This window comes from Tiliqua scincoides, chromosome 4 (genome assembly GCF_035046505.1).
Source record: "Tiliqua scincoides isolate rTilSci1 chromosome 4, rTilSci1.hap2, whole genome shotgun sequence".
NCBI lineage: Eukaryota > Metazoa > Chordata > Lepidosauria > Squamata > Scincidae > Tiliqua > Tiliqua scincoides.
Genome location: NC_089824.1, coordinates 65,003,284 through 65,075,372, shown reverse-complemented (window position 1 = coordinate 65,075,372; position 72,089 = coordinate 65,003,284). Strand labels below are relative to the sequence as shown.

General features: G+C 43.2%; 1 protein-coding gene across 1 annotated transcript; it reads right to left on the bottom strand.

Moving 5' to 3' along the window:
• Window positions 1-37,958: 37,958 nt before the first annotated feature.
• CCDC102B (coiled-coil domain containing 102B) lies at window positions 37,959-67,071 on the bottom strand. The gene is made up of 5 exons (XM_066624439.1): window positions 66,502-67,071; window positions 66,088-66,302; window positions 62,226-62,334; window positions 54,208-54,297; window positions 37,959-38,174 (listed from the first exon to the last, which is right to left on the bottom strand). The coding sequence occupies exons 1-5, from the start codon at window positions 67,069-67,071 to the stop codon at window positions 37,959-37,961; spliced, it is 1,200 nt and encodes a 399-aa protein (XP_066480536.1).
• Between the last annotated feature and the right edge of the window lie 5,018 nt (window positions 67,072-72,089).

Sequence of the window (72,089 nt, the reverse complement as noted above, 5' to 3'; positions counted from 1 at the left end):
GCCTTTGGTCCATTCAACCAAATGTGACCGGAGCTGTGCTCCAGTTGTGTCTGGAGGATATTCTGAGGGCCTGGGAGACCATGTGCCTCCCCTCAGAATGCCTTCTACAGGCCTAAAAACACCACTTCCTGGTTTTCCTGAAAAACCAGAAGTGACATTTTGGGGCTGTTTGAAGACCTTAGGCTTTCTAATGTATTTATTAAAATTTTATATTTAAAATTTATTTTTCTGGCCCTCGACGCCATACTAGATATTTGATGTGGCCCTCTGGCCTAAATGTTTAGAGACCCCTGAATTAGACCACAAATGATACAAATAAAAATGTTACGTGAACTGTCGTGTGACTTTGTTCCTGCTTTAGCAAATCTATTAGTGCATTCTGAAAAATATTAAAATTACCATTTCAGAGACAAATGGAAAAGACCTATTAAGCCTTCAACATGCTTCTTCTAAATGGCTTCTTTTTAAATGACCTTGTGACACTTAAAAACTATTTACAATGTTTAGTGTGACAGCACTTTGTTTGATGTTCTGAATATTGCCATAGATGTACAATGAATTAGATGCACGTGAGTTCTTACCGAAGCAGCCGTTTATTGCCAACAGCAGAGGACAATTTGAAGTCATATAAGTTCTTGCCAATCTATGAAAACCCTTAGATTCTTAGGGCCCAATCCTATTTAGTGTGCGCTGGCTCACCACTGGCGCGCACTGTTGCAAACATGCCATAAGGCACATTTGCAGGCCCTGGCCCCGGCCCTAGTCGGGCCTGGGCTAGCGCCAGCAGAGCACCAAAACTCCACTGCTAGGTGGTTGCGCGGACTGCTGGGCAGTGGAGAGGTAGGTCGGGGCATGGGGGAGGTGGGGAGGAGGTGTTCCAGGGAGGGGGGAAGTGGGGAGATGGTGGAGAGCAGGTGTGCCAGGGAGGGGGCAAGGTGGGAGGGAGGCAGGACTGGTGGATCTTTGCTCCACCAGATCCTGAGTCTCCATGCCAGGCTGTCCACCTGACACGTGGACTTTGAATTCTATGCAAAACCTTGGGTCACTGTAGAATTGAATAGCCCTATTGCAGGGCTACTCACTTGACCTGTACTGGCAGGTGCCCAGTGTCACTCATCATGAGGACCCAGCCACTTGTGGCAGCAGCCAAGCCCCATGCACTGGCCTAGTTGCATCTGCAGTGGGCATAAACCTGTTTATGCCAATGAAACATGCATTCTGCTGGTTATATGGTGGATTGGACAGTAAGGGTCATAAGGCACACTTTCCTAGGACTAATTCCACTGAACATAGTGAAACATGCTTCTGAATAGACATGCATATGTTACACATGCATAATTATTGATGCAATTTTCTGTATATGTCTTATCTGTTTCACAGTTACTACTGACAACTGGTAATTTAAAAAGACCACACTAAATATGTGTGTGAGTAAGCCCATCCTCACATTAGATCTCATATATCTAATATTAGTTATAGCATAGGCTTTTCTTGGTTGGTCCAAGGTGTGCCGTATGCTATGGGCAGGTAGGATATGCCAGCTCTTTAGCTGGCAAAAGTCCAAAGACAGTCATGGGCTGAGCCAGGCTGGGAAGAGTGGATAGGATCCCATGTGAGCTAATTCCATTGAGATATTTCCTTTCACCCTCTCACCGTTCCCTTGTCTGGTCAGCTCCCCATCTTGATCTGCTACTGACTTATTTACCATGTGTGGTAAATAAGGGCCTTTCAACTGGTGGCTGCAGTCTGCAGGATGGCAGGGCAGCTTCTGCACTATCAGCCTGGGACTTAGAGCAGCAGATCGCAAGATCTGCCACTCTAAGGGCCAGTACGATTACTCTGTAACTGACCTAATCTAATCTATTAACAGAAGACTGCTTCCTGCAGGGTTATGTGTTGGACTTCTGTTAAGTCTAGCCAGCAATGAAAGTCCTATATGTATGTCCTCCCCTGTGCAGTAAAAACAAGGGCCTCCTCTTTTGAGAATGTCCATACACCGAGGATTTAGACAAGAATACATCCCAGGCTGGAATGAAGAGATTGAAGAACTTTATCAGATCTTCCTACATAGCAGTGACCCAGAGATTGCTGACAACCTTCTAAAATAGTCTGGACTCAGCCCCACGTAAGTAATGGGAACAACTTACACCATCATTAAATTTCAGCAAATCAAGCAGAAAAGCTTGGAGCCTTTTAAGGAAACTGGGTGGTGCCAGTAAATCCGCATGACAAATACCCAGTGTAACCCCTGATCAAGTAGCTTCTCAAGTTGTATCCCTTTCCAAGGCCCCAAGGGGGAAAGAGCACTCTACTACCATCAAGAGAGCCCTTACAGCTTTCTGGCAGTCATCCCAATCGCATCTTGAATTTTCCCACCCATTTTCAATGGACGAAATCAACACAGCTATCAGCAGTCTGAAATGTGGCAAAGCCCCTGGCTTTGATGGCATCCATCCTGAGTTTTTCATACATTCTAGGGGACACATAGGAAGTGGCTTGGCAAATTCTTCTCGGACATACTTTCTAGTGGACATCTTCCACCGGAATTTTAAAACGTTAAAATAATATCAGTTCTGAAATCCGGTAAACCGCAAGACAGAGTAGACATCTCCCAATGGCCCTTCTGAGCTCATACTACAAATTTTTGGAGAAACTAATCAAAAACAGAATTGGCCCTATAATAGATGAACACCTGCCTGTAGAACAAGTGGGCTTTGGACAAAATCGTAGCTGTGTTGACCAGGTGCTGGGCTTGACAAGCTACATTGAGGCTGGTTTTCAATGAGGTTTAAAAACCACAGTTGTATTTATTGACCTAACTGCAGCATATAACACCGTGTGGAGGGAGGGACTGCTATATAAACTGTATCACATCATCCCCTGTAAAAAACGGTATCAATTAGTCAACAATATGCTAGGTGACAGATCTTTCCAGATCATAATGGGGGACAATGCAAGCAAGGTAAGAAGGCTAAACAACGGCCTCCCACAAGGCTCTGTAATGGCACCCACGCTATTTAACCTGTACATTTCAGACTTGCCAGTAACAAGGGGACGTAAATTTGGATATGCCAACGACCTGGCTCTAGCAGTGCAAGGAAAAAACATGGAGGTATCCTCCTCTCAGAAGACCTTAAGATTCTGGGAAAATATTTTGCTGACTGGAGGTTAATACCCAGTATCAGCAAAACAGTGACTTCCACCTTAATAATAAACTAGCTAATGCAGCCCCGAAGGTCTGTCTAAATAACAACCTACTCCCTTACAATCCCCATCCAAAATATCTTGGAGTAACTTTGGACTCTCTCTTTTAAGCCACACCTCAAGAACACAGCCGCAAAAATCAATACCAGAAACAACATACTCCAGAAAGTAACAGGAACAAGATGGGGAGCTTCAGCCACCACCCTCAGAACATCAGCATTAGGATTGATCTACTCTGCAGCAGAATACTGTGTTCCAGTATGGCTTAACAGCTGTCATGCTAGCAAGAGTGATGCTAGACTATATGAAACCGTGAGGATCATAAGCGGCTGTATAAGACCCACTCCTGTCTGTTGGCTCCCCGTTTTGAGCCACATACCACCACCAGCCCTACGCAGACAAGAGGCTTTAGTGAAAGAATACAGAAAAATCACCAACAATCCACTTCTACCAGTGCAAGCCGATCTTCCTCATCTATTAATCGGTAGGCTCAAATCCAGCAAGCCTTCTCTGGCACTTGCATAACATTTGCTCAACAATTTCAATATCAATGCCTAATGGAAAGCAAAATGGGCAGTCGAACACCCAGAAACGGGTAGATATCTAGACGATCCTACACTTAAGGTGCCAGGTTTCGACTTACCTCGCCAGCATTGGAAAACTTTGAATAGGATCTGTACCCTACATGGTGTTTGTCAGGACTCAGTGTTTAAATGGGGGCTAGTATCTACCCCTCAGTGTGATTGTGGGTTCTCGCACCAAACCATGTACCAAATTGTGTCTGGCTGCAAACTGAGGGCATATACTGGTCTGACTTTTTCTTTGAAGGTAACTCTGTCCTTGAATGGCTGCATGAACTGGACACTGACATTTGATCTAGTCTAACTGAGGTCCATGTATTATATGCCATACGCTGAATAAAAGTGCTATCTTGGTACTGCAGGCTGCAGCTAAGCATGTTGAATTACTAAGCCTGCTTATGAAGAAGCAGGGGAAAAAAGGTGTTGGTAGGAGAGGCTTGGGGGAGCATGGCTGAAGAAAGAGCTTTAGGCTGCAATCCTAACCATACTTTCCTGAGAGTAAGTCCCATTGAACAAAATAGGATTTACTTCTGAGTAGACCTGGTTAGGATTGTGCCCTCAGTCCATAAAGACTACATTCAATTTAGGACACAGGATCCAGGGTAGCCACTGATAGCCTCCATGATTAAGCCATTTCTGCCCAATGTTGCATATACGCAACAGGGACCAAAGGTGTACACCTATGGTCTAGGCAAAAATGGGTTAAAGGCATTTTCACATGGGAAGCTTAACCATTTCTGTCCTGCCCACAGGTGTACACATTTGATCCCTGTGGTGTGTATGCAACGTTGGGCAGAAATGGTTTAAAGCAGTTCTTGCTTACATTAGGACATCCTACAGTGTAAAATATCAAGTTATCACAATGCACATTCACATTGAAATGCCTCTCTTCTTTTTCAAAATTAGTAATAAAACATCCACATAAATAGTAGGCGAAAGGCTCAATGGCAATTTAAACCTGCAAGGAAATCAGTATATAAAAAGGAAAAGTAGTTGTGAAATCTGGAAGACAGAAGTTAAATCCAGTGCATTATCTATCTGTCTATCATGAGGCTCTAAATGGAGGGGCTGGTCTCTAGTCTTGCCTCAAGGAGTCTGTGTTACAATCTTCTTCCTGCTAGTTGAACCAGATGGGAACCTATCAGAACAGTTAGCAAACACTGAAATAAAATTGTATATTCACAGAGCATATGACTTCAGATGAGAAATAAAAAAATCTCCTACCTTATTCATTTACAATACTTTGCAGAAGTAGTACCCTTGAAACAATTTATTCCAGCAGAATTATAGCCAGTAATTCTTTTTATGAGGATCTCCAGGGTTCTTGTCATTTTTGCTATAAAAGTCATGTAATTTGTCACACAGCATCTCTAAATCTAGGTTGTCTGGCAAAATATGCTACTCTGGAAGTATATATCTAAATATAACTCACAGTCCAGTACTATCTTAAGTTCAAGGATGCTAACAATTTGATCCAATGCATATCTACTTCAAAGTAAGTCTCACTGAATTCAATGGGGCTTACTCCCAGGTAAGTTCATCTAGGATTGCAGTCTAACACTGGAAGAGATACCACCCTTTACCCCTAGTCCTGATCCTGGTAGACAGATCAAGAGCCCTCTACCAGAGCAACATATCCTGTGCTTCTGCACCGGATACAAGACCCTATATGTGGTTGTAGCAGGGATGGGCAAGTCCAGAGCAACCTGACTCAAGTCAAGCCATGAGTCTCCACTTCCTGCGACTCAACTTGAAAACTAGCCCTAATGGGCAGACTTTGGTGACTTGAACAAACTTGAGCCATGAGTCTTTCCCTTTGAAAAACCTGCAGTGGCTCCTTGGAGAAAAAAAATGGAACTGCTGCCTGCCTGTGGGTGTATCATTCTCTTTAATCACTGCTGATGCTATTCCATCTATAAACAAGGCAAGAGGGGGTGGGATGGACTACATGAGGGGGGGACAGAAAAGTCAATAGGGAGGGGGGGTCACGTGCAGCAGCTGGAAGGCTTACCAGTTTGACCCAATCCTTTGCAGTTCTACTCAGAAGCAGTCCCATTTGTACTAGTCATTCAATGAGGCTTTCTCCTTCCAAGTAATAATGGAGCCATGAGGAACCATGCAGTTGGAAAGAGTGATTGCTACGAACTGCCTCCCTCCTTCCCTGTCTTCTCCCCCTCTCTAGCCAATGGTAAGGCAAGAACCCCCTTGGGCTCCTCCTTTTGCCCTACCTCATCCAAATAAAAAATCAGACCACCCATTCTTTGCCCAATGGAGTATTGTCCACTTATACCTGGATTAATGTTAATGAGTATTTTAACCTTTTGGAGTGGCTAGAGGACAGATACAACAGCAGGGGTGTGCCCAATCATGTCAAGCTCAATTTTTAAAGAGCCAAGATGTACTTTGATAATAGAACCTTATTAATTATTGATCTCCCTAGAGATCACAATCGTTTGAAGTTCAAGAATGCTGCCTAAAAGAGAATTTGCTTATGTTGGCAGTCTACCATTGAACAAAAATGTTCATATAGCAAAAGGAATTTGTAGGTGCTATTCATGTTTTCCTGGTGGAAAACATGAATAGCACCTTCAAATTCTTTCTGCTATATGAATATTTTAGTTAAGGTAAATCGGTGTAACTAGATGTTCAGCTCTTTTGCGCAAGCAAATTTTCAGATACATGCACAAATCTTTCATGAGCTTCCTCTAATAATTTTTTCAGGCTTCTACTTTTACTGATAACAAAGTGATAGGAACAAAAAAAATCACAGAGAAAGGATTAAAAAAAATACCAACACTTCTCAGGGACTTGGAGATATTTTTCCATATCAGGAAATATGATCCTGGAAAGTAATGTCACCATGGCTGAACAGCTAATTCACTTGAAAAATCACTAATATGTTAAATTGCTGATGCTGACTACACAAAAGCCAATACCAGTTTATAAATTCACCAATGTTTAAACACGCTAATAGTTTTGCTGGTTTATGCATTTTTATTTCAATCTCATTTATAAGACTTTACAGGGACAAGGCAGATCAATATTTTTGCCTCAATCCACAAACATGTTCAGCACTATAACTTGGATTGGGACATATTTATTCCCAAACAGTTAAACAGAAGAACTTAGAATAAATGGGTTTAGTCCCACTGGAGTTAAATTGAAGTATTCTGTCTAACTGATTTGTGGATCACAACATATAGGATTGCAGCATAAAACACTATTGAGCTAGAGTGCATCAGTGCATCAGCTAGAGTGCATCTGTAACAAGATGCACTTTGATACATAGAACACCATTAATGAGTAACATACACACACACACCAACTTTACCAAACCTAAGCATGATCAGTTGAAGATGAAGCACACTGCCTAAGAGAGAGTTTGGTTATCTAGCCAGTCTACCATTGGATTGATGTATTCAAATAATTCAATGCACAGTTGTTGGGTCTTTCAAAATTTTTGAAATGTTTCAGTCAAAAGTTTATTGATTTATAGCACTGTGTATGTGCACAGATTTCATTCAAAATGTAAATGCAAATTAATGGCATGCCAGAATAAACCTAGGGACCATTTCTGATAACCGCAAGGCAGAAAATCAATAGCCAAATATACCCTGAAAAATGTGAATTACACACATGGGGTACTATCTTATAAACAGCTGCACAGTTTAATGTTTTATCTTTATAAGCAAGGAAATTGATTAATTTAGAGGTTTATTTTTATGTAGATCTCACAGAGAAATGGTTACTCATAATGGTTTTGTTTGACATTGATAGTTCCAGAGAAGACATAAATGTAGATTTGGCAACTGCAATTGGCTGAACAGTCCTGTGCATAGCTAATCAGAAGTAACTTTCAGTGAGCCATTTTAAAATATAATTTTATATATTATGTGGATGCTTGTGTTATTTTTTTCTGTGAGTTTGCCTAATCAGCTTGCATAGTTTTCAATAAAATAGAAAAGGTAATAAAAATGTAGTAGTAGTAATACGTAGTAGTAGTAGCAGCAGCAGCAGCAGCAGCAGCAGCTAATATTGTATCAGTTGTTGCTGGCACTCTAGAAACAATTCCAAAAGGCTTGGAAAACACCTGAATGTCCTAGGTGTAAATGAAATCACTACACACCAATTACAGAAAGCAGTTTTACATAGAACACCACACATTTGACTGAAATGTGCCAGTATAATTTTAAGCTTTGTTATTTGCATCCATTTGATTTTCTGATTTAGCAGGCAAGCAGAGAATCAGTAATAGCACAGCCAAAAAAAGAGGAGCAAGTTGTTTTGAATCTGAGGAAGGAGGAGGGCATTCAAAATTCCTCTCAACCTTCAAGTTGTTTCTGAAGGCTTTTGATATTGACTATTTTGGTCCTTATGCACAGCCCATCAGATGCTGGTGGTTGGATTTAGCCTGTGGAATATGGAGCCAGGATGGTCCAAGATGGACCTGGACAATTCAAGTTCAAATCCCTTCTCAGCCATGAAACTTCCTGGGTGACCTTGGGTCAGTCACCATCTCTTAGCCTCACCTACCTCACAGGGTTGTTGTGGGACAAAAGGTGAGAAGAAACCATGTACACTATCCTGAGCTCCTTGGAGGAAGGGTGGTATGAATATGTGAAAAATGAATATTGGGTCCTTCCCAAGGACTTTGTATAGTCACAGCTATTTCTGTCAAATGTGTGCTGTTCTATATAAAACTGCTTTCTGTAATTGATGTGTAGTGATTTCATTTACACCTAGGACATTCAGGTGTTTTCCAACTGAGAAGGGTTTTGAACTTGAATCTTCCACGTCTAGGTTCAACTACTGAACCACTACACCATCTTGGCTCCATATTCCACAGGCTAAATCCAGCCACCAGTATCTGGTGGGCTGTGCATAAGGACCAAAATAGTCAATATTAAAAGCCTTCAGAAACAACATGAAGGTTGAGAGGAATTTTGAATGCCCTCCTCCTTCCTCAGATTCAAAACAATTTGCTCCACTTTTTTTGACTGTGCTATTACTGATTCTCTGCTTGCCTGCTAAATCAGAAAATCAAATGGATGCAAATAACAAAGCTTAAAATTATACTGGCACTCCCTTCATTGTGATCTGCACACCTTTCCACTGGGAAGCCTGAGATTTATTAAGGAAATGGAGGTTTCTTCACTGCCATAACCAAGGTCCAGACAGAAAGAGATCCAGCTGAAGAAGCTTTCTTTCCTGGTTGCTAGAGACTCTCTCTCTCTCTCTCTCTCTCTCTCTCTCTCTCTCTCTCTCTCTGTGTGTGTGTGTGTGTGTGTGTGTGTGTGTGTGTGTGTGTGTGTGAATGAAACCTGACAAGTGAGGCAAATGGACAACAAAAGAGAAGCTGCTGCCAAAAGTTGGCATGGAGGTTAAGATGTGAAAAAAAAGCTGAAAAGAAAGCAGATCTCTAACATGGCTGAGTACTTCCCTACTGTACTTACCCACACATTTCTAGGCTTCCAGTTCCTTCATTGACAAGGTTAGTAGGTACGCATTTCACGAATCAGCAGTTGCTTTTAAGCCCTTTAAAAAAATCCCAGGGTTGATAGGATCATCCAGATTGACTGGCTGATTTACAACCAATTGGACCTTTCCATCTGATGGTTTTAGATGCCCAAACAATTGGCATATGCCAATCCTAACACGCAGGTGGTGGGATCCATTGTTTTTGGGGAAGTCATACCATGTATTGTATTGGCAACCTTCAGTCTCGAAAGACTATGGTATCGCGCTCTGAAAGGTGGTTCTGGCACAGCGTCTAGTGTGGCTGAAAAGGCCAATCCGGGAGTGACAATCCCTTCCACACCGGGAGCAAGTGCAGTCTGTCCCTGGTCTGTCTCCCTGGCTATGGGCCTTCCTTCTTTGCCTCTTAGCCTCAGACTGTTGGCCAAGTGTCTCTTCAAACCGGGAAAGGCCATGCTGCACAGCCTGTCTCCAAGCGGGCCGCTCAGAGGCCAGGGTTTCCCACTTGTTGAGGTCCATCCCTAAGGCCTTCAGATCCCTCTTGCAGATGTCCTTGTATCGCAGCTGTGGTCTACCTGTAGGGCGCTTTCCTTGCACTAGTTCTCCATAGAGGAGATCCTTTGGGATCCGGCCATCATCCATTCTCACGACATGACCAAGCCAACGCAGGCGTCTCTGTTTCAGCAGTGAATACATGCTAGGGATTCCAGCACGTTCCAGGACTGTGTTGTTTGGAACTTTGTTCTGCCAGGTGATGCCGAGGATGCGTCGGAGGCAGCGCATGTGGAACACGCTCAGTTTCCTCTCCTGTTGTGAGCGAAGAGTCCATGACTCGCTGCAGTACAGAAGTGTACTCAGGACGCAAGCTCTGTAGACCTGGATCTTGGTATGTTCCGTCAGCTTCTTGTTGGACCAGACTCTCTTTGTGAGTCTGGAAAACGTGGTAGCTGCTTTACCGATGCGCTTGTTTAGCTCGGTATCGAGAGAATGAGTGTCGGAGATCGTTGAGCCAAGGTACACAAAGTCATGGACAACCTCCAGTTCATGCTCAGAGATTGTAATGCAGGGAGGTGAGTCCACATCCTGAACCATGACCTGTGTTTTCTTCAGGCTGATTGTCAGTCCAAAATCTTGGCAGGCCTTGCTAAAACGATCCATGAGCTGCTGGAGATCTTTGGCAGAGTGGGTAGTGACAGCTGCATCGTCGGCAAAGAGGAAGTCACGCAGACATTTCAGCTGGACTTTGGATTTTGCTCTCAGTCTGGAGAGGTTGAAGAGCTTTCCGTCTGATCTGGTCCGGAGATAGATGCCTTCTGTTGCAGTTCCAAAGGCCTGCTTCAGCAGGACAGCGAAGAAAATCCCAAACAAGGTTGGTGCAAGAACACAGCCCTGCTTCACTCCGCTTCGGATGTCAAAAGGGTCTGATGTGGAGCCATCAAAGACAACAGTGCCCTTCATGTCCTTGTGGAAAGATCTGATGATGCTGAGGAGCCTGGGTGGACATCCAATCTTGGGGAGAATCTTGAAGAGGCCGTCTCTGCTGACCAGGTTGAAAGCCTTTGTGAGATCTATGAAGGCTATAAAGAGTGGCTGTTGTTGTTCCCTGCATTTCTCCTGCAGTTGTCTAAGGGAGAATACCATATCAGTGGTGGACCTGTTGGCTCGGAATCCACACTGCGATTCTGGATAGACGCTCTCTGCAAGTACCTGGAGCCTTTAGTACAACTCGGGCAAACAGCTTTCCTACAATGCTAAGGAGAGAGATGCCGCGGTAGTTGTTGCAGTCACCCCTGTCACCTTTGTTCTTGTACAGCGTGATGATGTTTGCATCCCTCATGTCTTGAGGTACTCCACCTTCTCTCCAGCAGAGACAGAGGATTTCATGCAGCTCAGTGACGATGATCTCTTTGCAGCATTTTAGGACTTCAGCAGGGATGCTGTCTTTTCCAGGTGCCTTGCCAAAGGCAAGGGAGTCCAGGGCCACGTGAAGTTCTTCTAGGGTTGGTTCACTGTCAAGCTCTTCCAGCACAGGCAGGCACTCAATGTTGTTCAGTGCTTCTTCGGTGACTACATTTTCTCTGGAATATAGCTCAGAGTAGTGCTGCACCCAGCGTTCCATCTGCTGCTGAAAAGACAGCAAATTCATAAAACAGCCTGTCTGTTTGACCACACGGGCCACAGTATGCTGCTGCTTTCTGCCATGGCTCTGATTTCAAAAGTGTTTCGGGGAAGTATCCCAGGACAATGGCTTCTGCATCGGGATGACTCAGCAGCCTTGCAGGAGGCTCAGCCATCTCAGAAGTCGTGGGGGATTTAAAGGGTCCAAAACAAACAGGCAAAAGCCCAGGTAAACATCAGGATTTTTTCCCTTCTTCAAACAGTTCACAACTCCTTTGGATTTTTTTTCCTTCCAAACAATCCTCCAAACAGTTCCCAGCTGCCTTGGATCACCACTATATATGATATAGTACTATTCTATGTTCTTTTTTCTTTTCCAAAGGCATGCCATGGGTCTCATTGATCTATAGTAACTAAACAGCAGGTGGCACTTCCAGCAGCAAATGTAATTTGTGGTACAACCACGGTAAAATGAATAACTTTCCAATTGTGCAAAACTTGACACAGGGGCATTTTCCCAGAAGAGATTCTGATTGACTGAAAGGATAAAGAAGCCAAAATGTGACTGCATTGGCATTTTTCATTAAAGCAGTGTAGTCAGCATATTCTACCAGGAAGCATTTGCTGATAGCAATAAGCTTTGATCAAGTCACAGGGGAAAATGAAGTCTCTGGAACTTGAACGAGATTGAAGTAGGTTTACAATCAAAATGGTTGTAAAGAAAGAACACAGAAAAAAAAAGGTCTCCACTAGGAGAGAGCAAAATGTACTGGAGAAATTTCCCAAGTTAACCTCCCCACATGTTCACACACACCTAAAAGAATCCAATTATATTCTGCTCAGAACTCAGGCCCAGAGTAAACAAGACAATGGAGCAGTGGTGTACCAAGGCCATTTGACACTTGGGGCCCATAAATTTGTGACACCTGTCTTGTAATCCTGCTGACTACGACAATTTGTCCTGTCCAAATATTCTGACTCCCTTCCAATGCCCATTTTTTTGGCTAATTAATCCCCCCCTCTTATCTCTAGAAACAACAGCTGTGGTGTGCAAAGGAATGACTAGAACTCCTTATCAGTTTGAGCAATTAACAAAATTTATTGCTCTAAACACACTCCCTGCAATTCCTCTTGTCCAGAGGCTTTCCCTCCCCAAAACTCCACTTAACTTAGAGGGTAAAGGTCTGAAGCCTCCAGTCCAAGTACACAGTCCAATCTTTCCAGTCCAGTCTTCCCAGTAGCAGTCCACTGCAGCAGAGTCCCTCCTCTGTGTCTTCCAGCAGTGTGTCTCCTCCAGCAGGGTCCTGGCAGTCCTCTCCTCTGTGTGTGGGTGTCGGTCCGTCTGTGTCCAGTAGATCTGGCCTGTGTCCTGTAGGTCTGGATCCTTGCTCCTTCTGAAGCTGCCTTTTATTCCTGTATGTCCCATTGTTCAAGATGCAGCTCAGCTATGAGCTGCCTTCTTCAGTCCATGCAAAGTCTCATCAAGGTTAAGCTCAGGTGTCCATCCAGGTCTCTATTGGCCTTGATTACAACTGTGGAGCCAGCCCTTCCCTTCCCAGAGCTGTCAAACAGCTGTTAGAACATGGGAATCTCTGTCAACACCACATCGCCCACCCGATGATCATCTGATCTTCCATTACAGCACCTCCCATGACAAAATTATTTTCAGTAATAGCCAGGTCATGAAATGAATAATAATAATAATAATGGCCAGAGAAGAAGCGCAGATAGTGAACATTTTCTTTTACTCAATTGTGCGTGTATATACTAACTTATGTATTGGCAACCTTCAGTCTCGAAAGACTATGGTATTGCGCTCTGAAAGGTGGTTCTGGCACAGCGTCTAGTGTGGCTGAAAAGGCCAATCCGGGAGTGACAATCCCTTCCACACTGGGAGCAAGTGCAGTCTGTCCCTGGTCTGTTTCCCTGGCTATGGGCCTTCCTTCTTTGCCTCTTAGCCTCAGACTGTTGGCAAAGTGTCTCTTCAAACTGGGAAAGGCCATGCTGCACAGCCTGCCTCCAAGCTGGCCGCTCAGAGGCCAGGGTTTCCCACCTGTTGAGGTCCACTCCTAAGGCTCCTCTTGCAGATGTCCTTGTATCGCAGCTGTGGTCTACCTGTAGGGCACTTTCCTTGCACGAGTTCTCCATAGAGGAGATCCTTTGGGATCCGGCCATCATCCATTCTCACGACGTGACCAAGCCAACGCAGGCGTCTCTGTTTCAGCAGTGAATACATGCTAGGGATTCCAGCACGTTCCAGGACTGTGTTGTTTGGAACTTTGTCCTGCCAGGTGATGCCGAGGATGCGTTGGAGGCAGCGCATGTGGAAAGCGTTCAGCTTCCTCTCCTGTTGTGAGCGAAGAGTCCATGACTCGCTGCAGTACAGAAGTGTACTCAGGACGCAAGCTCTGTAGACCTGGATCTTGGTATGTTCCGTCAGCTTCTTGTTGGACCAGACTCTCTTTGTGAGTCTGGAAAACGTGCTAGCTGCTTTACCGATGCGCTTGTTTAGCTCGGTATCGAGAGAATGAGTGTCGGAGATCGTTGAGCCAAGGTACACAAAGTCATGGACAACCTCCAGTTCATGCTCAGAGATTGTAATGCAGGGAGGTGAGTCCACATCCTGAACCATGACCTGTGTTTTCTTCAGGCTGATTGTCAGTCCAAAATCTTGGCAGGCCTTGCTAAAACGATCCACGAGCTGCTGGAGATCTTTGGCAGAGTGGGTAGTGACAGCTGCATCGTCGGCAAAGAGGAAGTCACGCAGACATTTCAGCTGGACTTTGGATTTTGCTCTCAGTCTGGAGAGGTTGAAGAGCTTTCCGTCTGATCTGGTCCGGAGATAGATGCCTTCTGTTGCGGTTCCAAAGGCCTGCTTCAGCAGGACAGCGAAGAAAATCCCAAACAAGGTTGGTGCAAGAACACAGCCCTGCTTCACTCTGCTTCGGATGTCAAAAGGGTCTGATGTGGAGCCATCGAAGACAACAGTGCCCTTCATGTCCTTGTGGAAAGACCTGACGATGCTGAGGAGCCTGGGTGGACATCCAATCTTGGGGAGAATCTTGAAGAGGTCGTCCCTGCTGACCAGGTTGAAAGCCTTTGTGAGATCTATGAAGGCTATAAAGAGTGGCTGTTGTTGTTCCCTGCATTTCTCCTGCAGTTGTCTAAGGGAGAATACCATATCAGTGGTGGACCTGTTGGCTCGGAATCCACACTGTGATTCTGACTGATACTAACTTAATAAGTTTGGATATGGGGGACGCCGTATTCATAGATCCCGTATCCACTGTTTCATTTATTCGCAGATGTGGGAACCCCCCATGCCCTCCTATCCCCAAGCAATTAAAACTTTCCCTGGCTGCTAATTCTTCTTTAAACTAGGTTGCCACGAGCTTAGGAGCTCATAGGTGACCTTCATGCTGCCTTCATGCTGCCTCCTGGCAGCCTGGCCAATTCTAAGAAACTAGATAGAGTGTAGTAGGAAGTGGAACTTAACCATATCTCAGTCCAGGGTTTTGTTTTTTTTAACGTCTAGGCTGCTGAGAGGCAACCTTCTACTTTAAAGAACTTTTTAGCTGGGTAAGTCATTAAACAAGCTAATGGGCTTGTGGGGTGGGGGGAGGTGTGGGGCTCCGCACCCAATTATCCCAGCCAAAAGTTTTCTTTAAAGCAGAAGATCGTTTTAAGATAGCTGTTGCAAAATAGAGAAAATATACAATTACAGAGTGATTTGGTTTTGGTTCCACTGTGATTGGGATTTATTTTTACAAAAAGTTAAAGAGACAATAGATGCAATCTGAGCTTAAATCTATTGCCTTATCACTGTTGCCCTTAGTGGAGGTACAAAATGAGAAGGTACGAAATGAGAAGAAGTGGAGGTTGCCCTTAGTGGAGGTACAAAATGAGAAGAAGAAACCAGACCAGAGGTTACCCAGACTTCAGTACTGTACTGGTACTGTAGCAGACCACTGTACTGTAGTGATACTGCTATAAGTGCTGTACTGGCGCAACATACTAGTAAGTGCCTATGAGTATCAAAATACCTCTGTTACCACTAGCCTATTTTTGAATAGCTTTCTACATTTTTCTGGAAGATATTGGAATTCCTGTAACCAGAAAAAGAAAAAAATCTTGTACAAATTCTCTCAGCTGATATGTGTATTAAAGAGACAACTACACACACTGAGTTTGTCATATTTCTCTTTAGACATTTTCAACTCAATCATTTGTCAAAAGACTATTCACAAGCTCCTTTTTGAGAATTGTCATTATAAATGGAAACCAATGAGTCTGAATGGCAATGTGCTGAAAGAGTGGAAAGAATAACGAACCAATATTTACCATGGCAACTGTGCAAGTCGATGATTAACTGCATGATATATATGCTAAAAGATTTCTTTGGATAAAAATATTTGACGGAACGACCATCTTTCAGAGATGTTCTTTCTCTTCCATTTAGTTATTTGATTTTTCTCTGTAAACCGCTTTGTGAACTTTTAGTTGAAAAGCAGTATATAAATACTGTTGTTAATAATAATAATAATAATAATAATAATAATAATAATAATAATAATAATAATAATAATAATAATAAAAGAAATTGTCAGAATCAGTGAGGAAAAATTATATGCAACTATAGTACAAAATGGGTTCATGTCATTTGGCAGTACAGAGGTAATGTACTTGCAGCACAATCCTATCTTGCACTGGAACAGGCAGGCTAGGAGGCCTGTGCTGTATCCAGCGCAAGATAGGGGCCCAAAGTGGCTCAGCCAGAGGTGAGGGGAAACTCTTACCAGTTAACAGTTGCCTCTGGAGCCAAGTAGGAATTGTTTGCTCTCGATTGGCCTTGGTGGACAGTTTTTCACCCTTTCCAGATTGTTGATAAAACAATTCTGGTATTGGTATTGGTCAACAGATGACAGGTATGCTCCAGTACAAATTCAGTACACATACGTAACAAAGGGTGCAATCCTAACCAGCTTTCCAGCACTGACATAGCTGTGCCAGTGTGGTGTGTGCTGCATCCTGCAGTGGGGAGGCAGTCAAGGGGGCTTCCTCAAGGTAAGGTCATGTTTATTACCTTACCTTGGGGGCTGCATTGTGGCTAAGTCAGTGCTGGAAAGTTGGTTAGGGTTGCACTCAAATATACCTATTAAATTCACATCATATTACTGTAAGTAACAGAGTTGATCCTGTTAGCGCTACTGCTTTGAATCTTCAATGTTTCATTTATTTTACGGTATCTAGAAGACCTTCTTTCTTCTATACAGCTGCTTTTATGTAATTCCTTCTAATTTGCAGCTATGCAGATTCAATACTTATATCTTGTGTGTGCATATGGCTAGTCTCTCTCTCTCTCTCTCTCTCTCTCTCTCTCTCTCTCTCTCTCTCTCTCTGCACACACACATGCATATATTGGGGAATTAACTTGGCACATGTTCACCCTGTTCTCCAGCTGCTGACTCCCGATATCTCTTCTGGCTTCTCTGGTCATTGCTAAATTAGGGAAGTGTCAGAATTTATGACTTATTCTAATTACTACAGTAAACAAAATCAATTTCCATATCTGTGCTTGCTATTTCTGAAACATTGTAGGTTATAAGATCAATCTTATGACTGAGTTATAAGAGATACAGTAATAAATCTCAGACAGATAAGTTATAATACTGATGTTATAATTTTGACTAGAGATTCAAAATACATGGTCATAGTACTCAAGAGATATGTAATTCTGCTACTGGTCCCTTACAGATATTGGTCACCAGCTGTTGAAGGTCTTTTTCTTTCCAATAGGTCTCCTCACCATTCTCTTTTAGGTGTTGGTTTCCTGAAAGAATGGTCTAAATGGCTGATTTTGAATTTTAAGGACACAGGAAGCTGCCTAGTATGGAGTCAAACCATTGGTCCATTTAGCTCACTAACATTAATAAAGTTTGGCAAGAGTTCGCCATGTTTTTAGATATGAATGTTTCTTGCCCTACCCCAGGGGTGCCCAAATCCCGGCCCTGGGGCCACTTGCGGCCCTCGACGACTCCCAATGTGGCCCTCTGGGAGCCCCCAGTCTCCAATGAGCCTCTGCCCCTCCAGAGATTTGTTGGAGCCTGCTTTGGCCCTACACAACTGATCTCAGCATGAGGACGACTGTTTGACCTCTTGTGGGAGCTGTGGGATTAGGGCTAGCTCCACTGCTTGCTGTTCCACGTCTGTGATGCAGTAGTGGCAGCAAAGGAAAGGCCAGCCTTGCTTTCTGCAAGGCCTTTTATAGGCCTTGAGCTATCGCAAGACCTACATTCATTCATATAAGTTCATCTTTAATATATTCATTTATGTAAACTTATGTAAATTTATTCAAATTTTAAATGTAAATTAATTCTTTTTTTCCCTGGCCCCCAGCACAGTGTCAGAGAGCTGATGTGGCCCTCCTGTCAAAAACTTTGGACACCCCTGCCCTTCCTAGAGACTGTCTACATGAAAAACACTTCAGCTGAGCTACAACCCCTCCCTTGAAGTTTCTTCAGCTTTTGTTTGATCGACATGTGACCTTCAGCATCCTGAAATGCTTTTGCCACATGAGACTGATTTCCTCTTATGAAATTTAATACTGGAATATGCTAGTGTGCTTCACTTAACATGGTCTTTGACGGTGCATCAGTTGTTCAATGGCTCTCACTTATCTGCATTTAGATGCTACCAAAGCTTAGCTCATAGACACTGTGAAATGTCTCCTTGCAAACCTCCTGAGAGCTGTGACCATATATTTGGGTCACTAGTAATAAATCCCTTATAATTTATTTATAAGATGGGTCTCTTGATCTGTAACATTTCAGAAATAGCAGGCACCTGCATAGAGATTGCTATTGAGGTAGGTAATAACAAAAACTGTGAAAGGCAGACTAGGAATTTTAAACGTCTCAGCTGACTGCCTTTCTACATTAACCTTTTGCACACCCCAATCTTGTAGTGGCAGAGAACTACTTTTTGTCTACCTGGCTTCCTTTTTCTACTTACCCCCATAAGGCAACCCCCTCCCCAGGAAAACAAGAAAAGAAAAAAAATCTCTCCAAATGAGCAAGGCCATTTCATTTTGTATTGCCTTATAGATAGACTGGTTTGATTCCACATTGAGTTTCTGGATTATTTACAGATGGGATACAATATATATGGAATCTGAGAAGTACGCACTAGTCTGCACTCATAACAATGTGGGATGAACTTTCAGGTTAGGAAGGAACCCAGCTGAGGCTCAGATAGATGCCCAAAGACTATGATGTGAAACCTGTTTTCCCACATCTGCATCAGTCCATTATGGATGCAACTTCAAGTTTAATCAGGATATTAATTTACTGGAGAAAAATCTCACCCTGATAGCAGAACTCCTGCTGGCCTTGCTCTTAGTTCAGGTCTCAGTCCCAGTGACTATGGGCAAAATCCTAACCAGGTCTACTCAGAAGTAAGTCCTATTTTGTTCAATGGGACTTACTCTCAGGAAAGTATGGTTAGGATTGCAGCCTATGTTTTATGATGTCAGCTATGTTAAAGCAGTGTTTTTCAAACTGAGGGTTAGGACCCACTAGGTGGGTCCCAAGCCAATTTCAGGAGGGTCCCCATTCATTTCAATATTTAATTTTTACATTCGACTTGATGCTCCCATGGTAAGTGACTGCATTTGGGGAAATGGTACACATCTGTTCTTTTAATAGGCTACTATGTATATGCTTTTAGCTGTAGTTGTAGTTGGCAACCTTCAGTCTTGAAAGACTATGGTATCGCATTCTGAATGGTGGTTCTGGAAGAGCGTCAAGTGTGGCTGAAAAGGCTGATTCGGGAGTGACAATCCCTTCCACACTGGGAGCAAGTGTAGTCTGTCCCTGGTCTGTCTCCCTGACCATGGGCCTTCCTTCTTTGCCTCTTTGCCTCAGTCTGTTGGCCAAGTGTCTCTTCAAACTGGGAAAGGCCATGCTGCACTGCCTGCCTCCAAGCAGGCCGTTCAGAGGCCAGGATTTCCCACCTGTTGAGGTCCACTCCTAAGGCCTTCAGATCCCTCTTGCAGATGTCCTTGTATCGCAGGTGTGGTCTACCTGTAGGGCGCTTTCCTTGCACGAGTTCTCCATAGAGGAGATCTTTTGGGATCCGGCCATCATCCATTCTCACAACATGACCAAACCAACGCAGACATCTCTGTTTCAGATAAGTAAAATGGGACTTACTGCTGGGTACGTGTGGGTAGGATTGCAGTTTAGGATTGTTAAAAATTTTCCTGCTTGATGATGTTACTTCCGGTCATGACATTACTTCCTGTTGTTGGTGGGTTCCAACAGATTCTCATTATAAAAACTGGGTCCCTGTGCTAAAAGTTTAAGAACCACAGTTTTAAAGAGAGTGCCATATTTGCATAAAAGGAAGCTGTACATCTAGTGCAAAATTATAAAATTAGAAGGAAACCTAGTTGAGAGATGGATATATCCCATCCAATACTATGTGGGACTCAGGCTGCAAACCTAACCAACTTTCCAGCGCTGACATAAGGACAATGCAACTCTGGGGTAAGGTTACAAACTTTGCCTTACCTTGAGAAGGCCTCTGTGACTGCCCCCCAACTGCAGGATGCAGCACACGCCCCACTAGCACAGCTCTGCCAGTGCCGGAAAGTTGGTTAGAATTGCGACCTCAGGCTGCAATCCTATATACACTTTCCAGGAAGTAAGCCCCACTGAATACAGTGGGACATACTTCTGGATAGACATGCACAGGTTTGTGCCGAGAGTTTGTTCTCGTGAACTAATTTGAAAATCAAGCATATGCCAGTAAGCTGTGACTTTTTATAAGGGATCAGGATCTAGCTATAAATGAGATTATGGGTAAAAGACATGGGTAGAAGACCTGGGGCATTTGGTGGGCCATTGTGAGGTACTGGAAGCTAGACTAGATGTGCCTATGGCCTGATCCAGCAGGGCTGTTCTTACGTTCTTAAGACAGGAGACTGCTTGATGCTGAAAGAATGGATGGTGTGCTACCTCCCTAAAAAAAGATACAGCGAAAGGCTCTGACCTATAGGTACCTTTGATGATGATAAGGAAAGCACTCAGGGAAGGCATTTTCCTGGCACTGGATCTGGCCTGTGGGCCAAGGTTTGGCATCTGCTGCAAAAAGCAGGGGATAAAACAATGAATAATCAGTAGAGAAGGCTGCAAATGAAAACCAGCAGTCAGAAAAATCAAAATAAGAATATTATTCAATAAATGGAGCAGGCAAATAAAAGGGCCTTCACCTGGCACCTTAACTGTGAAGGCTCCAGGTAAACCACCTTGGATGTTCCCCCAACCAAAAGGCCTTCTTCCCAGTTACCACCTCCCTTGAGTCCAGAGAAGGACCCAAGAACTTCAATAACATAGTCCAGGGCTTTTCAAACTGGGGCATCGTGACACCCCAGCCTGCGGGCCCTTGCCCCTGCCCTCTTAAGGGGCGGGGGCAGCCTGGAGGCAGGGAGGAGGCAGCGGCGCGATCCCCAGGATCATGCTGCTCAGGGGAGCTGCAGGGGCTTGGGTACAGCTCATATAGGACTTCTGTAAAGGGAGATATGTTTAAAATGTGAATCTTTTAAAAGTATGAACATTCTGGAAACCAAGTCTTTGCTTCTAAGTTTGTGCATGCTCTTCTTTCTCCCCCTGATGTGAGCTATTTCACCTTAACCACAGAAAGTGCAACATACTTTAAAAAAAAAAAAGATTATGATTTTATAGGAGTTAGTAAATGTCCCATCAACTAATTCATGGCCATGTGTTACCTCAAGGGGGGGGGGGGTAAGACACTGCTGTATGAGCACATAATTCTGCTGCTGTACAGGACTTTCTTCGACATTTATGACAAATACCTTGAGGCAACATTGTAGCAGCATGCTCCAGTAAGCCACACTATTAAAATCAGTTATGAACCCATTATCTAACAGGAATCAACACCTGTACTATAAACCAACTTGTCTGCATGCACTGCATAATAAGACCCAAAGAAACTGTGCACTCAGCTGCTGCAGTTCCTTGTGCAATTTTAGCAGAATAAGACATTTTGTTAAGGTATTCCTTTCAATTTGTACTCTGCTACTGGAGTGGGTAACCTTCATTGGTAAGGTTCACATCATCAATATACGCATAACTCAGAAGGCATAGGCAGGTTGCATGTAATAAATATAATGCAGAGTAGCTTCAGTGTGGACATAGTGTACCTATTTAGCAATATTTTTATTCTGAGCCTTCAAAACTTGAGGGTGGGTGGGTTAATAGCTGATATACAGATTCGAAATCTTCAATATTCTCTTCATTTACCTCCTTGCCTCCAATCTTTTTAGTAGTTTTTCCATCACATCTGAAATATCTCTCAGTATATTTAACTTGAGGTACTGTCAGCCCAATCCTGAGCTGTCTGGAGTGTGGGGCTGCCGCAGCTCCAAAATGGCTACTACAACATCCTGAGCACCAGACAGCTGGTGGCAGCTTCTTGGAGGAAGGGGACATTAGTGCCGCTGAGGAACAGCCCCTCAATGGGGCTGCTCAACTCTGTGTCAGCTATTTAGCCAGCACAGAATCAAAAAGCCTTGTCCCCAGGCAATGACTTACCTCTCTGCTGCCAGGCACTTCGCATGAAGCACCTGGCAGCGGACCACCAGCCTCCAACCAGCACTGTCCCAGTGTAGGCTCACGCTGGGCCAGTTCCAGCACTGGGCCAGCATTAATCCCGCAAACGTGCCTTATGGCTCGTTTGTGACAGTGCGCACTAGTGGCGAGCTGGCACGCATTGTATAGGATTGGGTCCTGTATTCTATTTTCAGAAGTGAAATACAGTATTAAGAACACTAAGGTAAAGGATGTTTTGTTTTTTACTCCCAGAACTGTGCAAATCTAAAATTAGTTCTGTTGTTACAGAAGGTCAAATCCTTAGAACACTACTGTGTTGACTGCACCTGCCACAACTTATCTTTCAGACCACAAATTATTTGTTCCATTATATGTATTCAGAACCGAAATTACTGGGTCATGTCTACTTCACTGTAATCACACCTCTTCTTGAAAAATGTTATCCCATTTTTCAAAGGTCAAAGATGGCAGAAGGCCTCCATCATCAAAACTGGTATAGGTCAAAGAACGCCATATGTGTTTATGTGGATCAGAGTAAATTATTATTTATGTGAATTATAATAAATGCAATTTAGCGAATATTACAGCAGCAAGTACAGAAAACTAAAGCCATATTCAAAAAGAAATGCACTGGTTTGTACATGCTTATAGACCTCATGTAGACAAGAACTGTTAACTTTTGATGGCAAGAGGGATTGGGGCAGAGGTATCTGGTTAATACCTCTATGACAAAGGATTGTTCATCTGCTCTAGTCTCTTTATATCGTATTGGTACAACAATCCAGTCACTGCTTCTCCTCTCTACTTCCTGCATGCAAATAGATACTCACTCTGCATTTTACAAAGCTGTGCTCAGCATAAATATTAATACTCATGTTGCAAAAAGCAAAACCTCAAGGGGCTCTGAAGGCAGCATGTATACAAGGTTCTTGAGAGGATGTTTGCTTTCTGAACTCTAAAACAGTGATTCTCAAACATTTTAGTAGTGGGACCCACTTTTTAGAATCACAAACTGTCAGAACCCCCTGGAAGTGATGTCATAGCTGGAAGTGACATCATCAAGCAGGAACATTTTTGTTTATTTACACAGGTATTTATACAGGTATTTTTAACACCCCCATATGACAAAATCAAATCAAACGAAAAGTTTACAATAAGTTTAAAATGTGTTTAAAATAAAGAAGAACCCTCTTAACCCTCCAAGCAGTTGCTGATCTGTTTGTTCAGAAAACATTCCCCAAATATCCCAAAGGTTGTAATCCTACCCACACTCACCTGGGAGTAAGTCCCATTGACTATCATGCTTAAAGGCATATACATAGTAGCCTGTTAAAAGTACAGATCTGTAACATTTCTCCACCTACCATACCACCATGTCTAATATCTTCAAAATAAAATACACATTGAAATGGATGGGGACCCACCTGAAATAGACTTGCAACCCACTTAATGGGTCCTGACCCAGTTTGAGAAATGCTGATCTGAAGGATAAACCCAAGTTCTTCCACCTCATATTTTACATGTAGGTTGTGCACCTTACAAGGTATAGATTGGTCATCTCAGTGCTGGGCAGTGTTAAAATCAACATGGTTTCACATGTGTTTTGATTCTGAAGCACAGCCCACTGCAGCTTGAACCGTGCAAATCCCGCTTGAACACCTGTTCCTCACCTCCGCTCAGTGATTTTGTGCTCTTTGCATATTGCAAAATGAAATTACTTAGCAAAGAACTTGTAAGGATAAAAAAATTACCAAGATTACATTAAAGCTCAGATTTATGGGTACGATTTCACTTAAGTACGTTTAAGTGTTTCTCAAATGAAACAGTAGCTCAACTTTCTTCCATGTTGAATTTCACAAGAAAAAATGTAAAATAATGAGAAATTGTATCTCATCTAATGAGGATTCATTAGCTTGTGCATCACAGGCTAGGTTTCAAAGATTTTTTCAGGGGCAAATTTATATATAATCAAAGCGTTAGGAGGCATTTCATGTAATGAAGCATGAAATAATGTTGGCTCTCCCAAGATTAATTTTCCCTGCATACATTGCGGCCCATTAATGTACAGAAACAGACGGTGCATAATGACAGAGTCATCTGTAGAAGTGGTTTCAGCTGTCACACAGAAAAATGAAGTGAATTTTTCTGCTGTGCTTGCCATAAATTTGATCAATCTAACACAGAATGACTGCAGCAATTTTTTGTTGTTAAAAATCCCAGTAAACAATTTGTTTGTGCTTTTCTTAAAAAAGATAAAGATTTCAGGCCATCACAGGAAAAGGATACTAACAGATGAAGAATTGATGGAATTCCAGGAAGGCAACGAAAGAAAATGTATCAGGCGCTAATCTAATGCGAGTTTTCTGGTCAAAATTCCGTTAAATATTGGGAAAATTCTGCATATTATTGTTTTTAAATGTTTTCAAAGATATGTGGTTTGTAGACTTGGTATTGGATTATGGAGCCTGTTATGTGCTTAGATCTAAAGGGCACTGCTGCAGAGATTTACAGACTTGTGCTACAATATTGCCACCCTCCTCTGCTATATTGGGGGTGGGGCATTCATGCCCTAGCCTGCTATCACATGAGGCATGGAAGGACAGTGCTTTGTCCATAAAAGAGACAGGAGGACAGCTTGGAATGCAAGGCAACCTCAGTGTCTTTTTGGCTTGGGGGAGATAGTGCAGCTCCGCTTCCTTGACCCCTTGGGGTTGGTGCAGATACGTTTGGGTTGTCAATTGATAATCCACAATTTTAAGTCAGGGTGAGAATGCCCCAAAGCGGAATAGAAAAGTGGTTTGCTGTCTCAAATAGAAGTCTGCACTAAATGGGGGGAGGAGTATTTTGAGGTAGGGAGCACTGCAGAGTTGTTTAAAGATTTATGAGTGGCTTTATTTAAAAAAAAAAAAAAGTGGCCCATTTATATTCCAAATGTCTCACATTTTGGGGGGAGAGGGGTGGCAAGGGCAAATGCCACTTCAGAACTACTTTCTGGTTTCATCATTACATAGGGCTCCTTTTAACTCACAATTAGCATTCATGTGCATAGTAAGTCTTGAATTAGTGACTTCAGAAATGTCTGAGTCAGTATGTGAGCATGAAAAGGCATTTTAAATGTGCATGCACCAACTTTATTCACATGGGACCGTCAGGAAGACAAGCTTTTATTTGAATCAGAAAACAGAAGACTACAACTTATATGCAGCTCGGCAGGAAATTATGTTCCTTAAGGATTCCCCCCACCACCACCATTCATGGATAGGTTTGCTTGGGAATTGAGAACATGTCAATACAGCTGGCTACTGGTTACCTTAATATAAGCTGTGGCTGAACTTTGGAAGAGTTTTTGTATATGCTCATGTTGACAGTGATATTTTCTGAGTTCCCCCATTCCAATTTGTCAGCCTCATTATAAATAAGAAATTGGTATCTTTCTGCAAACACTGTTTGAGTATTCATATTTTCCCATGAGTATTAACTCTGTTCCAGGTATTTGTTTGTCAAGCAATTCATCAGATTCATTTTTAATGAGAGGTAGGCCAATATCATAAACCTGCCCACTTGTTTTCTCTCCTTGGATCCCATAAAATGTTATTGCTCTTGTTTTGCCTTTTTAATGCACTCTACTGCTTGTGTGAAGTCTTGATATATAGCACAGATCATTTTGCTCTTCTGCTTGTGTCCATCAAGGCAGTTTTTGAAAAGAAATTTGGTTTTGTCATTATCATCAGTTGTGAAATCTATTTTTATCAAATTACTTACAGTATATGTGTTTTGGCAATGCAACATTAAACTTACGATCAGCAGTATTCTCCCACTGCTTTTTAAAAAAAATCTGTTAAAATGTCAGGGTCTGCACTGCACAAGCATTTTCTAAGGAGAAAGAGTCCTATGAAGTGACTTTGCCCCCTTCATTATCTACAACGGGGGTCTCCAAACTTTTTGGCTAGAGGGCTGCATCAAATATCTGGCACAGCGTCGAGGGTCGAAAAAAATAAATACATTTTGAATATAAAATTTAAATAAATACATTAGAGATGGAACTTAATGAATGAATAAATGAATGGGCTCTAAGTTCCAGGATTTCTCCAAATATCAACACATTACAGTAATAATACTGTCTGCAACCTTCAGTCTCGAGAGACTATGGTATCGTGCTCTGAATGGTGGTTCTGAAACAGCGTCTAATGTGGCTGAAAAGGCCGATTCAGGAGTGACAATCCCTTCCACACTGGGAGCAAGTACAGTCTGTCCCTGGTCTGTCTTCCTGGCTATGGGCCTTCTTTCTTTGCCTCTTTGCCTCAGTCTGATGGCCAAGTGTCTCTTCAAACTGGGAAAGGCCATGCTGCACAGCCTGCCTCCAAGCGGGCCGCTCAGAGGCCAGGGTTACCCACCTGTTGAGGTCCACTCCTAAGGCTCCTCTTGCAGATGTCCTTGCATCGCAGCTGTGGTCTACCTGTAGGGCACTTTCCTTGCACGAGTTCTCCACAGAGGAGATCCTTTGGGTTCCGGCCATCATCCATTCTCACGACATGACCGAGCCAACGCAGGCGTCTCTATTTCAGCAGTGCATACATGCTAGGGATTCCAGCTTGTTCCAGGACTGTGTTGTTTGGAACTTTGTCCTGCCAGGTGATGCTGAGGATGCGTTGGAGGCAGCGCATGTGGAAAGCGTTCAGCTTCCTCTCCTGTTGTGAGCGAAGAGTCCATGACTCACTGCAGTACAGAAGTGTAATCAGGACGAAAGCTCTGTAGACCTGGATCTTGGTATGTTCTGTCAGCTTCTTGTTGGACCAGACTCTCTTTGTGAGTCTGGAAAACGTGGTAGCTGATTACTCACAGTAATAAAGCAGACACTCAAATGGAATCCCATTCCCACACAAACATCCATAGCATGTTCTGAGGGCCATGGAGGCCTCTCTGACCCTCAGAAAGCCTTTCAGAGGGCTGAAAAAGGTAACTTCTGAGGTGTGGCTTCTCCGGACCGCAGAACACCCTCCAGATGCGACTGAAGCACAGATCCATTTACATTTGGTCAAGTGGGACAGAGGCTTGAAGGGGACCAGAGGCTTGCTGAGGGCCACTTCTGGCCCCTGGGCAGGGGTTTGGAGACCTCTGATTTACATAATAGGTTCAGTTCTTATATTCAGTTGTCTGGTGCTCCTACTTGAATAGTAGAGGAGAGGTATACCAGTTTCTTTCCACCATGCAGGAAAACTTCAGGAAAACTTCACCATCCACCATAACTTCAGGATACCAACTCCTATTTGTCTGATTTTCATAAGCTTTTCTGATCATTTTTGATACACTGGGACAAGCAGTCAAAGAGCATCTATGTAGTAAAATTGCCAAGTTCTTACCAGGAAGCCAGTTTTCTTGGTTGCTTCCAATATTATGAAGAAATGCCAAAAGGGGAAGGAGGAATGAATGTGAGAAGTTATCAAAAGAAATGTGTTATGTGGGAACGGGTGTCCCAGACTTGCCATGAGATGTGTGGAAACCTCACCATGGGGGAGATATTTGTCAGTACATTTCCACAGGAGGCTACTTTATGCACCTACTATTAGTTCTGTTTCTGAAGATGTCCTCATTTGTTGTGGGACTTTTGGAGTTGCACAAAGCATGAGAGAGCATTTCAAAATGTGTATGCGACACATGCAATTTTCATTTCATTTCAGCACATGAATACACATTTATAGAAATAACATTAAACAATTTTCATCTAGAGATATTTTTATTTCATATTGTCTCCTATTCATGTATTGATCAGAGAAAGTAGTATGAAAATAAAAACTTTTTTTTTCTTTCATCATCATGAACCGAGCAAAATGCTAGAAGTTCAGTCAGTTATCAGGAAAATATCTCTTTTCTTCTTCCACTTGCCTCATTACTGCCTTGCAACTTGATGGATGAAAGCAGTGCCCTAACAGATTGGCTTGTTTGATATTGGTGGTGGTGCTGCAGCTGCCACCACTCCTTTCCAGGCCTCAACTCATCCCCGCCTGACTCTGCTCCCCTGCCCCTTTGCACCTATCCCCTGCCCACTGCTGCACCTTGCACCAATAGTGCCGGGCTATTCAGGATGCCATTGGAATGCAGCTGTGGCCACTTACAGTGGAGGCCTGGCTGCAGGGAATGGTGGGTCATACTCAGTGACTGCCATGACGCATGCTTTGTCGCCAGAACATGAGTTGCAGTGGAAATACAGGATTGTGTCCTATAAAAAGCAAATATGCTGGGGGGGGGGGACAGTTAATAACAGAACAATCATTTCACACACAGCATTTGTTTGATTTTGAGTTGATACCAATTTTACCCTATTCAGAAGACACTGGTATAAATATATGGAATGACAATTATATTTCATAGAAATGTCAAAATACGAGTGATGCGAATGAATTTAACATTTTCATTTCTAACAGAATGCATTAATTCATGACCGGAATGTTTCCACCTTCCATCTGAGTATCCATGTTCCAATCTCTAGAATATAAATGGCCTGTATAAAACTTCCTACAGTCTCACCTTCAGTCCCCAAAGACGTTTGAAATTAAACTATTCTACCCATACATTTCGAAAGTGGTTAGATTTAAATGTAAATGAGATGGGCACATCCAAATGAAATTTCATCTGGAGTTCATGAAATAGACACTTTAAAAAGTTCAGTTACTGAAAATGATCGCTCTTTAGTTTTCAGAAACTAGCTTACCCAGTAAGAGTGAAGCAGGATACACTGATAGCTAATGGAAAGTGGACACAGAATATAAAACGTTCTTGGCATGGAAAAGCTTGCAGCCATGATAGGAGAAAAAGGAAGCCTCTGGAATTTTATCTAGTAAGGCAGGAAAGCAACCTGTTATATTGCCCAAATGTTTGATTGCTATGATTTCATTTAACTGAATGCTGGCTAGTATCTATAATAGCAGTTTTCAAACTGTGCGTTGCAACCCACCAGTGGGTAATGAGCCAATTTTTGATGGGTCACACATAAAATGCTGGAAGCTGCAAGCACACTGGGGCACTACATGGAAGCTGCAAGGCATTCTGGCATGTGGTGCAGCTGCTGTGGCTGATGGAGTGGGTTGTGGTAGTGAAAAGATTGAAAAGTGCTGATCTAGAATATATGTTCTAAGCCTGCATCTTAAGAGCAGGAGCCCAGAGACTTTAGACCTGGGGTGTCAAACATAATGTGTGGACTGACACTCTTCAACCAGCCCGTTATAAGTTCATCCCAGAGCCACCCTTTCAGCAGTGACACTTCTCCCCAGAAATCACTTCACAGTGCACTTTACAGCTGCTAAACTGCAAAATGAAGCCTCAACAGAAGCAGTGGTGCTGAAAAGGTAGCCAAGCTCTCCCGTATCTTGAAAATATGGTGAAGATCTGCATGTTTTCTCTTCTGCCATTTGCAGCTGATGAGTTCCTACTTGGGAACAAAGTGTTTGTTCCTGGCCATCATCTGCTTAATGACATCTCTTTCTGCTTAACAACATCCGGTCCTCATCAGGCACCAGGAACTCTATTCAGCCTGCTATATGAAACAAGTTTGACCACCTCCATAAGCATGATTCCTATTAACTGAACTATGAAGACTTCCAAAGACCTTTGGATTTTATTTTTGCTTCAAGTCTTAATTCAGAGGACACAAGGCACTGGTTAAGAGTACTATACAGTGGGGAGCAAGTTCATCTACCAAAAATAATGAATACTTTTCTCTCCTTCTGATTACAATTGATCAATAAATAATACTGTGTTTGCATCCAACATTGCCTCTCATCTTTAGCAAAGCCAGTCTCCTCTTCCCCTCTCAGAATACATGAGCCTAAAGACGCTTATGGCCAATCTTATTGGGCCGGTCATAAAAGCAGAAGCAATGCTGCAAAAGGTGCACAGCTGTGCAGAGAACGGAAATTAGCAGCAGACGCTCCTGGCTGCTCCTGGTGCTCACTGACAGATTGCCCTGACACGCCAAAGTAAGAACGTTGCTGGGGGGGGGGGGGCGTTCTCTGGGTAAGGAGGGGGAATTCCTGTGCATACTAGGGGAGAACAGGAGGTGTGTTGGGGTGAACAGCCCTCCCACCATAGCATACAGTGCTGCCTGTTTTGATGCACCTGCATGCTATAGCAGGAAGGAGGGTAGGATTTGGGCTGTCAGACCCTGCTTGGGTAACCGTTTAAGTTGCATATACATGTGTCCCTAAGCTAATATGGTACGGATACTGCCCACATATTATCTTTTTCAAAATACCTCACCCTTTAAGGCAGCGGTTCTCACACATTTAGCACCAGGACCCACTTTTTAGAATGGGAATCTGTCGGGATCCACCGGAAGTGATGTCATGACTGGAAGTAACATCATCAGGCAGGACAAACTTTAGCAATTCTACGCTGCAATCCTACCCACGCTTAGCCAGGAGGTAAGTCCCATTGACTATCATTGTTAAACGAATATACATAGTAGCTTGTTAAAAGTACAGGTCTGTATCATTTCCCCCAAATACAGTCACATGCCATGATAGCATCAAGTCTAATATATTAAAAATAAAATATTGAAATGAATGGGGACCCATCTTGTGACCCACCTAGCTTGTCCTGACCCACAGTTTGAGAAACACTGCTTTAAGGTGACCTTTCTATCTTTTGTTATTCTTATTTGGTGAGTAGCAAAGTCCCCCCTTACAGCCCCCCCCATATACATGGGAAGCTGTGTGGAGGGGGGGCTTTATATATACAGCCCATTGGCTCTGGATGGACTCTTATTTGTCCTATGTGCATATAGAGCTCTGAATACCCTTTATGTTCATCGAAGTTGCTGGACCTATTGCTACCATTGTATACACCTTTCCCCTGAAACAGAATACAAATACTATATCGGTTACTTGGTACAAAAAACTATATACTTATTACTTAGGTTTAGGCAATGAAGATTTGCAGCACTAGAAATTGAAATAGACCAATAGTTTCTAGTTGATACTTCTCCCCTCCAAATTATTTAATTCAAATCCAAAAATGGCTTCCATTATTTTTCTGTTCTTGGAATTGCAAAGCTTATAACCAGCATGTGGATTTAGACATAAGCCATGATCAGCCATGACTGCAGCTATAAGTTTAACAATTTTTTTAAAAGCAAATATGTTTCATTTAAATGATCTATTTCCTATCTTCAACCTGTCATATATGTACTTAAAACTGGAATACATAAAATGTGCATGGTTACATTAAAAATTTTTATTCTTTTGTTTCAGAGCTCTAATAAAATATAGTACAAGCCAAGTCACTTGCAAGCTTTTCTAATGCATTTGAAGAAATAGCACAGAAGTCTTTTTTAATGTTTCAAGTATGACACAGATTTGATCTGATACACATCTTTCATGCAATCAAGGCAGCTGTCTCAAAAACTTGGCAGCAGAGCTGAAGGGAAAAATAATATATACAAGTCACAGAACTGTAGATGGAAAAGCAATAATGCATTCTTCTATAACGGTAAGGGGGTCAACATAAAGACCTTGTGAAACAACACTCGTATTTTGTTTTCAGTATAGCCAAAAAGTTTCATGTAACCGAAGTCTCTCTATGGAGAAAAAAAACACACTGTTGGTCCAAATTCAAATATAATCTTGCTCCTGAGTCTACCTTCAAGCCTCTGGGGCTTGTGATCAAGAGAACTGTGAACACTTGGCTCCCCAAAGTCATCTGTGGAGACACAGCTATTTGCACAGGCTATTTTCTTTCCACCAGTGGCTGAGGAAAACACTAGGAAACTCTCAGAGACAGGAAGAGACGGCTGAATAATCCCCCTAATGTTTTGTGCCTCTTAGTACATTATGACCCTTAACTGTAACAACCTTGGATGCAAGTAAGTTGCTGAGATTTTGTAGAAATAGACGTTTACATACAAGACTGAAATTCTGGCAATGCTTCAAAATGTTATTAGTAATGAATTATTAATCATCGTGATCAGTGACACTCTCTCTCTCTAAATATATGCATGCATATAGACACATATATGCACAAGAATTCCTATGGAATCATGGAGTTTCTGCAGAAATAAAGCTTCTACATTGGCTTTAATGTCTGACCAGTTTCATGTGCCTATCTCTGTTGGATGTATCAACTGCCTCCAACCAGAGTTAAGAAGACACCTTTTTTTCCATTGGAGAACTTCATCTGTAGAACAAAGTATTCCCACAGCCTTTAACTGGAACCACTTTCATATCTTTTATTTTGTCAAGTCATGTTTCAGGACTCTTGAGGGCTTAGCCCAAACATGCTGTTTTCAATGTGAAGCCTCACCCGGAAATACTGAAGTGTTAGAAGTAGGTATCAGCCAATAAGGAGTCAAATTAGACAGTCAGGTAAATGTGTGATTTTAACCATTGGTTGTTTTTTTTTTTTTTTTCCTGAGTTTTCACCAACAGTAGTGGAGTTGTGTGCAAAACTGTCTAACACCACAATGGGGTGACAAGACTGGTTTTAGCACTTAACCTTTGCTGCATTTAGTATCCTGATAACATTCCCTCCCATGTACTATTTATATTTTTTAAATTTTTATTTTTTTAGAAAAACTTTTAGCTGGCTATCAATTGCAGCTTTTAAAGACTTAGAAATAGTGCACAGGGATGCACAACTGGGCTATCAACTATGGCAGGGGTTAAGAGCTAAAGGCCTCCTACCCCCTGCTATGATTTTAGATGGTTTTGCATGACCTCCTCCACTCCACGTTACCGGTAAAAACCACTCCACTCCACGTTACCGGTAAAAACACCAGGGAACAAAATCACATCATGGTGTGCACATCTAGTTTGACCCTTAGAATATTGGTTTTCTGCTTCCTGCTAGCACATTTTTCAGACCCTACTGCAGGTCCACGCAGATCTGTAGAGTGTAATCTCCCTAGCCTAAAGCCTGGTCAGCCTGGTCCCCATAAATAAACTAGCAATGCAAATAAGTCAGTTCACAGTAGTACTGTGTAATATCCTGAAGTGAGCCCTCAGGACTGAACCTCTCTTTTTATGCCACTTGGTGATTTTTATGCACATGACCTGATGCTGAGATCTGAGCAGAAATTTGTAATTAATGTACATTGGATAGTCACTGCGAGTGAGCTATCTGTTTGAACAAGAAACAATGAATGGAACGGCTGTGTGCACTGGGGATCAGTCTTGCTGGTCTAGACCCGATGGTGCAAGAGGAGAAGAATGAAAGGTTGCTTGAATAGGAGGTACTCAAGCTGGTTTCTTTTGGCTGCTTCATTTTAATATGCAATGAATGGAATGCTGAGAGTTTGGATGTGACTGTCGGATGTTCTGTCATCCTTCAGTTGTACCTTCCAGTAAGCTGGCCTTAGGTAGGGTTGATGAAATTGTCTGCCTATGCTCTCACCCAATTTTGTTGGTGAAATCCGCCAAATCCTGTTTTCTTCCTGAATATATCCCAGTTCGCAGTTCCTGGTTTCAAAATCTATGATTCTTCTATGAGAAGTTCACTTGGGATGAATTTGTTCAATGTTCACCTACTGCGTTTTGGGAGCAGAGGCATATCTGCTGCTGATAATCTGGAGAACACCAGAGGTCATTCAAGACTCCTGGAGCGGTGGAAAGGACGAGAGGAAGGAAACAGAGGCAGGGAGAGCACTAACAGTCTCTGAGATATAGATTGCATTGACTTGCAATCTCGGTGTGTGAAAAACTCCAAGTCAGGCAGGCTTGTCTTGTACAAAATCAGCATATGTTGTTATCATTATTAACAAAAGAAGGTAGGGTGGAGACATGCTATTACTGGGGAAGAAACTGGCAAGCAACCATCTATCTTTAGAAATGCTAAAATGACCACAGGTAGGAAGGAAGACCTCTATCTTTGTGCTGGTTTCAGTGCAGGCATCCACAAAAGTTTAACTATAATGACCCCTGCTATATGTAACTGTGTAACTGCAAAGAAATTGAAGGGAATTCTTCTCAAAATGGATGCATTTCACAAACATAAATTTCTGCAAGAGTATACAAAAGCATTCAGTGGGGTCAATCTGAGAATCTGAGACTCAAACATACGTTTACTCAAAAGAATATACAAAAATGTTGATGCCTTGTATTCTCTCCATTCCTAATCTTCTCCATCCAGGATCTCCCATACAAAGGACATTGTTGGGTCATGTGAGTATGCATGCCACTCTTTGCATCTGGCCAGACAGAAAAGTACCTTAGGCTGCCTACTACCCTTATGTATTGACAGTTAGCCCAAGTTCCTTTGCTAGCATCTGGTTCTCTTGAGCAGTGACACCTTGCATTTTGCAAATTAAGCACTGGCAATGCATCCAATGAAGATAAATTATCTTATCCTCATGCTACCTCTGGATACATTTTTCATCTTGTCACTTTTTTCCCTATAAGAAGTGATCCTAGCTTAGGCTATTCAAGAAACCATTCCAAAATGAAATTCTAAACATATAAAAGACACACGCTTGATTGGTGTTCTTTGATTGCTAATACAGAAGTTTATGGAGATGCATGTTCTTAATTTGGACATCAATATGACACATACATCATCACATATTTATTAATATTGTCTCATTGTGTGACTGCTGCTTGTGCTTGTAAATATCAATTCAAATGTCTCATCAATGTAATCAAGGATAATTATATTCTATGGTCAGAACCATCCATACAACAGTATAGGATCTTACCTAGGACACGGTTACTTCACAGTGAAATTAAAAATCAGATTATGCATATTGAATAATACTGCGCATTGGGGCAGGAAATCAAAATTTCAAATACAGTTCTGAGCTGCCTCTGACGGATCTTGGGGTGGTGGTGGACACCTCAATGAAAGTGTGAACCCAGTGTGTGGCCACTGTGAAGAAGGCCAATTCCATACTTGGGATAATTTAAAAATGGTTTGAGAATAAAACTCCATTATTATGCTACTGTACAATATTATTATACCAATGATAAGGCCACATCTGGAGTGATGTGTCCAGTTCTGGTCATTACATCTCAAGAAGGACAGAGTGAAACTTGAAAAATTGCTGAAGAGAGTAATCAAATTGATTAGTTAGCTGGGGTACCTCCCTTACAGGGAAATGCTGTAGCATTTGAGACTGCTCAGTCTAGAACAGGGGTGCCCAAACCCCGGCCCTGGGGCCACTTGCGGCCCTCAAGGCCTTTCTATGCTGCCCTCAGGGAGCCCCTAGTCTCCAATGAGTCTCTGGCCCTCCAGAGATTTGTTGGAGCCCACACTGGCCTGATGCAACTGTTCTCAGCGTAAGGGCAACTGTTTGGCCTCTTGAGTGAGCTGTGGGATGAGGGCTCCCTCCACTGCTTGTTGTTTCATGTCTGTGATGCAGTAGCAGCAGCAAAGGAAAGGCCAGTCTTGCTTTGTGCAAGGCCTTTTATAGGCCTTGAGCTATTGCAAGACTTTCATTCATATAAGTTCATCTTTAATATATTCATTTGTGTAAATTTATTCAAATTTGAAATGTAAATTAATTCGGCCCCCCGAAACAGTGTCAGAGAGATGATGTGGCCCTCCTGCCAAAAGCTTTGGACACCCCTGGTCTAGAAGGAAGGTGCCTGAAGAGGGGCAGCCTAATCCAAAATGTAGCAATACCAATGCAGCATCTGCAGAATCTGGAGGAGGGGAGTTTCAGACTCAGGAGGCCTCCTCAGGGTGAGGGAACATTCACTGTGGTGACCTGGCCACTCACCACTTCTGCCGGCAGCCAAAAAGCCAGGAAGGGCAGTGGAGAACCCACCCAGCCCCATACCCAGGGCAAAGGGCTCCAGTGCCACTCCCCTGTGTGAAGCCACCCCCCCCCCACTCACCTGAAGCAAATCAGAGCCTTATGTGGCTTCCAGACCAACCAGAGAAGCCTCCTAAAGCTTCCCCTCAGTCTTAAACTGTGCTTTCGACAAACCAGAAGCACAGTTTCTGACCATGTTGGGACCCTCAGTGAGGCTTCCCGTGTGGTCCTAAAGGCACGTGGTCTCACTGCGCAGGGCATTTGCCCTGTTCACAAAGCACTAGGTCCACTGCTGAGAAAGGGTAACCAGTTAGGATTGAGCTGTGAGTCTATACTGCCCTGGGAATAAGTCCTTTGAAAACAGTGGAACTTACTTCTGAGTAGAGCTGTGTAGGATTGGGCTGTGAGATGTAGGAGGGCTATTTAAAAAGTAACCTCCCTTTGGCTTTTAAAAAAACTAGAATGAAGGAAAACAATTTAATTCTGCTCAAAAGTTACATACCATGCCAGCACTACACTTCCATGTAATCTCCACCTGAATTGAAGCAATTGTTGTATCCCCGGACAGGTTTTTGTCTCCCCTCCTCAAGAAAGTTGCTACTGGGGAGCTCAGCCAGCTTGCATTTGAGTAAACTAAAGACATGATTCTTCTCCATGACAACGCACAAGCTCAGGCAGTGACAACTTACTTGAGGAGGGGAGACAAAAGCTTGTCCCAGGATACAATTGCCTCAGTTCAGGTAGGGACTACATGGAAGTGTAGTGCTGGACGGATTCAGCCTGCATCAGAGCAGGTAAGATTCCAGAGGGGGTGTGCCGTGGCTGGCTCAGGGGAGATTCAGGGAATATCGGGGCAGGGAGCGCAGAGGGTAGTTCAGGGGCAGGAGGGGGTAGATCTCCGTGGCAGCAGTACTCACCAGGATCCCATCCCCGTTTTCCCAGCCTGACACAGTCCCTGTCTCTTCTCAGAGTTAAGCCAGCAAAATAGCTGACATAAGTCCAAGGAGACTGACCGACCAATAAAGCCTGACAGCTTATGGAAAGGTAAGTAAAAAATATTTTTTTTTATTTACCTGTCCCAGGTTATCTGGTTGCCCCCTACCACAGCATGCAGCACACACTCCATCAGCGCTGCTGCATAGCTTAAAATGCTAAGGGAGAGGATTTGGATTTGTCTAGATTAGTTATGCCTGAAAATAAAGCCTTAAATGCAGTACAATGTTAGACATTTTTCTTGTGTGTAGCATATATCCTAAAATCTCTTTATAGTACAGGGAAACAATGAACAAATCTATTTGACAGTGATAACAAATTTGTCTGCAATTACGTCTAGGCCAGGGCTTCCCAAGGTGTGGGACATGACCCAACCAAAGGGTCGCAAGCCCATGGGTCACAAATGGGGCCCTCCTTCCCACTTATGGCACTGTTTGGCTCCAAATTGAAACTATTCCAGAAGGGGAAAGTGCGAATGATTTACCAGGGAGCCTCCAGTGCCATCTTCTGGGTTGCTCAGAGCCACTGACCTACTCTATTGGCCTCTGCAGGCTTCAGAAAAGCCTGCAGAAGCCTCCAGAAGCCACTTCCAGTTTTCAAGGTAATTTCCAGCTTTACCAGACGTAGCACTTGGAGGATTATGCATAACATTCTGAGTTCGAAAGAGGCTAACAGTGTGGGTACTGTTACCCGATACAACTTGGAAGAGGGTTCCGGAGGCTCTCTGGTATCATACAATGGGAAAAAAGGACCAGCAAAATAATCAGAATAAGTACGTCTTTAATGAGATAGAGGCTTCTCTGCTACACTCCTCCTCCTTGCCAAAAAACAAAACAAGACAAAAATGGAAGAACATTTATCGTATCACCAGATATGGATTCTGGCCAGATATCACATATATATCAAGAACAAATCATATACAAAATTACCCATATGGATACATCCTATGAAATTCTAATTTGCTGACCATCAGCCCAAGTAACAGTTTGGGCAAAATAAGGTTCTCTCATTTATTTTTGCATGAGAGGCAAGTATCAGTTTAAAAAGCTGAAAAATATGCTTCTATTGACAGCGTTATAATATGATAATATTTCTTCATAGTGCTTATAATATTCTTGTGTGAATCAGTATTATAATTCATATATACTAAAGCTTTTATAAATTTGAATTAATTTTTTTTTTATTTTGCCGAAAATATTGTTGCTAAGCTAGTAACTTTCAAACCTTATTTTTCTCCAGCTGCTCACTTTGTTTTGCTTTGAGATCTCCACACAAATGAATTGCAGACTGTTTACTTTCTTTGCCAAGAAGATCTTGAAGGTCTTTCACCTGGGTCTTCAGCCTTCTGTTCTCTCTTTCCAGTTCTTGTTTTTCTGTTTCAAGGATTTTTCTTCTTTTCCACTCTGAAACATTTTCAGACTGTAGTCTCTCCATCTGCAAATGCAAAAGGGCAAAAAAAAATCTGTTACAACAAATGCTAGTCCTTAAAAACAAATATACAAACAAAAAGAGTTCAGCAGAACAATATAAAAAAAAAAATTTAAAAAATTTAAACAGCACACTCCAGTTCAAGTGATTCATATGATTGATCTGACAAGGATCCATATGCCTTCCTTCCCTTCCTTAAATTCAATACTTCCTTATTGCTTAAACCACAGTTTCCTGTGATGTCTGAACTGGGCAACTGTGGTTTAAGCATTTCCAACAAGCATTTAAAAGTTTGAGCCTGATTCAAATTCTAAGATATTGGATATAAGATATTGCTTCAGCTAAAGCTTCCCAATTTCAAACATAATGAAAAACTTTGGTTTTAAAAACCAAGAAGCATTTGATTCAGTCAAGTGCATGAGGGGACAATGAAGGCTAGTGGGGAGGCGGACCCATGAGTTAATTCACAATTCAGCAAGTGCTTGTTATATTATTTGAACTGGGTCATTTTCAAGAGTCTGGATTGTTTTTTAATTATCTTTGGCCGCAAACCTAACCCAACTTTCCAGCACTGACATAAGGGCAATGCAGCTCTGAGATAAGGGAACAAACATTGCCTGACCTTGAGGAGGCCTCCGTGAGTGCCCCCCCCCAACTGCAGGATGCAGCACATGGCCCACTGCCACAGCTATGCCAGTGCTGGAAAGTTGGTTAGGATTGCACCCTTTGTCGGACACCAGAATAAGATTTGTGCCAGCCAAGACCATCTGGAATTGCATTCCACATACAGGGGACCACAGCTAAGAAAACTCTTTGCTCTGGTACCACCTGCCTAATCTCAGAAGGGACGAGTGCCCGGAGAAAGGTCTTCGGAGATGAGCTTAGCATTTGAGCAGGTTCATGTGGAAATAGGTGGTCCTTCACATACAGGCAAATTGATCCAAGAACATGTCACACATTCATGCCATATAGGCCTAGCATTGCAGCTATGTTAGGATTATAAGCTTTAAAAAAAAGGAAGTGTTAGGGTAGGGCCAAGCCACAGGCCCCCAACCCCCACCTTACCACTCCAGATGGTCCCAGGGAAGGAGAGGGTGCAGTAGGTTGGTCCAAGAGGTGACTTGGCAAGCTCTCAGACAGGGCTGGGGCCCCAGGAAGAGACTAGCAGCAGACATAATGCCTGTAGAGTTACAAGGGAATAGAAGGATGGGCTGAAGGCCCTGCCCCCTCTTGAGCCTGACAGGGAGGAAGGGGTGGAGTAGGGTGGGGCATCCAGGCTTCCTCAAGAGTGCCTGTGATGACAAGGGGAGAGAGGTGTGCTAGCCACTAGCATAGCTAGGGGTGGTGGTGCACTAAGTTCTACAGGGAGCCTCCCCTTAGAGCCATTTGCCTCCATCCCCCCTCTCCAAAGGGGAGGAGGTGCTTGCATGCTGCAGGGAGGCTTCCTGCAAAACTTAGTGCACTGCCCCGCTCTAGCTACGCCAGTGATGCTGGCAGAAAGGAGACACCACCTGAGAGCTGGAAGCTCTACTCCAACACACAGGAGCAGGGTGATGTGAACCCCCTCTCCCAGTGGCAGTCTGAGGACCTACTCTGCTTGACCAGCCCCAGGAGGGGAACCACAAGGGTGACCCCACCCTGAACCTGCCAAGACCTACAGGGGTTTGAGTACCCCACCAGCTGGGGGTGCTCGCCTCCAGCAGACCAGGGCGTGACAGAAAGAAACCAACAACTCTTCCTTGAGAAAAGTACTCAAACTTTTCATTAATTAAATACTTTTAGTGTCACTACTGTATTTTTAGATGGAGGGATTCAGACATTAATTGAATAATCCTAGGCATATCTACTCAGAAATAAGACTCATTGAGCTTAACTGGATTTACTTCCAGGTGAGTGTGTATAGCTGTGGTTTTCAAACTTGCAGGGAGTTTGAATCCCGCAGTAAGTCTTTGCAGGGGCAGGGGGGAAGCAGTGGCGCGATCCCCAGGATCCCTGCAGCCCGGTCAAAAGGGAATGTGGAGCAACTGTGCACCACTTCTAGTTTAGCAGAGGGGGGCGCGATTGCTCCGCTGTCACCTTCCCTGACCCAGGGAGCCCTGCCGAAGGTCGCGCAGGGCTCCCCGCACCCCTGGGGGCTGCAGGGGGCTTGGGCAAGTGCACCAAGCCCTTGCAGCAGCCCTGAGCGACACGATCCTGGGGACTGCGCCGCTGCCTCCTGGCTGCCCCCGCCCCTTAAGAGGAAAGGGACCAGGACCCTCAGGCTGGGGCGTCGCAATGCCCCAATTTGAATACCACTGGTGTATAGGATTACAACCTTACGGTATCATAGAAGAGTTATACAACACACAGAACTATTCCCAGAGTTTTCAGCTACGTATACATGCTCCATATACAGAGACCTGTCCATGCCTAGGAAAGAGATCCATGTTTTACCATTCCCTCACAGTTTTATCACATTCAGAAGGCATAGGTGTGCATGTTCCATATCAGCTTGAAGAAATTCAAATATGTTTGTCCTCTTCCCTGACAATCAGCCTGAAGAAAACACAGGTCATGGTTCAGGATGTGGACTCACCTCCCTGCATTACAATCTCTGAGCATGAACTGGAGGTTGTCCATGACTTTGTGTACCTTGGCTCAACGATCTCCGACACTCATTCTCTCGATGCCGAGCTAAACAGGCGCATCGGTAAAGCAGCTACCACGTTTTCCAGACTCACAAAGAGAGTCTGGTCCAACAAGAAGCTGACGGAACATACCAAGATCCAGGTCTACAGAGCTTGCGTCCTGAGTACACTTCTGTACTGCAGCGAGTCATGGACTCTTCGCCCACAACAGGAGAGGAAACTGAGCGCTTTCCACATGCGCTGCCTCCGACGCATCCTCGGCATCACCTGGCAGGACAAAGTTCCAAACAACACAGTCCTGGAACGTGCTGGAATCCCTAGCATGTATTCACTGCTGAAACAGAGACGCCTGCGTTGGCTTGGTCATGTCGTGAGAATGGATGATGGCCGGATCCCAAAGGATCTCCTCTATGGAGAACTCGTGCAAGGAAAGCGCCCTACAGGTAGACCACAGCTGCGATACAAGGACATCTGCAAGAGGGATCTGAAGGCCTTAGGGATGGACCTCAACAAGTGGGAAACCCTGGCCTCTGAGCGGCCCGCTTGGAGGCAGGCTGTGCAGCATGGCCTTTCCCAGTTTGAAGAGACACTTTGCCAACAGTCTGAGGCTAAGAGGCAAAGAAGGAAGGCCCATAGCCAGGGAGACAGACCAGGGACAGACTGCACTTGCTCCCGGTGTGGAAGGGATTGTCACTCCCGGATTGGCCTTTTCAGCCACACTAGACGCTGTGCCAGAACCACCTTTCAGAGCGCGATACCATAGTCTTTCGAGACTGAAGGTTGCCAATACTTCCCTGCTTTTAATACATATATTGTATCTTTTATTCCATAGGTCTAGCATAGCCACTATGTCAAATACAGTCAGTTCTCATTCTCTTCTAGGGCAGTGGTCCCCAACATTTTTTTCACTTGCATACTCCTTGGCAGCCAAATTTCTATAAATTGTACCCCTCATATTAGCCTGTCACCTGGGAGCCCCCTCCCATCCCCCACTTACCTGAGAGGAAGGGCGCAGGACAGTGCAGGACGAGGCCGTGGTCATGGCTGCAGAAGCAGCCTGCAGACACAGCCAGAGTACCTCTATGGCTTGTCTGCAGCCTCCTCCAGGGTCAAGATCCTGCAAGAACTCAGGCAGGGGGCAGAGCAGGATGGGGCAGAGCCTGGCGGGCTTGCTGGCAGGCTCATAAGGAGCCAGACAGCCGATGGGAGGGGAGGGAACACAATGCAAGGCAGAGATCTCGGGAATCTGGGTCTGGGAGTTGGAGAGACGGGGCAAGGAGTCCTTCAGGGTTGAGGAGGACCTGAGGAGGGCCAACCTCCTATGGGGCAGTCTTCAGAGGCTAGATCCAGCAGCCCCCTACAACCTCTAGGAGAGGGTGCCCTCTGATGCCAGGGCAGAACCCATCTAGCTGAACTACCTTGCTGATATACTTCCCACAGGGAGAAGGGGGTTGCTGGGCCACTGGCAACCCTCCCTGGGGGCAACCTGGGTCCAGAGTCTTCTTGCCAAGCTCCAGCAGGGGGGAAACAGCACCTTTAGGCTCCAGAACCGGAGGGGATCCTGCTGATGACTGATGTATGCAAGACCCTGTGATGTAGCAGGGCCTAATGAATGTAAAGAACTTGACCAGAATAAAACAGTGGTGTTGCCCCATACTGAGGCCTGTGAGACTTCTTCCTGGGTGGGGTAAGTGCCAGAGGCGTTGGAACCTTCTCCCACTTGACCCGCCCCTAGGATCTAATCCGCAGTGGGCGCAGATGGACGTAACCTAGCCCCACAAGGTATTCTAATACAGACATGCCTTTTCCTGCCATTATTCAATTCTTTTTCAAGTATGCCTAAAGGTCCTGGCAGGTACCCCTGGGGTACATGTACCCCACACTGGGAACCACTGCTCTAGGGCAGCAATTTTCAACATTTTTCATCTCACAGCACACTAACAAGATGCTAAAATTGTCAAGGCACACCATCAGTTTTTTGAGAAGGCCTACTGCACTGCCAGCCAGAGGCTCACATCTCTCCATGTCCTTACTAATACATTACCCTCCCCCAAACTTCCTAGGTGCACCTGTGGACCATTCATGAAAATCACTGCTCTAGGATTAGGTTCCTGAAAAACCTAGTGGATATCCAATTAGCAGATACTGAATCGTTGACCCTACTATGGGAGAAAGGGGTGAGGTTCCAGGGAACCTTTTTCACCATACACTCTGTGAATTTTGTGAACCTAAATCTTAACTTGAAGTCTATGGGGTGGGTGATAGTGAGGGCTCATCAACATCTCCAACTTCTGATGCTTCCTTCCCTGTGCTGGATAACCCTGGATGCACTGAAGTTTATGGTGATGGCGATTTCTCTGTACTGGCTATCCCTCAACTCACTGAAAGTTGCCAGTCCAACAATGAGGCCTCAGGAGTTCAGCAGTGGGGAGGGGATCGCCTTACCTGTCCTCCTCCTCCACCCATCACTTGGTTCCTTCCCTAGACTTGCCCCAGCCCCAGAGCAGCACTCAGGTGACCTTCCAGAGACCTCTCATTATCGGACTCTGATCACCGCCAGGGTTGTGAAGGTTCAGTGGAGTCCCTGAGATAGTATCCAAGATGGTGGGGCAAGTCTGGAAGCAGACACATATGTGTCAGATGATTCTCCATGAGCCAATACCATTGCTCATTTGATGTGGCACCCGCTCAGTATTCACTGAACAGTCACATTAGCCATGGAGGTAGGCAGGAGAGGTAGGTGGCAATTCTGCCCCTCGCAGATAAGAGAATTCATGGATAGTGAATTTGCATATAAAGAGAACTCACTGCGTTATAATAGAAATCCTTCAGGACCAGTACTAAATGCTTTGTAGGGCAATTGTTATAATTGCCCTAATAATTAAGATTTTACTATTTTGCTCAAGGAAAATTGAGGTATGGAAGCAAAGTACAGTAAATTATTTTCTGGTTTAGCGGTAATTAGTCATGGGATAAGAATGAACTCAAGGAATTTGAATAAGAACATGCCACGTCCTTTAATCTTGGCAAACCTGGCAGGCTTCCGAATGTTAATCAGTGCCTTTCTGACAACAGCAAATAATCAACAAAAAGTCAATAAAGAATTGTTGGAGCTGAGTAAATTCCTATCTTTTGAGGGCAGATGGGAGAAGGTGAAGTCAAGGGTGCAACAAATTGGTCTCCAGAATCACAGAAAAAGCCGGTGATCCCGATGAATTGATCTTTGAAGCTGAAATCAGATAACAGGCGGTTGTCAAATGCTCTGAAAAGTTAAGAAAAGGAAGCAAGCAAGCATGAGGCCCCAAGAAATGGGAAAACGAAGTGAGTCATAAGCAGGAGAGCCATTTAATGTGACTGATGCTATTTTCAGTTTGGCAGAAGGAAGAACTAATACTTTGATAAAATTATATGGTATGACAACTATGAAACTGTGTGTGTTCCATTCATATGTCTGTACAAGCTAGCCAGTTGAATCTTCATGGAAAATATTTAAAAATAATCAAGACCAGGATAAGAAGGTACAGTAATTTAGAAGGATGTATCTAATTTAGAAAAAGAAATTTTATTTCATAGCATTATAGCTTGTTAGATGTTATCCAGACACAAAGTGAACTCATCTCACATCTTGAAAAGGAGTCCTTATACTGTATATGTTTCTGACAGATGCAAATCATTTCCTATTGGACGCCGTTCAAAAATGAAACCACTACTTAATACTGAATAGTTCTCTGCTAGGAGCGTGCTCATGAGTGAGTCTTTAGGAGGCAGTCCGCCCTGCCCTATCTAACATGCTTGGCTGCCCCAAACATATCTTGCTGTTTACAGGTAATATTATTACCATACTTTTTTGGGGGGGAGGGGGTAAATCTCAGCAGAATCACAAGCTACTTTGCTAAAGGAATGGCATTAAAACTAGATTTAACACGGTTGCCAGATGAGATGCATGAGATTGTGCTGTAACTGGGTTCCAGATAGCTGCTGTCCAGCAGCATCTTTGGCACTCCCAAATGAAGTCAGCTGTCTGCACCCTGCAGATGGATTTATATTCTTATTTGTCTTTGATTGCTGTTTTTATCTGTGCTGCTTTGTATTTAGGGGCAATTGTTTGCTATTTTTTGTACTGCTATTGTTTTATTCTGATGATAATGTATTATATTATATATTCTATTCTGATTATAATGTAAGGGGAATGATTTTATTGTAAGCTATCTTGGGTGCCCCATGGTGGGGGAGGGAGGGAAGTGGGGTAAAAATTGTTTAAATAAATAAATAAATCTCAAAGATTGGGTAGTTCAGTATCTGAGTAAGTGATCTTTCATGTATCCCAGATCAGCTAGGACTTTAAAGACCAAGTCCAAATCTTGGAACTGAAACAAACTGGAAACTAGTGTGGTTGATTCGAAATTCAACTGCTTGTATGTGTCCCCCAATAACTTGCACAAATTTAAGTTTCCAGTTCATTTTCAAAGGCAGGCCCACGTAGACGACTGGGTTTGATCAGTGCATGAAAAAATGTGACAGGCAGCCCAACTCTAAGCATAGACAATTGCAACCTTGCAGATGGGAGTAGGCTCTGCAGGAAGCAGGTTGCAATTGCCAATGCTTAAGGTTCCTTTGATGTTTGGCAGTGATGTTCCCCTTAGTTTTTTTGTTTTATGCAGTAGAACATCATATTCTTCCTCGTGCAGCACAAACCTGAGTGAACATGGGCCAGTGCAAGTTCCTTGCGCCGTAAGGCAAGTTTGTGAGTTCCTTGTGCCGTAAGGCACGTTTGAGCCTCCTCAAGAGTAGGCAAGGCCAGCGTACAGAGTCTGCCAGCCAGCTGGCAGAAGCCTCCATTCTGACAGAGGGAGAGAGCCAAGGCTGGGCCAATGCAAGGCTTTGGGGTGGGTGGGGAGGAGGCGGGAGGGAGGCATTCCTGGGCTGGGAGAGGGTGGGTGGTGGGCCCGTTCCTGCGGAGTTCAGAGCGGCTTCAAGCCACTCCGCTCCCCTCAGACTTGTACCACCTCAGGAGGTGGCGCAAGTTCAAGGAGACCCATAGGGACCAGGGCACCTTACCCTTGCTTAAAGGGAAAAGTTTCCCTTTGTCTCTGGTAGAGCCTATTCTGGCCCCTGTCCTGCACTTGCCTGTTCCAGCACAGGATAGGATTGTGCCCTTAGTGGGTTTCAGGATTTCCAGATGTCAGCTTAGCTGTATATTTCTTTATTCCCTTGATAATGCTCTACAGCAGTGCTTCTCAAACGTTTAGCACCAGGACCCACTTTTTAGAATAGGAATCTCCCAGGACGCACTGGAAGTGATGTCATGACCGGAAGTGATGTCATCAAGCAGGAAAAATTTTTAACAATCCTAGCCTGCAATCCTACCCACGCTTACCCAGGAGTAAGTTCCATTGACTATCATTGTTAAAAGCTTAGACATTGTAGCCTGGTATAAGTCCAGATCTCTGTCACATTTCCCCAAATGCAGTTACATACCATGGAAGCATCAAGTCTAATACAGGTTGAGTCTCATTATTCTCAAGAGTTCCATTCCCAGAACTCATGTGGATGGCAAAAATCACACTGTAGCAAATCAATTTAAAAAACAAAGCCTTTTGCCCTTTGTCCTAAAAACAGCCTTGCTGACCTTTGTGATGTTAAGATAGAGTCATTAAGACGACAATCCAACAATCAGTCTCTCTCCAGGCCCTTAGAAAGGATTATCTTTCTTTCACATGTAGGGGAAGGGAGGGGGTTGCTTGGAGAGAGAATGATTGATGGTCAGCTGGTTGCCCTCTAACTATTGTAAAGGACTGTTTTCCTCTAACTTAAAGGGCCTTTCTCACCATGTTGAGATAAAAATCTTTACAACAGTAAGAAAAGCATTTTAAAGGGGTGCATTTTTCCCCTTCTCCAGGATCAGCACATTCCTTCTTATTTGCAGTGGCCATTCTTGTTGAGTCAAATTTGTGTATAAAAAATCCATGTATAACAAGGTTGCACCTGTATATTAAAAATAAAATATTGAAATGAATGGGGACCCACCTGAAATTGGCTTGCGATCCACCTAGAGGGTCCCCACCCACAGTTTGAGAAACACTGTTCTCCAGAGTTTAGGGTGAAATGTCAAGTTACTATCTGTGAAACCAGGAAAATGAATTTCTGATTAGGTGTCAGCATCCATTTGTTTGCTTTTATCAATCCATCTCAGTAGTGTCCCCAAATACTGTTTCCGAGTTTCCACTCTTTCCTTGGGATTAGATACAGGGAGAGGAAAAACAGTTGACTGCTATCTATGCACTGATGACACTTCACCCCCAAACCACTGGACAAGCTGTCCTGGTGGTTTTATGCAGAGAGTATCAACCCAAATCCTCCTGATGCCTCTTGATGCAAAATGCTTCTCTCCTTACACGTTGATGTGCCAGGCTCTGTTCCTCCTACTCACCATTTTTCTGGCTCAGCACCTTTTTATCAGGGGTTTTTAGCAGAGGAATTTTATCAGGGTTTACAAAGTTTCTTTTGGGCCCCTTCCAATGGGGGGGGGGGAACATAGCAGAGCAGGATAGCAACATGGGTGGGCAGAACAGGGTGGGGAAGGGGGAAAACAGGGCAGAAGAGGGTGGCAATAGCTGGAACAATCTTTGGAGCCCAGTTCTACCATGCTTTCTGGTAGGAAAAAAAAAAAAACACCAAAAAGACTTAAAAAAAATACCAAAAGGTTAACAAATGAAGAACTGATCTTTATGTTCTTGCTGAACTGAAAGGCAAACAATTTATGAAAAAGAATTTCTCATCTCAAAGATCAATAGGAGACAAACAGAAGAAAAGAAAACAGGCATAAATTCTGAAAAAGTTGGTTTTGTGTTTCAAATCTTTCTCTTCTGGAGTTTGAAAAGCTAAATAATGGCAGAGAGAGGAGGAAAATGAATGGCTTTTTTTCCCCTTGTACATTGATTATACAAAGCACATAGCCATAAAACAATTTTCAGTAAACAGTAAATGATGATCTGTGGCCATGACAAGTTTTTTGATGTGCCACAATGTATTTGCTGATACTTAGCCTTTAGTGTTTTAAATTGCTTTTGAGTATTTCTTGTAAAATTATTGTTACTTAAAAGGAGTAAACATCCTATTGTGTGGTACTGCTGGTCATAAAATATCATGTTACGCCAATGCAACAGCAGTTCCTTGTTAACAGCCTGCTGGAAAAATGGAGGATTTTTTTTTCTTATTCTCCTTAGATATAACTAGTAAAAACTTTTCCTTTCAGTTCTTCCCTATAAACAGGTGTAGATTCAGATACTTTTGCAATATCTGTTCATATAAGAACTAGTGTAATGAGATATTGGGCGCAATCCTAACCCAGCACCGATGTAAGAGCAATGCAGCTCCTAGGTAAGGAAACAAACATTCCCTTACTTTGAGGAGACCTCTGTAATTGACCCCCAACTGCAGGGTGCAGCAGACATTCCATTGGCACAGCTCTGCCAGTGCTGGAAAGTGGGTTAGGATTTGGACCATTGTGTCCTAAGTGGTTAAATTCAACCTTACACCACTGTGTTCTCACCTATGGAGGAAAAGATACAACATAAGAACAGCCCCACTGGATCAGGCCATAGACCCATCTAGTTCAGCTTCCTGTATCTCAGAGCAGCCCACCAAATGACCCAGGGAGCACACGAGATAAGTACAAGTACATCACAAGCAGGTAAAGTAACAGCCTGATCTTCTCAGGTTGCCGAACCAGTGAAATGTACATACTTCCAACACTAGCTGCTGGAAAGCAGCTGTGAATCACTGGACACAAGCACAAGCTTCTGGAACTCCAGCAGGAAGACCAGAGCCTTCCCGCACATGCAGGCAGACCACGGATGGCTCGCTGGAGCAGGTAAGCCTGACTCGGGGGGTGAAATGAGGCAGTGGGTCAACTGCATGGGAATGGGATGGGGTGGGCTGACCAGGCCTGGGAGGAGGCGGGTTCAGCAGCAACAGTGCATGCCAAATCCAAACTACTTTTGCAGGCCTGATCCACCTGACAGATCAACTTGGAGTTGCGCCAGCTATACAGTTGGTGCAGATTCAAGTTGACCCACAGGAGCTAGGGCTTACCCTGGGACAAGGGGACATATGCCCCTTGCTCTGAAGAGATCTCCAACAGCCAAATCTCACCTGCGGGTTATAGCAGAGGCTGTGCTACCTCCATCGCCTCACTGCACTGGCAGTTAGGTAGGATTGGACAGTAATACTTCTGTCTATTCTGAATTTCATTCCTAAGCTTCCTAAGTAAAGCTACCCTCTGTTTCCTAGCACAGGTGAATAAGCGCTTTGTGGTGGGGGGTTGTGAGTAGGAAAACAACTGGAGGGTTACGTTGTTAACCAATTCTTCCTTTTTTCTCCTCTTCCACTATTCTCTGCTTAAGACGACAGGCTCATTTTCCTTGTGAAAAAACAAATACACAACTGTAAGGAGTCTGTTACACATATTTGCAGTACAACATATAACATTTATTTCCTCAAATTTCAAGCGATGGGTAATTCATCTTTCTACAGTGCTGATGCCGTATAAAATTTAATCTCGGTTGGATTAAAAAAAAAAGAATTCAAATGATTCAAATATGAATTTTAGTCAAATACTCACACAAGCAGCAGCTTTGCCATGTTAAGATCTGACATAAAAAGGCAAGCATATTTATCTTCTGAGTGTCTGAGAAATCGAATTCATATGTCCAAATAATTTATTTGAATTATAATAAAATCAATTGTTTCTTTTACAATAAAATCAATTGTAACTTCAAGATACCTTTAAAGTGATACTAGAATACAATCACTCATTCAGCAGGAACCTGGGGAATATCTTACTTTTATTGCTATACCCTTCCAGAACAAATGGTCAACACCACCGTTTTTGATGAAGGCAAACAACCATGTTTGCAAAATTTAATTTACAGGGTTGGATGGCCTTGGTCTAGTTCAGCCATTTTCAACCACTGTGCCATGGCATATTGGTGTGCCATGAGTGGTCCACTGGTGTGCCACAGGAATTTGGGGGACAGGGCCAATGGGGGATGTGAGCGTCCCCACTGGCAGCATGGTGTGCCTTGTCAAAAACCTGCTGGTGTGCCTTGACTATTTTAGTGCCTTGTCACTGCGCTGTGAGATGAAAAAGGTAAAAACCACTGGTCTCGTTGGTAGACAGCAGTGCCATAAGACAAATCCTATTGCATAGCTTTGGGCTTGCACAGTTTCCACAAAACAAGAAACACAAGTATACCTTTCATTTGGAGAAACTAGTGTTCCAAATGTAGGAGGTAAGCTTTCAAATTACAGAGGACATTTTCTCAAGCTATGCATTTGAGGTGCATCTTTGAACAGGAAGTCCAAAACGTTTTGTTGCCAAGACATACTATGCTTATCCCATTGTATGAAAGCTTTTTCTTTTCTGTTCTCAATTTTCAAATCAAGACAGAGAACATGGGATTTCAGGCTGGTCCTCTTGTATAATTACCTGGTAGCACCTTTGTGATCTTACACAGTCTATCTACCTCCACAAGCACCTTCTCTCCAGGTGAAGTTCATTTCCACTATCTGAGATCAGTGGTGTAGGAAAGTAGCTAGCAAGGGAGACGTACCTCAGGTAAGAAGTGGTGGTTGTAAAGAAGCTTCAGCTCTCCACATTAATCCTGCTCTTAAAACTGCACTGTAGCAACACCTCAATGTACACACGATTAGGGCAAACCCAGATCTACACAAACAGCTCTGCCCTTGTCTTTTGTCGTAAAAGCCACAGTAACTTCCAACGATTTGCAGAAGAATTCATTTGTTTGAATTTGTTTGTATGTTTGTTACAGCAAGATCATGTCTTCTCATACTGGGTCCAATTCTTTTTAATTTACTGTTTTGTACAATACAGAAGTCATAGGGAGGCTGCTAGATATCAACTCATCCACATTTCAGAATCTCAGCCTTCGTAATTTCCGGTTGAACATCTATTTTTAATGGATATATTTCCATAAACTAGCAACCCTAATGTGACCTAAAGACTTACTACTCCAGTGGGCCATGAGACTCTGTTAAAGGTAACAGAAGGATGCCTCAGGCTACCTTGCTCAACTACCAGCAGAACAGCTGTTTTAAATTTGAAGAGCTCAAACAAGAAAAGATAAAATCAATAGAGGCTTATTAGTGCTTCAAAGAGCTCTGTCACAATTGTACAGGTTTTAAATGAGAAGAGCATTCATATGTGGTCTGTGATATTATAATACTTTGAAATGATAATTTTAGGGTACTTTAGGATGACGTATTGACCATACACTGCAGACACTGGAGGCTGCACAAGATAAACATTAACCAAAAAAAATTCAAATTTTTTACAGCATGCTAGATAAATCACTCTAGCTTATTTTTGTCTCTCTTAAGACTCTCACCAGCCTGTTAACACATTTCCCATTCACAGGTTCATCAACAAACAAAAAAGCCCTTCATGGAAAACCCATCATGGGTTTGCCCATGAGGGCTTTCATCAAATTAAGATGTGTGAAACCTACTGTTCACTGCTCAATGGATGGTTTGTTTGAATGCTGGCAGCCTCGTGTTGTCGTGCCAAATGTTCTAGATGGGTAACAGTAGATCATCAAGATATCTGATGGTGTTATCCTGAGGTTCTCAAACTGGGGCATCGTGGCACCCCAACCTGAGAAGCACTGGACCCTTAAGGGGCAGGGGAAGAGGGAAAGCATCAACACAGTCCTCAGGATGCTGCTGCTGCCAGGGCTTTCTTACCTTAACATTTCCTGCACCTGCCTCTGGAGGGAGGGTGAGGGGAGCACCGTGCCCTCCTCAGGGCTCCCCAAGCCGCTGTTGCAGTAAAAAAAAATTATCGGAAACCACTTCTGGTTTTCGATCGCAAAACCGGAAGTGATTTCCAATCACTTTTTTACTGTAACAGAGGCTTGTGGAATCCTGCAGAGGGCTCTGCAGGGCTCCCCACAGCCCTGAGAGAGCAGTGCAGGGATTGGTAAGGGGGAAGACACCCCCGATCAGCAGCCGCAGCAGTATGATCCTGGGGATCACATTGCTGCCTTTGCCCCTCCTCCGCCACAACTTACCTTGGTTCCCACATTATCATTGGCCTCATCCTATTTGGATGCTGAGGAGACATTTCATTCTGGATTCTGGTGCTATCTCTGTCTTACCCTAAGCCTTTCTGGACAATTCCATACCAATGTCACAAGATGCCAAGACTCTCCTGGCAAAGCAATGCTGGTACAGTCCTTCCCAGTAACACCCCAATGCCCCTTGATACATTGACATACAGCCAAATCCTAACCAACTTTCAAGCACCGATGAAGCTGCAATGCAACCCCAAGGTAAGGGAACAAACATTCCTTTATCTTGAGGAGGACTCCGTGACACACACACACACACACACACCCCGGCAGAATGCACATGAACCCTGTTGGCATGACTGCATCACTGCTGGAAAGTTGGTTAGGATTGGGCTCACAGTCTTTTATCAATGGACCAGAGTCCTGACATCATCATGTCATTGCTATGACATCTGTGTGTCATCACCATTAAGTTGGCACATCGTCCATTTGACATCCATGTGTCTTTGTCATGAAGCCCATGCATCATCCGTGTGACATCTATTTGTCATCAGTGTGATGTGCAAGGAGCTATTCATTGCATCCAATCAGTCCCAACACTGGCAGCCAGAAATGTGTTGCCAGGGTGAACTGAGCAGGGGATTGGGGCAGGAACAGGGCCAATAAGCAACCAATGCGGGGGGACGGGACGTTCTCCTGCCAGCCATGAAGAATAAATTACACAGCCACAAGCAACACCTCAAGAACACCAAATGTACACACACGCTCACACACAACATGGCAGAGCACCCCTCCTGCCCCACAGGAGTCACTGTGGCATCAGCAGCAAAAGAGCAAAAGCAAAGAACTGCTAGGAACCCTGTAACCATGGTTCAAGTTACCTCATCCCACTCCTATAAACATATGCAGCCAGTGAATACGTTTGGAGCAGATCAAAGCACAGGTCAAAATATAGCTCTCCTGGAAAAGCACAGCCATTTGAAATAAATATACAAGCCCCTCAATGAGAAGGGTTTGAATCCCTGTTGGGGCATCTGCTGGCTGGGAGGAACATTTTTGCCAGGGGAGGGTCTGAGATGAGTCACAAGTGGAGCCTCAACAACACTCAGGCAAAGCAGGGTGCTGGTGGTTCACTGCACAAAGACACAGGCTAGGAGCTGAGTGAGATGGGTTTGAGCCCAGCCAAGGGACTTGGCCTCACCAGCAGGGCACTGCACTCACCTTTTGCATGACTGGCCAGCTACACCCATGGCAGGGATAAAAGAAGAGAGGAAAGCGGGTCTAGAACCCACACTGGTCAATCCACAAAGCTGTTCTCCACCTATGCACAGCAGGAGACAAGCAAAGACCAGGCCACCTGGCATTTTACACCTTGCATCACTGCAAACAGAACTGGGAAGCTGTAGCACACTGGCTCATCAGAGGAAGCACTATTGTACTGCCAGTCATGCGGGCAGGTGCCAGTGATGCACAAAGGGCATTGGGTGTGTGTGGGTGTGCCTTGCTGGCCAGGCCACTGCAGTAGGCAACTTGTGTCCTGCCCGGATAAAGGCTGGAACATCCATACATAGGGCAAGGTTGGAATGCCCATGCATATCACCATTTGATTTGACAGGGTTTTGGGCTTTTTTGGTCCAACAACTTGGTATTTATTTGCGAAGTTGTCTGCCAATATCATCATCAAGGTTACGAAACTGAATGGTGAACTTCTGTGGTTCTGACAGAAACTTGAAATACAAAACCTTGCCATAGATCAAACTGTGAATGTGTTCTCATTCAGTGAGATGTATGTGTTTTGGAAGTTAAGCCACTTCATGTTTTGGGGTGGTTGTTTTTAATGCGTTTGGATACATTAGCTACAATCTAAAACTGCAGACTGTGCTGACATTACAATGAGCACAACACATTTTTTATTTATTTTGCTACATTTAGAGCAGAGTTTGCATGACCATGTGCTAATGGAACTGTTCAAAGGTTATTTATTGCAGGCTTCGGCTCTAAGCAAATCCACTCAAAGCATTTTCAATCAAATGAAAAAGACTTATGTCCACAAAAATGTAGCCAGGGACTGTTATCATGCGTTCTACATTTCTTTAAAGAAAATATATGAAGATAAAACTCAAGAATTTCTATATACATCCAGCACATGCCTGATCTTGTCTGATCTCAGAAGCTAAGCAGGGTCAGGCCTGGTTAGTACTTGGATGGGAGACCGCTTGGGAATACCAAGTGCTGTAGGCTTATACCATAGTCTTTCGAGACTGAAGGTTGCCAACCATTTCATAAGGGTAAAATTCAGAAACAGGTGCATGCAAGACATACCTCTGTTTGCAATTCCCAGATCTTCACATCTTGTTGAGACCTGGCTTCAGCATTTTCCTCAAAATCTTCAACAATGCTTTCCACTCCATTCTGATGTCCATCATTATATATTAAAATGAAAGATAGTGTTTATCTTAGTGCAATCAGAAAAGAATTAGGATGCATACTGCCTTATCACACTGAACTATCTCTCTAGTTTGCTTGAAATACAGAGCTGTCAAACTCAAAACATACAAATGGATCACCACTTTAAAAAAAGCTCTGTGAATTTCAGGTGTGAAACTTCCACACGTGAGTTCAAGATTGTGGCCTTAGTGTTATTAAAACAAAAGTAAATAGTACTTTGGGTCATTTTGGACAATACTGTGATGGGTCATCCTCACTGTATGGAAAGATGTGTGTGTGCATCTCTTCCTCCCCACCCAGTGGACTCTCCCACTGTTATCAATTGCATGGGGGTGTGTCTGTGTGTATCATGAAATTGCATATTTCATGTGGTTCTAGTTGGGAACTAGTGTTAGGGACAGTGTTACATCCCTGAGGATATATTGATTTTAAAAGACTTACTTTTTCCCCACATGTATCAGAATTTAAATAGATTAGGACTTTTTGATTACGTTCTACAAGTGGAAACCACTGTATAGGAAATAAAAATGTTGCTGACTCACTACGTTTGTTGCTCAACTCAACAACAGAACAGGGAAAACCACAAATGTGTATTAACTGTTGACTCATCTAGACTGCTTCTAAAAAAAAATCTCAAATTTGCAGTCATGGAAGAGCTGGAACCCCTGATGCTCAATCCAAATGGGATTTTTTAAAACCATTAGCACGCTTTTCTAGTCGTTGATTGGATTAGGACAGAAGAAACCAGCAGGGGTGACAGTAGTAATAGATTACACAAACTGTGTTCAAAACCCTATGTAAATAGAAAAAATTGTTTCAGGCAAAGGGATTATAGCAATTATTTTCTTCTAATTTAATTTGAAATCTCCAAAGGCTAACTGATTTAGAGCATTCCGAACCACGAGATCTGCAGTCGAACATGAACTTTTGTCCCTTAATTTGTCTCAATGACATTCTAACTTTGCAGGAAGCAAAAAAGATGACTCACTAATTCCCATGTTTGTTTCCAGGTTTGACAACAGCTATTTTGTTTACGCTTCCAAAAGGACATTATGGTGCCACCATCTAAAATGTTTTAATGGCATAGGAAAACAGTGCTTATTGCCCTTTCCTTACAAGTGATGTGGAAGTGACAGAGGAAAATGCCTTCATCATTTGAAGTTCAACCTGTTTAGTTTTTTTAAAAAACTAAAGAAAAAACTAGATCACTACAATCTTCTTCCTAGCATATGGAGCTTCAGCAGTCATTAGGGAGATTGGTCTGACTTTTGCATATCTTTCCTCCCTTCAAACAGCTGGTGAACATACTTTTCCCCTTCGTTTTGGGCTATACACCTTCATGTACAAACTCTGAAGTCAGCAGAAATGTGACTTGAAACAAAGCAATAATTCCAGCAAGTTTGCAGAAAAAGACATACAAAATGAGTGAGAGGTGTGTGATGGCTGTCCCACCCTGAGAAGTTTCACAAGTCTTTCTGAAGCTTTTCTGAGGTCCCCTGCGATTCCTCAGATGAGGAGGAACCCACAAAGTTTGCTTTAGCTGAGACCTAGTGATCTAGGGTTGTGCTGACTCCCAAGGACGCGTGAGAAGGTTTGCTAGTCCTATTGAAAATTTTCCAGCTTTCCTTTCAATCCTTGAGATTTTGCTTGAAGTAAGTCCTTAAACAATCACCTTTACTTTTTGTTTTCAACAACATTTCAGCACAGCTGTATCTAGGACAGCGCCTGAAGGGCACCTGCCCCAGTCTCTACACCAAGGAGGGGAGCATCATTGCTCCTCAGGCTCTGTTCTGGTTACAGAGAAGGTGCTGGGAAGCCTCCACAGGAAAAAGAACAGGGAGAACCTTGTGAAATCACTGTTCCTGGGCACTGGGGCAGTACATTACGCCTCTGCATTTCACTACCAACTCAAAGTACATGATGACTTTAATTGGACCAACTTCTTTAGGGCTAACTTTTTCAGGTGCTAGCTGTACACGGAAAAAGTGTGTGCGTGTGAATGCTTGTGCATTTTACATATATAAAGATACCTGGTAGCTTGACCAGGCAAGAAAATCCATCTCCCAGCAGTTTGTTGGAAAAGCAACAGCATGTGAGCGGAGCCACCCAGTACACACATGGCCCCATCCTATCCAGGCCACCAGTAGAATGCATGTTCTGCTGGTGGATGTGTCAGGTTCCCGACAAAAGTGCCTGGAACTGGTGTGCATCATGCTCACTGAGCACAACGAAGCCAATAGAGCAGTCCTTGGGAGCTGTGCATGCTCACTGGTGGTAAAGATATCATCTGTCAGTGCCACGTAAGGCAGCAGTGGGGGTGGATGGTGAGAGGAATGGGGGAGAGAGTGGGAGGAACCTGTTTCTGGGTAGAGGGGAAGAACCAGGAATTGAGGAGGAGGGGTGAAGCCAGCAGCAATGGCACTTGTCAGATCTTACTCCCTATTTTGCAGACCTCTTCACTTCTTTTTCCTTCCTATATGTCACCCAAATAGAGACGCACAGGCAGCCCTAGGGTTTACAGGGAGGAAAGTAAAAATAATGTTTACTTATCTCTTTTGATAAACACCTGCGCAGCCATCCATAACTTGGACACTTGTAACTCCAATTATTGTAATCTGATAATCAGTTTACAATTGTGCACCACTTAACGACAGGGATGCGGACCAGCATTCCTGTCATCAAGCAGGCCTTGACACTATGCAAAGCCGCTGTAGGCAAGGGGGAGCTCCACTCCCCTTGCCTCAGGATGCTCGAGGGGTGCAAGCTCCTGACCAGTGGCGGCCATCACATATGCGACCTGTTGCTGGCCAGAAGATCATTAAGGGGCGCACATCTGTTTATAAATAGAAAAGGGCATAAGTATTAGTATCCACCAGTAGGGGGAGTATCTTGTTACTTGGTTAAAGGCTTGTGAGTTGCTCTACCTTTACTAGACTTCTGTCCACCTTCTTTTTCTAGTCTTGTTGGTTGGTTGTGTAACACCCTGTATAACAAAGGCTGTAGTTCTTTCCCTGTTGAAGTAAGTTCTGGTCTAGAGGGTAGAGCCTCAGGGCAGGAGGTCTGGTCTAGAGGGTAGAGCCTCCATTTGCCTGAAGATTAACATCCACAAGGTCGCCAGTTCGAGGCCACCGGCACCGTGCGACCTTGAAGCAGCTGGCAAGCTGCAGCTGAGCTGTTCCATCTGCTCGGAGCGTGGGAGGATGGAGGCCAGAATGTTAAACCAGATCGGAGTGTAACATCTTGAATGTGGTGGTTCTTGAAAGAGAGAACCTTCTTTCAATTTGTAAAAATCCCTGCGTGGATTTAATAAGCCTGCCTGTGTAAACCGCCTTGAATAAAGTCTTGAATAAAGACCAAGAAAGGCGGTATATAAATACTGTATATTATTATTATTATTATTATATTCTTCAAAGAACTCAGCTTTACTATCTGTGGAGCTGATTAATTCCCTTTGCTTTGCTATACAATGATTATCACAACAGAACAGCAAATGATAGTACAGAACCAGCACTGAGAAATTATATGAATTTTAATTGCACTTTAATTTCATGTATGAGTAAACAGATAGTTCAGTAGCTAAGAAAATAGTGTACCTCACAATAGTCAAGAGTGATCTCCCAAAACATAAAGGTAGCGCAAGATCAATTTGTGATACAGAAATAAATGCCTGATTGAATCTGTCCCATATTCTTCTTTCCACAAATGTACATCTGCCTTTCCCCCCCATACAGTTCTGTTTACGTTCTAGTTAGACTGGTGGGGGGGGGAGAAATCGTTTCAGGAGCTACAATGAAAATACAAATCTACCGTCTCCGTATTCTACATATTTAATCAAACAGGTGTGGAGATATGTTTACATTTGCAGCAGGTGTAAGTTCTTCTCTGAACACTGTGCCCAGAATTTCAAAGTACGATCCTAGGGTGATGTGTTTACATTTTATTTGCCAAGTTGAGGAGGAAGCTGCTTTTAAAATCCTCACATTATGAAGCAGTCAGGCCCCCAAGATGGTGGACCTTTTGCACCCCCTACTGACTGAGTTTCATTTTGTAGCTGCTCAGATTCAGTAGAAGTTAGCAAAGCCAACACTCTTATCTAGCTATATGTTCTGTAAGTTACCTAAAGGCTCAGACATGACCTTGTCTCTTGCAGCTCACCACATGTACAGAATTTCCAATGGAAAAAGCAACTTGCTAAGTAAGGAAGGAACCAAGCCGTGTGACCAAGAGTGTGTGTGGATTGTATCTTTTCCCTTCCTTGTGCTCTGTTGGTTGTTACTTCATAAGCTTTGCGAAAGTTTTCCCCTGGAAGCTTTGTGGTACTGAGTAGAAGAGGGTGTGCCAAGAAGAAGGCAATCTTTCTAAACATTGGCAATCCTTTACTGTTTATTTCAACTTGAATAGAAAAGCAGTTATTTTCAGTTAACATGGGTTCTATTTAAGATGTGATGGGGTTTATATTGAATGTAAAGAAAGAATTAAAGGTGCAATCCTAACCCCTTATGTCAGTGCTTTCCAGCACAGGCATAGCGGTGCCAATGGGACATGTGCTGCATCCGGCAGTTGAGTGTCACTCACGGAGGCCTCCTTAAAATAAGGGAATGTTTGTTCTCTTACTTCAGAGTTGCATTGCCCTTATGTCAGTGCTGGAAAGCATTGACATAAGGGGTTAGGATTGCGCCCTAAGTCATTTCTGCCCAACATCGCATATACGCAACAGGGACCAAATAAGTATACTTGTAAGCTGGGCAAAAATGGGTTAATATTTATCACAGTGATCCATGTGAACACCACAGAAGAGAAACATACATGTCCAAACCTATTAATGGGGAGCAAGACCCTTTATCCATTGGCAGAGTTTCCATATTTATATAAAAAGTTAGATGGAACTTGTACTGAATGAACATGATTTCATAGGACTAAAGGCATCACCATCTCCAGAAAACCTGACACATGTATGTACAGTGAAATCACCCAATAGTTTGATCCCCTAGTCATGTACTATACATAGAAGCATTGTCCGATTTCCTCACACTTATTTTTTTCTATAGTACACTACTTAGCACACTGCTGGAAGGTGCTTTATGGCTGCTTTATGGCAGCCAGTGCTGGCAAAACATGTTCTGCCAATATTCAAAGCCCATAGGATTGGGCTGTGAGACAGACTTGAAAGACTCTCACCATTCATAATCAGAAGTAATACTGAAGTAGATGTGAAACGGTTGTTGATAAAATGTGACACCTGAAGCAACTCTTTAAAAAGCAGTATGCTAATTTGTTGTCCCCACATACATCAATTAAGCTGTAACCCAAAGATCAGGTTGAAAACACACATGACATTTCAAAATATTTTCCATTAAACTATGCCCATCCCTATTAAGTCTGGAATTTTGCATTTGTAAAATGCATTAGCTATATTTTTAAACATAAATACAGTCATAGAAGAATTGTTTTGAGAAGAGTATTCCATGTTTACATCTGGACATATTCAATAAGCCTATTAAAAAAAAATAAAGTCTTATAATGAGCAAATTCATTTTCCCTGAAAAAGCCAAAACAGCAACTTATGGTATTAGCAAAATACATTTTTAAGTCTATGCTGCACACCAGTGGTCAGTAAGAGTATGTGCACATTTCTGTGATTACAGTGCAAAGATTCCCCACAACATCTTTCATTGGACAACTAGAGCACAGTACATAGTAATATTTTAGAGTGATAATGAACCTTGCCATTGGATATTCCAATTCTTACCAAGGAAAAGATAAACATTTGAAACTTGAGCAAGTTCTTTGGAAAGGCTGTCGCTGAAATCATGCTAATTAAGCAGTTCCATCTTAGAAGATTAAAAATGTTATAAGACTACTGGATTGGTTTATCATTTCTATAGTAAACAACCATGGACAGTTTGTGACATATCTAGAGGTGTTTGTTTCCAGTGAGTAAGACAGGATTATAGCCGAAGCCTTACTGAACACAATGGGCTTACTGCTGAATAAGGTAAATAACTGTTTTCAAACACCACTAACAATCTAAGCTCCAGCAAGAATCCATAGAAGATCCTGGATAGCATCCCACCTAACACTTCTGCTACTGAGAACTTTTCCAGGGAACAGAAGTTCCCTCCAGGAACATAAAAAAATGTTGCTAGGGATCCTTTGTGTGATTACTAATGTGTGTAAGTGAGCTAAAGTAAAAAGATACAACAATATATGGTATCAGTGAATAGGTAGAACCAAAAACTACAACAAACAATGGCACCAGTCCCAGAATTTTTGAAATTCTCCATGTCAGACAAGAAGTCAGTGACAGACAAGAAGTGGAGTCAAAGTACAACAGAGACAATCCATGGAATAGTAATGGAATTCTGGTGGTATACTCCATAGGCGTGTTGATGTCTTTACCCTGCCCCCAACCTGACTGGAGAGGCAGACTCATGAAAATGACAGTCTCTGATGGGCTTCTGGGCCCCTCCTGAGGAGTAGGACAAGTTGCGTACTGTTGTTGGGGATCTCTCCATGGTACAGTTCACCCTTCACTGTCTGCTCCCTGCCTGCTTGCTCACCTGCCTGAGATACAGTCTGAAATGTTAGCTGGTTGCTGGCATTTTTGGTAGGAATTTTTTGCTGTTATCAAAATTGGCATGATGCTATCAGTTTGTTTGTTTTTTCCGCTTATCCAAGACTGGCTATGGGTTGGGCAGGGATTCTTTTTGGCTTAATGTTACAGTGCTGGTTTGGTCACTTTGGCAGGTATCGTGCCTGGTAGGTAGATTTATCTAAATGGCACCCGTGCTAAGGTGAGCGAAGTCAAGGGAATAACTAGGACCGTTCATACGCTATTCCCACTGGGTAGGTGAGGCTGGCTGGAAGTTCCCTTGGCTGGATAAGCTAGATCCCTTTGGGGTATATCTAAGGGGCATTGATGCTGTCCTGCTGCCTTGACCCTTTGGGGTTTAAGGGGATAAGCCGCTCTGACCCAGCCCACATTCAGCTTGGAGTCAGTAGGCTATGCCCATTTTCATGGGGATAACAGTTAGTTCTTCCCCAGCCTTAGTGCCCTCACAAGGGGTAGTTTAGTTCCTTGCTGAAGTTTGATTGTGATAGCTTAATAAAGTGGCCCTAATATCCAAGACTGTGTCTCGCGTGCTTACCGGGGGGGGGGGTGCATGGGTAATGGGTAATCTGCTCACCCCTATGGATAATCTATAATTTCAAAGGCAAAATTTAAGGATTTAAGATTTATTCATGCATTTTAAGACTTTTGATTTTATAAAGAGGGAACAAACAAAATGGGCTCCCAGTTGTTTATTTTTATATATTGATTTAGATCAGGGGTGCCCAAACCTCGGCCCTGGGGCCACTTGCGGCCCTCGAGGCCTCTCAATGCGGCCCTCAGTGAACCCACAATCTCCAATGAGCCTCTGGCCCTCCGGCAATTTGTTGGAGCCCACACTGGCCCATGCAACTGCTCTCAGTGTGAGGGCATCTGTTTGACCTCTCACATGAGCTGTGGGATGAGGGCTCCCTCCAATGCTTGTTGTTTCACATCTGTGATGCAGTAGCGGCAGCAAAGGAAAGGCTGGCCTTGCTTTGTGCCAGGCCTTTTATCAGCCTTGAGCTACTGCAAGACCTTCATTCGTTCATATAAGTACATCATGAATATGTAAACTATCTAAAATATGCAAGCATTTATGTAAACTTATGTAAATTTATTCAAATTTTAAATGTAAATTAATTCTTTTTTTCCCCCCGCCCCTGACACAATGTCAGAGAGACAATGTGGCCCTCCTGCCAAAAACTTTGGACACCCCTGATTTAGATTTACACACTGCCTTTCAACCTTTCCAGGAGTTTATTTTTTTTGTTACACATGGAAGCTTTCTCTGGCAACATACCTGCTTTAAATTTTCCTGATTGGATCTTCTCAGTTCTTCATATTTCCATTTCCACAAAGACTTTTCTGATTTTAGCTTCTTTAACTCCTTCTCCAGAGATGAGCGGATTCTGCAACATTGGAAGAACAGTCACAAAACAGTACTCAGCAGGACTATATTGGCTATAGGATTATTTTGTTCCATTTGTGCCTTTTTCATTTTCAAAAGTGATTAGATCCTAAGCTTTCATGCTAGGATGCTCCATTACTAGAGCTCCTTCCATGGACTGTGATGAAGCTGTAGTCTCAGAAGCTGTGGAACATCAGAATAGCAGTGCTGCTGGCTTTACTTTTTATTAAATACACAACACAATTCTGGGTAACTTAGATTCCAAGAATGCCTCCTTCAGTCCTATGCTCAGTGATTTGAGAAAGTCAGCTTGGATTATTGGACTATTCTGCACACATGTGCATGGAATTGGGCTGGGCTGCAGTTCTGATGAGCAAGAAATCTTAGTTCTGTATTCAGTAGTAGGTGAAGTGTGGACTTCAGTCACCCAAGATCTTAGTGATCCCTAATCCAGAAATGAGTAGGCAGCAAAGACCATCACACATAAACCAGCAAGACAGTGCAGGAGGTGAAGTCAGCCTCCCTTTCTGAGTCCACATTCAAAGGACTGGGCACTGCAAGAGACTGTGCTTGGAGTGAATTCTCTGAAAGTACAGAATTACATGTCTGCAGGTAGGATGTTCTGATAATGTCTGGATACTCACACTGTTGTGTTTTACTTTTGGTTGAAACCAAACTAAATGTTTTTTGTCAGTGGAAGTGGGGTGTCACAACTGAAGATTAGCATTTACTATATCAGCAGTGCCCAGACTGATCTTAGTATATGCTTTGTCTGGGTATCTTTTTCACTAACAGAGATTATATTCCAGAACTGTAAACCGGGAGGGGGGCAGTAGTCTGCTGTTGAGAAGGGGATTATGAAGGCACTGCTGAGGTTGTTGTCAGGAACAGAAACAAAGCAACTGGAATACCCACCATTGAGAAGTGTGATCTGTACAATTAGAAAGAATTTGCATAATATGAAAATTGGCTGGCTGGATTTACAAAACTGGACTATGGCAACCCTATAAGTAGCACGAGGGCAGAACAATATCACTTAAAATTTGCGTAGGTTTCTCACTTCGTTCAGGTAAGTGCTTTTGAAAACACTATCCATTCATCGTTTTTTAATCATATTTTTATCTGCTGTATGGATAATAGCACATAGCAGCAAGGACCCACTCAGAGTGAAGCACTATGATTTTCACGAAAAGAAATTATTCATCTTTTTCAACCTGTCCTGTTGCAATGAATGGGACTCTAAAATGTGACAATTACATAGGACTCTTCTCTTGGTTTATATCAGGACATTTACAGTTCAACCAAGTCTATGTTTAAAGTAATGCTCGTTGTGTTCAGTGGAGGACCAGCCCAGCCATGAGAAGGACTGAAGTGGCTGTTTCAAGTGGCAGGCTGGAGGAAGCAGCAAACTGATGAGAGGTGCCCAATGCCCCGCGTCTGCCTGCCACTCAACTGAGAACAAGCAAGAGGAGGTTCAGGACAATAGCAATCCACCTCTCCCTCCAGCACCACCACTGCAAGCAATTGCAGTGGCGGTGCTGGAGAAAGAAGAAGGGGGGCAATATTTTTCTGATCACTCTCTTCCAGGAGACTGATCAAATGGGAACTGCTCCTCCTCCCCGCTTCCATCTTGCCGGGGCAGGGAACCCTTCCACTTATTTTTAGCTCTACCATCTGCTGGTCCCTGCCCTGCCACTCCTCAAGTACAGAGACTGCTTGGATCCTGCCAGAAGCAGAGTCATTGTCTGCTCCCAGCATGATTTGTGCGCCCTTTCTCTTTGAAGGAACTGAGTGGGAAACAGCAGATGACAGAGCTAAAAGAAAGAAGCCCTTGGCATGGTGCTCCATCCTTACCCTTCCTTTCTTCTTCCTGCTCAGCCTGTGTTAGATGATTGGGTGAATAAGGAGGACATGGCAAATAAGAAACAAGAAGGGAAGCGCAGGAGAAAATTGAACAGGATGGGAAATCAGGACGCAGGTTCAACTTGGGCTGGCCCTGGTTCAATAGTGCTTACTCTCAGGCAAGTATAAACTGGAACCTTAATAGCTTATTTTACATTAAACTGGGATGGTGAGGGGGAAAAATTTCCAGCAGTGTCATAATATATTATTTTTGGATACAGATTTCCTAAACATAACAGTGATTCAATGTGATAGTTAACTGCATCCTTTTCGTGATAAGAAGAGTTTCCTGATAGGCAGATATGAAGACAGCATAGGGGCACTTTGTCAAATACCAACCTATTCTAGCAGCTCATTATTCTAGGGGAAAATGACATTTGCTTGCTCAAAATCACAGAAATGAATCTTTAATGCTAACACTTTAATCTAGTTCTTTTGGTCCTTCACTGAAACTTTCAAAGTGTTGCGTTACTTTATGTTATCTGATATGAGGCACATATGCAAAATATATGCCTTATTTAGCCTATAATTGTTCTGCTTTGCAGATCTGCAAACATAAATGACTCCCAAAAGGATAGATCGACAGCATGATCTTTTGAGATTAGAAGAACTGTTTCCTCAATAATCTAACAACATTGAGAAAGTATCTGAAGAAGTCATTCCACTTTAACAGCCAAGACAAGTGGAAGAAGAAAAAAAAATGAAAAATCAATTAATTTGTAAAGAACAGAATATCTCATTGGTAGAGTATGTGCTCTGCATGCAAAAGTTCAAGGTTCAATCCCTGGTATCTCTAGGAAGGGTTTGTTACTAGAGGCTTGGGAAAAGAATTAAAACAACCTTCTCTACCATCATAGCATTGATCCCAAAAGCTGAAACTTCATGAAGTTGCTATGTAGCCCATAGGAGAAAATCAATGGCAGACCTACCATTCGCTTGATGGGGCAAATGCCCCAGATGTAGAACCTCATGCACCTCTATGACCATGTGGAAGCCTCCCTGAGGCTCCCGATGCAGTTGGAAACTGTGCTTCTGGTTTGCCAGAAGCATAGTTTAAAGTGTCGGGGAAGCTTCAAGAGGCTTCCCCAGCATGTCCTGGAGTCGCGTGAGTCTCTGTGTGCCCCAGGTAAGTGGGGGGGTGGATTTGTATGCAGGGGTGGCAGCATCCTGCGAGGGGGCGCTATCGCAGGCCTCTGCCCCAGGGCATGGGATTGGGGAGGTCCGCTACTGGAGAAAAAATGCATATATCCGTAAGTATCTGGCCTCTATGGCTCTGCACATAAAACTAACCATAACTGGATTTGAAGGAGCAGAATTCAACTCTAAAGACCAGTTCTGGCCTAAATGCTAGAAGTGAATTGCAATTCCACTTAGCCACGTATTTATGGATCGATTTATTCACAGTTTCATACCATTTCTGTATTGCTGTCGATAATTACAAAGCAGTATACAATTACATGGCAGGAACTGGGCATCATCCTTTGCCTGCCCTCCCCCCCTTAAACCCATTTGCACCTCCATTCCGCCCTTCCCCGCACCTCCGCCAGCCTGTAAAACTCCTACCTTCTCCAATGGGTGCAGACCTTCAACTGGTGCTGGCAGCCCAGCACAGGACTTTGTGCCGCCACCAGGAGCCTCTGTGCTGCTGCAACATGCCTTATGGCACGTTTGCAACAGTACACATGCACGTCCCACTGGTGGACAGAATTGTACTTAAAGGCTGCAATCCTATACTCACTTTCCTGGGAGTAAGTCCCCACTGAACACAATGGGACTTGTTTCGTAGTAAACATGCACAGAATTGCCTGTTTAAAAAATGGTTCAACAACAGAAAAACTAGTTTTGAACTTACTTTTGTTCCTTTTGCAAGATTTTTTGTGATTCCTGGAGATGCATATGGAGCCCAGACATTTGTGTTACTTCATCATCCTGAGAATGTAGTGGATTGTCTTTTTTGGGGTTAGGATTTTCTAAAGAAGCTGTACAATTTCCTCCAGAATCAAGAATTTCCAGATTGAACCTTGCATCTTGGTGATTTCCTGAAGTATTTTTGGTTGCATAAAGAATCTAACATAAAAAATGCATGAACAGTTATACATTTTTCAGCAAAGCATATTTATACCTAGTTAGTACATTTTTCTCTGTGTACGTATATATCTGAGGGGAAAAGAGAGAGGGAGGGAAAGAGAGAAGGAGCAAGGAGACACTTTTTTGGGGGGCAATTTTTAAAAATGCTGTGCCTGTTTACCTAACAGATCATTCTTACCTCAGAAGACTTGTCCTGAACATATTTAGTGGGGTTGTTCTCCAGAGGTTCCAAGTGATATTCCTGCATCCAGAAAGAACCAGTTTCAGAGCAACCAAAGTTCTTTCTCCAGGTATTTCCAGCTTCCACTTCATTTTCACTAAGTAAACCATGATTTATTTTTTTCAGAGCACTCAGCTCTTTTATTGTGGCTTCCAACTTGAGCCTCAGTTCCCTTCCCTCCTCGCGGGCTCTGTTCCTTTCTGCCCTCACTTTGCTCCATTTCTCCCTCCAGTTGGCTGTACAGTCTGACCACCAACGCATGGTTTTCTCCATTTGAGCTGCCCGAGCCTTTGCTTCTTCAAGTTCTCGAAGTCGTAGTTCCTCACAAATCTCCCAGTCACTGCAGTTATATATATACATACAGGGGTGATATGATGATGTTGGAAAGACTCTCGGTGATATTACATTTGAATTACAGGTTCTACATGCCACAGCATAGTCCCTTCCTTCAACTTCATAAGGCTCTTTGGCTTGCTTACTAAGTTGTTGCTCATCTTCTATCATGTTACAGACAGATTCAAAATTCATGTCTCAGGGTAGTTTACTTGTTTTCTATATCTAAAACAAAAAAAGGATAACTTTATAAACATAACTTTCACACTTTATCCACCGACACAGTGTCAGAGAGATAATTTCTAGTTTCACAGGACCATTAATGGCACACTATTTAACTAATGCATGATCTAAATCTAATCATCATTTGTGGTGCCAAATTTAAATCACAGAAAAATGTATACTTTGTGAACTTAATCTTATTTCACCTAAGTGCCTTTCTCCCTTTGAAGCTGGTTTTGTTTTCTGATACAAAGAACAAAGTAGAACTGAGGGCACAATCCTAACCCCTTATGTCAGTGCTTTCCAGTGCTTTCCAGCACTGACATAAGGGCAATGCAGCTCTGAGGTAAGGGAAAAAACATTCCCTTACTTTGAGGAGGTCTCTGTGAGTGACACCCAACTGCAGGATGCAGCACATGCCCCATTGGCACCGCTATGCCACTTGCTGGAAAGTACTGATATAAGGGGTTAGGATTGCACCCTTAATCTTTTTTAAAAGGGCCAGTGTCGTTTTTCAGCCATAATCCTATTGCCAAACATCAACAATAACACTGATTTGTAGCACAGTATGGTTTGCATGATAGCTATGAAGTAAAACAAGCCTTGGATCCTTTCTTAAAAATGAGTTTCACAGAGCTTACATCATGTGAATCAGAGTCTAAAGTTCACCATTTCAGAAGATATACAGTTTTTTGTATAAATGGAAATAACATACTGTGGGCCATCAGAATGGTACTTTGGCAAAATATTTCATCTCTAGACTTCCTCTCCATTATCAATTTATATATTACTGAGAACATGTGGCAAGTTATTGAGAGATATTTATATTTCCACTTAAAGAAGTGTTCATAACATAGTGAAAAAAAAATATTTTGATGACACACATAATGTCTCCGACTATAACAAAAGATCAGACAAAACACCAAAGGAAACAAGTTCTCATCCATTATCTCTAACACAACCTATTTTGAATCCACCACATAAATAAAACTCATCTCCAGGCTTGATACTTCCAATGAGTCTGATAAATCCTACCGCTGAATTCAGATGATAGTATTAACACTTGAAGACCACCCTTATGACCTGGGAGAGCACAGAATTTGTCAGATTTTTTTCCTAGAAATGTTGCAACAGGATTGGGAACTATAAGTCAAAAGTCTTAAGAGCCTACTTTTTCTTTTCTTTTCTAAAATGATGTATTTTTATACATCAAAGGGGAGAATACACAGATCATGGCAGTGGATGTGTGTGCGAATGACATCCCCCCCCAATGCAGCTGTCAAGTAGAACTGCAATGTCAAATTTAGTGGAGCACCTATAGTCAAGTTATAATCTGCCCAGTATTAGCAAGAGTAAAAAACATCACAACCCCATGCAGAGCACTCCACCCATCCACACAAGAATTCCTAGAACTCCTAATTTCCATATCAAGTTGACACTACCTGTCTTGCATTTACTCATAAAGTCAAATTAGATGTGTGCCTAATCGAGCAATGTGGCCTGGGGGAGGTGTGAATACGATTGGGCTCTTCTGCATGTGTACAAGAGGCAGGAAGCAGGGCACAAAGAAGAAAATGTCAAAAACAAAGTGTTAAGCTGTAGAACTAGGACTGGCTATTGATGTCTATGAAATTAGCCAGGATCCAAATATAATTATCTCACAATAATCAGCAGGTAGATTGTGTTGGGTTTCTCTGCTTTAACAGTGAACACCTTTCTCCTGAGCACAACAGGCAGATGGAAACCAAACCTTTCATGTGTAACCATCAAATTGATTGACATGGCCTTCTCACAGTCTATTCATCCAAGTTCAGGAAAAAAGAGCATCACATTATTGGCATAACACCTCAAAAGGACTTGACTACAGGGGAAGACAAACAAATCTGGAGACAATTAACATAAATTGCAATTGACTTCAGCAACAATTACTTACATTCCTAACTCTCCTTAGATGTTCAGCCAATAAAATCCCATCTCCCAACAATGTGATTTCAAACACATTTTCCTTTCTAAAATGGTTACTAAGTATGAAATCTAATGTATTTTGGCTCTGAAGGTAGCTATGGCACATTCTGTGACAAGGGAGCACCTATTAATTATCCACTGATTGATTACACCCTTACTGCTCTTTTTATTTACTTTATTTTGAATACTGAACATATAGGACAGTGGTTTTCAAACTCTAAGGGAGAATTTGAGCTCCTCTAAGTTCCTGTGGGGGTGGGGGGAGGCAGTGGGGACATGGGGAAGGCAGCGGTGCAATCCCCAGGATCATGCTGCTCAGGGGGGGCTGCAGGGGCTTGGCTGCACATACCTGAGCCTCCTGCAGCCTCCCAAGGATGCGGGGAGCCCTGCGCAACCTTCTGCAGGGCTCTCCGCAGCTTCAGAAGTGAAAGTGGAGCAATTGCGTTCCACTTCCGCTTTAGCAGAGGCAGGGCACGATTGCTCTGCTTTCACTTTCAAAGCTGTGGGGAGCCCTGCAGAATGTCGCACAGGGCTCCCTGCACCCCGGGGTGGCTGCAGGAGGCTCGGGTAAGTGGACCCAACCCCCTGCAGCCCCCCTGAGTGGCACGATCCTGGGGGTTGCACCGCTGCCTTCTCCCTGCCTCGAGGCTCTCCCTGCCCCTTAAGGGGAAATAAGCCAGGGCCCACAGGCTGGGGCGTCGCAACGCCCCAGTTTGAAAAGCCCTGATATAGGAGAACATCCCACTAGAGGAGATATTACTCCCTTATTGCTCACTCACAGGAAGTGAGGCAGAGGACTGAAAAGAACATGGTGCCTAGCTCTTTGAGGTCTATGATTAGCATCACATTCTTTTCAGTTCTCTGCCTCACTTCCTGTGAGTGCCTGTGTTTCCTGCTTGCATTTTGTAGTCAGTAAAGAGCCAGCAAGACCCAGGAAGACTGCAAACACCAGCAGATAACTAATTGGCATGATGGGGTGTGTGATGGGGGCATTTTTGAACTGTGGATAATTTAAACCACAGATATTGGATCTGCAGATACAGGGAGGACACCCATACTTGAGGAAACAATTTATTGATGCTGTTGGTGCATGATATTTTAGACAATAAAATTAATATTGTTGACAGTTTTGAAAAAGTCTATCAGCACAAACATTTGCTCGTCTACTCAGCAGTTCATACAATAGTATTCCATTGGGCTTACTCTCAGGAAAGTGTGTATAGGATTGTAGCCTATATCTTCTTCATGCACTCCTGCGGCAGTGGAAAACGTATGGAGAAACCAATGATAATCTCTGGACAGAACAGAAAAAGACAATGCACATTAGTTTTATATATGAACCAAAAGTCTATTCAGGTCCGACTCATACACTCAGTTTTGGGAAGGGTTTTCGAACAATGCCAACCTTTTTGTTCTATCAGGCCAGCTTGAAATGGACGTGGTGAATTGCAGCTTCTGAATAATTTGCCACACTCCCAGATCGCTTGTAAGAACACAATTAGCTGTAAGACTTTTGGCATCACTGATGCACTTGCAAATGGAGCACAAGCCACCACACAATAGGAGGAAGCTCAATCTGGCCTGCAATCTGGCCAGCGCATCCCTTTGCTAGCATCAAATTTTATCTATTTTAAAAAATTCTACACCGTCTTCTTAATTAAAAGAATGCTCAGTGAATGGAATCAAATTATATAGTCCTTAAGCCACTAGACTTGACCAATTAAGTCCAATTTTTGAATAGCTCCTAAGAAAATTGTTTCCAGCTGCATGATTAATGGTATTTTACAAACAACTCGCTAGCATAGGAACCAATATTCAGGAGTTTCAACTCACCTGTGGCTTTTGAGGCACCAAGTATGTTTACCTGGCTGTTCCTTATGCAGCTTTTTTCTGGCTCTCATTGTGCATTAGGATGCTATGAAGATGTGTCAGACACATATATGGCTCCCTTGGCTTAACAACAGAACACAATAATCAAGATCTATCAAGCAAAAGGTATACATTTTCCAGGACTTTCAACATAATGCCATGAGCTTAAAATATACCCTGGAATCTTGGTGTAATTGCATGGGATGGGGGTTGTGTAGCATCTACTGGCCCATATCTTCTCCAGTACCTCCTCAATAACGTTTAACTGAACAATATACATGTTGTCACAATCACAACGTTTTTGCATTCAGCATTTCCTTGCCCCAATGCAACTAATGAGTGCTTTTTACAGGGTAAATAGCAGCTGGCTCAAGCCTGTCCCAGACATTGGTACCATAGCAGATGGACAGTTTCAGGGCCCTATAGTTTTGCCATGTGTGTGAGAAAGATGTGGCTACTATTGATGATTAAAGCTTCCTTAAAAACGTTGGCAAGGCTACACATGAAATACCATATGAAAGATTATATTAATGATGTTAATTGTAAACGTTGCAGCTGGGTAACACTATACATTCTTGCTTGAGAGCCCTGCTGATCACCCATTTTCTTCCTGCTTTTGAATTACACTCAGCTGCTGAATTTTGCAATGACCATGGTTGAGCAAAACTGTATCATTAATGGGAGGGCACTGTGCACACAATGGGCGGTTTCTCTGAAGTTTTCCCTGCAGCCACACACTGCTGAAGAAACTAGTTGGTTTTCAATGTAAATTGTTAAAATTTAAATTAAGAAGTAGGTTGCCTATTTGGCATGCAATGGAAATCCTGGAGACACCTTTGGCTCTTTTTTCCACTGTGGTCTCAGTGACACCCCCCCCCCCAAAAGTACACAAGGGTCACTGAGTAGTCACTGGGACATGGGTTAAGAAGGATGGAGATTTTTTTTTTTTTAAACACCTTGTCTCAAAGTGTGGTGACCAAAAACACGATCATATATTTGATAATTCCACAATTCCACAACTAGAGAAATCCCATAAAACTAGTTCCACTATTGACTAGTTTCACAATTCACACCAATCAAAAGTCATGGATCATTTGGGAAGAGACAGGATCATCCAGATGTGCTCAGCTCTCATGTTTTTGATAATGACAGAACAA

Excerpts from the sequence above, each read along its gene's own strand:
- CCDC102B (XM_066624439.1), bottom strand. The coding sequence starts at position 67,071 with ATGAATTTTGAATCTGTCTGTAACATGATAGAAGATGAGCAACAACTT. Across the intron at positions 66,303-66,501 it reads TTCAGGACAAGTCTTCTGAG|ATTCTTTATGCAACCAAAAA; the intron begins GTAAGAATGATC and ends TTTTTATGTTAG. Across the intron at positions 38,175-54,207 it reads TCTGGGAATTGCAAACAGAG|ATGGAGAGACTACAGTCTGA; the intron begins GTATGTCTTGCA and ends TTGCATTTGCAG.